The following is a 72,089-nucleotide window of genomic DNA, read 5'->3' on the forward strand; positions in this document are numbered from 1 at the left end:
GCGCCTCCGGGTGTACGGAGTCGTGCGCGTAATTAAACAGAATACTCTTGGGGAGGCCGTACGTGAGAGTTTGCACGCGACCTCAATTAAGTCTGAATAAGAGTTCGTTAGAGACGCGCTGGACGCCGCGCCAATTAAGAAGTTTAACGAACCGCCCACCAGGGTCTTGTATTGACGCAAGTCAACAAATCTCTTCGGAGAAGGGCAATTTAAAGACGTCAGCTTGCTGTAAATGTATATCCTCCTTGGAAATTAATCGAAAATAATGCACTGAATGAGAGCTGAGTTTTGTAAAAACAAATCAACTGTCATGGTAGCCATTCCGAGCACCATAAGGGATGAGGAGGTGATAGCTCAGTGGGTAGGACAGTGGTCTCTCAAACTTAGAGCCACTGGTTCGAGGCCGGATGCGCCCTTATAGGCAAGGCACTCCCATGCTCATTGCCTGGTCATTAGAAGGGACTTATAGTCGTCGGTCTCACCACAGCTTGCTCATGAATGATTTAAGCACCATCCGAAAAGTTCCTTCACTGCTTATTCAAACAACCACAAAAATGAATAAACGAAAATTTGATAAAAATTATAATAATAATAATTAGACCAATTTGTAAAGCGCAGCTGCTATATAAATATACTCTACTGCACTGTGATGTAACAGAGCTCCTAACATTGTTACTGATTAGACCCAAAAATAAGTAACAAATTATATCAAACAAAAACAAAATTAACCATTTTCGATTGTGATATAGTGCTGCGTGTCATTATCTTCATGAGATTAATTCTAGTGGAAAGTAATTGGACGATCAAGAAGAAGACGAAAAAGAGGAAGAAGAACCAGAAAGTACAACTTGACTGAATTTTCTTATTTTATCGAAAAAGAGACGACGAGCACGTGCCTGGAGTAGAAGAAAAAGAAAAGAAAATGAAGACAGTAACGAAGAGCGTGGTGATTATTTTTTTTTATCTAGCAAAGGAGATGCCGTCTTCTTGTATCGTTTTAGACTTTTCGAAAGTTGTCTCATGGAGGCGATGGATTGGAGTAGTTTCTCCGGTGAACTCACTGTTGTGCTCTCCCTTAATGTTGAGACGTCATGAAAAACGAATAAAATTTCTCGTCAACGCCAGGACATAGGATTGCGCCTGTGCAAGCCACACACCCAGAGCGTGCACAAAATCGCATCACAAATTACGTACATGAAGAACTCCCACCCACCCCCCCCCCCCCCAAAAAAAAAAAATAAAATAAATAAAATAAAAAATAAAAATCACAACGTCATTTACAATATTCTGTACTCGGTAAAATTTAGTTGCATCCAGAAACTTTCGTAAGCAAAGATGATCAAGGGAATTTGTACGACTTCTGATGACTGGTGATTAGCGTTGTTTCAACCCCACCGGCTTATTTATTATGACAGGGGTTGGTATTTTAGATCAGATAAGTATGTATATGACGCAAAGGGAAGCTGTTTGAAAACAATCTCTCTCTCCAGAAATAATTTGTATTCAAAAACAAAATAAAGCAGATTGAAATATTCATTCTGGTATGTCACTGTAAATGTAGACATATAATAACGAGTTGTAGGTTATCCCAAAGGTATAGTTATGTTAAGATGGGGGATTCAGAAGTTTGCTTTTTTGCGAGATAATTAGAAACCACTTAAGAAATATCAAAGAGCATACAATGCTAAGAGAAATTCAAAGTTTATTTGATGAAATCTGTTTGAAATGGCTAAGATATCGAAAAACAGAGTAATTAAAGTGGTCCTGATAAAATGTGGATCCCACCTTTTATTAGGACATCTTTGTTTAAAATATCTTAGCCATTTCAAAACCGATTATCATAAAACAAGTTTGGGATTTCTCCTAGAAATATAAGCTATGTAATATTTCATATACTTAGGCCTTCTTTATCTCGCAACAAGTTAGAACCTGAATCCCCATCTCAACAAAAAACTATACCATCCTTTTAAGATAGTAAAAGGTTGGTCCCATGTATAGGACCTCTTCCTTTTGCTTTGTTTTTCGATATTTGTCATTCTAAAGAATGAACACTAAATTTGCTATGAAATTTGATTTTATGAAATTTAATTTTTCATAATTATTATTCAACATTTCTGACCATGTTTCTGCGTGGTATTTTTTTTTTTATTTATATTGTACCCTGAGAAAGTGCAGGAATAGAATTATAAGTATAAATATAAATCTCATGTTGCTATTATAGACATTTTTTTATGCTCATTGCTGTCATACAATCCTTGGTAATCTGGTCCAGGATCTGAGTACGGTGGTGAAGGAAATGGCAGCGACAGACCACAACAGAAAACAAAACGAATACGGACCACTTTCACTGAGGAACAACTCGAAGTCCTGCAGGCTAACTTTAACGTAGACAGCAACCCCGACGGCCAGGACTTGGAGCGAATCGCGCAGATTACGGGTCTCAGCAAACGCGTTACGCAGGTGTGGTTCCAGAACTCGCGGGCACGGCAAAAGAAACACATCGGCTCGCCCCTCGGCTCCGACGCCGGGAGATGCGGCTCGAGTAGCGGCGGGAGTCACGCAGGCCTGAGCGCGAAGGAGAGCTACGCGGGCACCGGGCGAAAACTGTCACCACTCACTCCCAAGTTTGGTGAGTTTTCTTCCATGTTTATAACGCAAATGATGCTCTCAAACGTGGAATCTAAGTGAAAAGTTTAAAGTTAAGTGAAAAGTAAAGTTTTATAACCACAACATTGAAAAAAAAAGATCAAAATCGGTTAGAAATTATATCTTAGGGAAGTTATGAACTTGTGAAGTTTCGAACTTTCGAAGTTTCGCTAATTTTTCCACAAGAGCTCTCGAACAGTTGACATTATAGATCTTGATTATGACTTATGATGTCCTCACAGCGCAATTTCCCATCGATCGTATACACCAGATTCACAAAAATGATTATTATTATTATTATTTTTTTGGCTATTAGATTGTATATCTTGATATCTGATTGTCATCTGTACATAAAATATAGATCACTCAGATATACCAGTTGTTAGGATATGGGCATATGCATTTAAACAAAATAGGTGTAAATTTCAGATTTTGTTTACCAAGTGTAACGCACGTTGTGAAGGGATGACATCATTAACTCACTCATTTGCAAAGTCATATTGACTGTTTGAGAAGCGTTTTGTGAAAATTAGTGAAACTTGGCGATACTTCCTTAATTTTTATCCAATTTTGATCAAATTTTCACGTTTGTGCTTGTAAGAGTTTACTCTTCCTTACCAGACTAACTTTTAATAGGACCGGAATTCCCCGTTTATTATGTCTGTATGTTTGTGCGGCGACGTGCTTTCTTTCATATTGTTGGCATCTTCGTTATAGTGGTTGCTGTCCTTATTTGAGTTTCAATCTGCAGATACTAATGCATCTAAATCGTTTTTCTTCTGTATGTGAGTTTATCGTTTATCAAAAACGACAACTTCAAACAATCGGAACAATTTCAGAACTTGAACATTTTGATTTTCGTGATGGACAAATATCTTATGATTTTCTTCGTTTTATGTAATGATTTTCCGCAACCTGAACAGTATGCTGTATGATATTGTTTGGGTCGGAAACACCAATAATATTGGCACAATGAAAAACAAAAACACACATGCAGGGTTCATTGTGCAGTGAATGTTTGTTGGGTTAAATAACAACATCTAAACACTCCGTGACAGTTTAGTAAATGCCAAAAAATGCGAGTAATAGATATCATTTGATTGCATGGAATAATTGCACTGTGCACAACGTCCCAATCATAACTTTGTTTTGTTCAGAAACAAAGAAATACTACATGAGAAATGACTTGTCTGATGATACTTTGATGAAAAAAAAAAAACTTAATTCACTTTGATGTTATTGGTTTGTTTACTTCTCTATCTTATTGTTGCTGTTTTTGTTTTGTTTTTGTAGTTGAATTGATGGATTCTTGTGGCAAGTGTGGAATGATATACTGTCTGTGCGACAAGCTAGCGATATCTTCAACCAAGTCATGACAGCCATCAGTGTCGTCAGCTCAAGATTCACATCAATCAAGTTATTACAACCCTCTACAGGTCTCCTTGCCCAACTCTTCAGTTGTCTTCTATTGGTGGAAGTTTCCTCTGTCAGTTACCTTATTGCCTGATAGTGGAAATGTAAGGACACTTCCTAGGTCTTAGGTCTGCTTTGATTATTGATCAAAGGAAATCGTAGAATCTTCACAATCACAGTATCTTTCTTCTATTTTGAGTTTGTATGGGTTTTTTCAGCGAAATTGGAAACTTTTCTTTTGCAACAACGAGAAATGGGCATCGTATGAGAGATAAAAGTACCATAATTCGCTGTCGCATATGGCTTCCTATACACCTCGTCGCCATGACAACGAACGGAAGCCGTGTCCGGAGGTAGAGGATTACAAAGCTTTGGGTCGCTGATTGGCAGTTTGAGTTATCCCGGAGACAGATTGGAGCAGGAAGAGGAGGACAGGAAGAGGAGGACAGGAAGAGGAGGACAGGAAGAGGAGGAGGAGGAAGAGATTGTAAGAGAGAAAGGAGATACAGATTTTCGTTGAAGAACAAGAGCAAGGAAATGAGAAGTTGGAAGAAGAAACAGACAGTTCACAGAACCTGAGGGATGAATGGGGATGAAAATGGAGTGAAAAGTGTGAGAATCTAGGAATACGGTTTCTTGCATCATCTTTTTTTTCTGCGTGGTTTAGTTGAGTATATTGCCTGTATGACTTCCGAGATGACATTCTAAATAACCTATTCAAAGAGATAAAAACATTTTATTTTCACAAACCACATGGAATATAATAACCTGCTGCTTTGCTAGATTGGTATTATCAAAATATGCCGTCCAGTGACAGTGGATATGAAACATCTTTCCACAGTTCCTTGTAAAATTTAGTAGATTTTCTGGCTCAGTTAAAATCATTAAAAAAAATGATAGAGAACAAGACACAATACTCACACACTTTCAAATAAATTGTAGACAGTTGACTTGTAGTTGCCAATGCAGCAGGGATGTGGGAGTCTCTCTCTTAATATCCAAGATTAAACAGACACAATTATCTTTGTGATGAATCAGTGTCTGTTCCTTGCAGTTGTTGAGTGGATATAAATTGTGTATCATTTCATCAAGGTCTTATTCAGTTCACAAACTTTTTTCAGCCCCTCTTGCACCTCTCAACCGCTTATGAAAAAACGAAAACAAAATGTTGAATGGTAGCATTGTAGTATGACGAATAAAGATCTGGACACAATAGTAGGAAACTGTGACTATATCTTTGAATATCTTGCGACACTTTTCTTGATTTTTTGGCACTTTTCTATTAGGATTTTCCTCTTAAGCCAGATGTATTAGAATGGGTTTCTTGAACCATAGAGTTAATGGAACTTACTATCCCTCGGATAGGACATAAAATGGAGGTCCCGTGTGTGAGAGAGTCACAGCTCATGCACGTAAAAGATCCCGCTTCATTCATTCATCGCAAAGAGCAGGGTGTCTAACCCGGTGAAGTGGTCGTATACCCCACATCCAACTGGACCCCATGGAAGACCAGCTTAGTGTAGCTGAATATGGGCTATCCAGCCATCTTCACAGATGGAAAATGAACAACAACAACAACACCAAAGAAACTACCCAAGATTCAAACTATATTTCAGTTGTGATAATCATTACAAAATTTGTTATCTATATCATTGGTAGCATTAATCTGGGCGTTATTGTCTATTGTTCATCAGCTTTTGACGCGTATGATCGACAAAATTTGGATAACAACCATTGTTAGTCGGTAACTTGTCAAACTTTGCCCTGAACTGTCATTTATATTGTCTTTATGTGGATGTGCAATATTTCTGTTATGTTATTGTATAGAAACTGTCTGTATATGAATTTTCGTCATTCTTTGATATTTGTTATCTCGAGTGAAGGATTAAGAATTGTGATCGATTGTCGAGTGAAAAGGCACCACTGGGTATATAACAAATCAATGGAGATTGTTTATAGGTGTACAGAGATAGTCGATATTGTATATTTACAGTGTTCACCAGGAAAATCTGTGATAATTATTACTGCCGTTTATGAGATGTATTTGTTCGTTGAATATTTTAAAAGAGTTTGGTGTTTTTGACACCGCTATACATCTATCTGCGCTCTAAGAACGCTGAGTATCCACAGACACAACTTTCTAGTGGATGTACGAACAGAAATTCACTTTTCTTCTCTAAACACTGTTTGCTGCCCAGAACACCCTGTTACAACGACAAGCACCAATTCTACTTGTGCACATGTTACCATGGTGATGTGACGTGGAGACCGTAAAAGAGAAGCCATACCTAGTCTTAACTCCCAGGATGTTCGTTGTGTATTTGATGTCGTATTTTCTTTTTCGCATATCCAACAATAGGTTTGGATAGCCGGCTGTGCCTCAAGGTGACGTCTGTTCGTTTATTTGAAATGACAATAAGATCTCAAAAGAACGTGTTGGAGCAAAATAAAATGCAAAAAAAAAAAAAAACTTTATAGAGAAGCAAGCAAAGTTTAAAAAAAAAATCAGAATAATGGAATATTCAAACAACGAAACAACAAGATATACAATATCCTTATATCAATTTCATAATCCTTACACTCTGGTGCATTTTTTTTTTTCACCAAACATAAATCACAACACACGGTCATATACCGCATTATCTTTTTTTTTTTACGACTTGAAATGAATTCGTGATCGACTACCTATTTTCTAGCCCCCGGTGTCTTGCAAAATGTAAACTAAGGTTTCGTCGTTTGGATATCTCATAGCAAAAGTGCACTGGCTTTCCGCTGTGCTCTCGCTCGTTTGTATCGATTAGAGTCTTTGCCCTGTCGATCAGGGCTCGGTGGTGTCAACGCACGAGTCCACTCAGCTGAAGATGTAACTTGATTGTACGGAATCGGGCAGAGTGGCGCCAGAACGGCCGGTCTACCCATCGGCCTGGTGACCAAATCCTGGGCTTATATTGACACGTTCCGGGCGCCACGAACCCCATCTGCAAGTCGTATTATAGAAAATCGCTTATGGATTGACATTTTATTTTAATATCATGCGGGAAGTCGATAAGGGAGCGCATCTAAAAGTGCACTGAAAGTTCATCTTGGATAACAGATGTGCAGAATTGGCGAGCGCGACTTTCACGCGCAGTATTACGTAACAAGTAATTCTACGTAATGCGGAAACGAGGTTCGAAACACCCGTGGGAGTGTAAAGCACAATAGTTGCGTCAAAATATCATATTCTAATTTTATGTATTTCGTTATAAGCTGTTCCTACAGACTAGAAAGCTTATCCAAGGCTCGTCTGACTACTTAATCAGTAGTTTACTCATGTGCCTAACTGGTTTGAATTATTGAAATCTGCATAATAGGAACAGTATTGGGAATGATAAACATTTGGTATTATCAGGATATGATACACGCCACTATACACAGTCTACTTGGTATTGATAAATATAGAGTTCAAATCTCTCATCTGACGGGGAAAGAATACAATGTTCTCGTGAGAATTTACCGTTAAAAAAATACATCCGTTATTCTGTGATTGATACCTCGCTCTGTTTCGTTAGAACAGGGAGGTGGAATTCCACCTCCCTGGTCAGAAGCAGTGTAGTTATGTGTATCCTTGGTACAGCATAGTTCTATGAATATTGGGTTGTCCTTCACTAAGCCCCATATACCTGTAACTGAACTGAACTGACCAACGCTGTCTGGACGTATATATATATCTCCTTTGTGTCTGAATAGATGGGCACGCTTAGTCTACATTCAAGGAGGCGGAGGCCCTATCCAAATGCTACATACTGGCGGAGTGTTGCAATTCCCTTTCAGTTTGTACAAAGCATTGACAGCCGGATTTTCTTCACCAGTGTGTTAAAGTGCTTTCAGACTGTCTGTAATTTGCAAGATAAACATCTCTGATGTGACAAAGATGAAAGAAAAAATGGGCAACTTTTCAAATCTTACTTGTATTCCAAAAATACATGACAAAAAGAGAAAAAAAAAAACTTACACGACTCATCGTACAAGAGAACATAATGTTCAGTATGTATCTGTTCTTGAAAAACTGAATCATTCAATGTAAAATCAAAGTTCTCCGAGTATAATAGGGGTATGGGTCAGGAAACTATTCCGTTCATACTCTGAATATCGTTTGCAAACGTTTCTGCCGTTCTCCGTAAGTTTCCATGTATATTCATATTATGTGAAACAACATCGTGTTTATTGTCATTTCTGTGTTGACGTCATATTGTGCGTGTTTGATTCCGTCACTTCTTTCTTTAAAACACTGTCAGTTTTTAAGTAAAGAACTGTGCACAACTATCAACGCACTTTGAAAAGCAAAGATGAATATCTCTAGTCTGATATTGTCTACCTTTGATTATTTGCGATTGAATTGATTTGTGTGATTACAAAATGTATTTCATATGTGTACCTGTGTGTATGATGGTGAGTGTCCATATCTGTATGTAAGATGGTGAGGGTTGGTATGTGTGTGCGTTTATGTGTGTGTTTGTTTGTTTGTTTGTTTGTGTGTGTGTGTGTGTATGAGGGTGTGTGTGTGAGAGAGAGTGTGTGTATGTGTAGACATATGCATTGTGCGAGTTTTAGGTACCGAGTGTTATGCAAGTATACAGATGTAATTCCAAGCCTATCATGTGCAAAAGTTAAAAAGTTGTTCAATGAAAATATGTGTTTGACTATTTCATTATTTTCTACCCTAAAACTATTATAGAAACAGATACACAGACATCATGCTTTTAAGTCGTATAAATCTTTGTCACCCTTCTGCTTTATATATAATTCCTTACACACATACATACTCACTCGAGCACAGATAGACAAACACACATACATACATAAACAACACACAAATACTCGATAAAAACAAAAAACAAAACAAAACTTGCATTTCATCATAATACTCAGTAATAACTCGTTACAGGACAGTACCAAACCTGTCTTGTTACTGCTTACATTTTATAGTACACGTACTGGTATACATTAAGCTTCGTGAAGGTAAAATTTGGCATAAATATTATCTTATGCGTTATTTTCTGTTGTGTGCATATTTTAGTACTATGGGTTATTTTTGTCATTTACACACAAATGATTGGATACCATGTTAATAACAACTAAGCCAGAGATAACTTTTCTGAAGGCAATCAGAAAATAAAATTTTAAGTAAACAAAAATTGGCATTTCAATTTAGAATACGGGTCAAACACTATGCGATGCTCATAAGACACGTGAGCTTTTATTAATTTCTGAGTCCACACGTTTGTCTAACAATCATTCTATCATAATTATCAAAAGTTGATATTGGGCATTTTTTAGTAATCATTATATTGCTACTTCGCATTCCCCTTCTGCTGCAACTACAGTGTACTACTTTACTACTACTATTACTACTAACTACTACTACTACCCTTATACTACTACTGTATTGTTATTATTATTATTATTATTATTATTATTATTATTATTATTATTATTATTATTATTATTATTATTATTATTATTATTATTATTATTATTATTATCAAATCTCATCAATTTTTTTTTGGTTTCTCACCAATGATTCCTGACGAATTCTAATGGTCCCAGGATGAGTGACTTTAATAAGTTTAGCAGAAGCAGTGTTCTTGTATAACGGCAAGCTGTATACAACATAGGTTATTTTACCAGTCATAGCATAAATTGAAGTCGCTTGTAAGCCATATGAATTGTATTATATTGTTTATTTCTCTAGTCGTTTTTGAATAAATGAATTAATTTAAGACTGTTAATCGATGGCTGGAGTACTAAGTTTGTTTCAGATCGATCCCTCTTGAGACGATTTACAAACACGGCTGTCTAGTTTTTAAGTTGATAGGTCACGCTGATTGCCCATTGCATAAAGTGTAAGGTATGAATTCTTCTCAACTAATCGAATTTATAAACTAAAAAGGAACGGCTATTAGTTGTATAATTACAATTCCACGTTTATTGAAGGAGGGTGTAGAATCGACGGTTTCTTATAATCGATCGTCGATCCAAATGTGAAAAGTCTCTCCCTAGTGCTCATTAAATTATAAGAGTGACAAAGACAGCGATAATAATAGATGAGAATACGGTTTGGCGGCATACACTGAGCTGGTATTAACTTGCGGGGCGAATCGTAAGCCCATATCCCGCTGAGCGTTTACCCCGTCTTCAATCGAACAGGCTCCCCGCGGCGCTCCGCACATCCTGAAGAATGAGGTCCGATCAGACTTTCACTATCGCAATAGCGACGTATACTCGAAGGTCAACGCCCTATATAGAACAACTACTACTCTTTCACTCTCGATAAACCCCCACAAGAAGATTTAGAGAAACGCCAAAGAAAGCAACCGCCTGTTTGTATCTTTAGATGTTTTACTATACCTTCCAAGTAGGCTTCCTCTCTCATGTACTGTATATATCTCCTATTCTTCCCCTTTTTTCTAACATCAATGAGTAATATCTTCTTTGCGAGCTTTTGTTCTTCGCTCAAGTAAGTTAGGTTTCCCACCTCACTTTGGTAAAACAGAGAAGCAAGACGCGTTTTGGACGTTGAACACCTATAGATACTGGAAGCAAACTGTTCAGTCACTAAATTCATGTGGGAATATGTTGTTATCCAAGCAACCTTATAACAAATGAAAGAACTGGAGAGAGAGGGAGAGAGAGAGAGAGAGAGGGAGAGAGAGAGAGAGGGAGAGAGAGAGAGAGGGAGAGAGAGAGAGAGGGGACAACAGACGGGAAAGAGAGAAAAGAAAGAAGGAAAGCCGAGGAAAGATAGAATGAAGGAATAACGATAGAAAGGATGAGAGAATACTGAATGAATAAAAAAAGAACAAAAGACAGTAAAACATTTTGCAAGAGATAAATGAACTCCAGGAAAACAAGGAGCATACACAGTTAAAAAACAGACAGATACGAAAGAAAATATATGTGAAATAAGCTTAAAAAGTACACTCTAAAAGTGAAATAGTAAATCAACATTTTAAATGTTGTCACTCCTTCGACCTTCAGTTAAATGTTAGATCCTGCACACAAAACATTGAAATTTACACTCGAAATATCGAATACCCTATCAAAAATGGTAAATCCAACAATTTAAGCGTTGAATAATAACATTCACAAAAAGGTCGGAGGAGTGACAACGTAATTATAAAATGTTGATTTACCATTTTATATTTTAGAGTGTAAACCTGACATTGAAAAAAAACCCAAACATATTATGTCAAATGAGTAACACAAAAGAGTAAACATAGAACGGAAATTAGGATGACACTCGGACTAGGACACTTGCTTCCTTGGTCTTATTTAGCTGTGTTGTCCACGAGGAGACTGCAAAATACAAGCTTGGCTTTTCAGCACGTCTCCTCCATTTCCTGCAACTTTAAATTCCATCTGCGATGCGTAGTATTGTTAATTTATTCGTTACTACATATGTATTGATATTGTGTTATTTTGTGTACGTAAGTATTTTACATTGTTGGAAATGAAATAAATAAAATGAATGAATGACAAAGAAGCAACGGAGAAGACGACAACTAAAGCAAGAGAGAAAGGGAGAAAGAGAGAGAGGGGGACAGATGGAGAAGAGAGGAAAGGATAGAGGGGAGGGGGATAAACCCGGATTCCCATCTACCTCTTGGAGCCAATGTTAGGGTTAAAGCACCACTTAGCTGAAGAGGAGGCAAAGGACCATTATAATGGTGAGGATAAAGGACCGGCCTAAGTGGTAGAGAGTCCTCCAGCTGGCTTCGGTAACGAGATAATGCTCTTACCACCCTACAAGGGTCAAAGCTAAAAAAGCACCGCTTGCACAGAGCAAATACTATACCACTGAATTGACCATTGGTAGGTTTCACTGCAGGGCTGTTACTTACCATAAAAAAAAATAGCAACAGCAGAACGTAACACACACATATATACAAACATACTTATAATAGATAGATAGATAGATAGATAGATAGATAGGTAGATAGATAGATAGATAGATAGATAGATAGATAGATAGATAGATAGATAGATGCAGATAGATAGATAAATATGTAAGTAGGTAGATAGAAAGATAGATAGATAGATAGATAGATAGATAGATAGATAGATAGATAGATAGATAGATAGATAGATATAGATTGATTAAATTATTGATTGATTGTTTGATTGATTGAGAGATAGATATATTGTTTGTTTGATTGATTGATTAATTGATTGATTGATTGATTGATTGATTGATTGATTGATTGATTGATTGATTGATTGATTGATTGATTGATTGATTGATAGTCAGATGCATGTTTTGATTTGCATGTGCATGTATATTGTGTACGGTATTCTTCAAAATTGGTCCTTATCGTTCAGTTCATAATTCAGTGGTATATTAAACACGTAACACCAACTATTAAAAAAAACAAACAAACATATACCATACTCCGGTGTTAATGATTTTGCGGACTGATTTTTATCACCTGTGCTTTTCTACTTTGGCATCTGATTTCTCGTCATTATTCATTGATTGTATAGGCTTTTCGATTGTATAGCACACTTGCTTTAAGTGTTTGTGTTTGTGTGTGTGTGCGAAATATCAGGTTTTCAAATATATTTTGATTTCTATTTCTATGAAAAATATACGTTTTAAACATGCAGGAAAGGTACACGCAGTTGTGTGTGTATGTGTGTGTGTACGCGCGCGCGTGTGTGTGTGTGTGTGACAGAAATGTGTGACTATTCCATTACTTTATACAGCGGTATCACCTTATGATAACATTATCATGCATTTTGTATTGCTCGAATGTCAACGAATAAAGATTTTTTTGATTGTTTAGAAAAGTGCGTGTGTGGGTTACTATATAGTACTTCAGTTGTTAGTGCAAGCGAAATCTGAATTGCCAGTAATAATTCTGCGATTTGATTCACCTTCAACAACTTTAATATACCAAAGGTGTATTTTTTCTCTCTTCTCTCTCTCTCTCTCTCTCTCTCTCTCTCTCTCTCTCTGTTTTCAAATCATCCTAAAGCCAAGGAAAACGATGAAGTTTCTATTCTCCAATTACCTATTCGGAACACACTGTGACTACAGTCGGACGAGAGTTCTATGCAAACTTCACTGTTATTGGAAATCGAATTATTGCCGTCAAAGTATAATTGACTTCAGTATTGTGGAACGCATTTTAATCGGCGTGCGAAGAGCAATTTAAGTCCATTGCACACTAACTTGTGCCTGTTGCTTCAAATTACTCTCGATCTCATAACTCGTAAGAACCAGATATCTCCCCCTTCTCTCTCTCTCTCTCTCTCACTGTCTCTTGTTCTTGTTTGCTCAAATTCAGTGAAGCATCGCAGGTGAAAAACGTATACCTGTCTCACACAGGGCGGACCCACTATTCACTCTCCCGCAATTCTCTTTTTTCCTCCTCTTTCTCTATCTATCTATCTATCTATCTATCTATCTATCTATCTATCTATCTATCTTTTTTCTTCACTTCAACTACTTCCTTTTCAACACTTACCTATTCTTCTTCAACCATCGTGTCGCTGGGTATAGAGAGGAAGGCTGGAATCCTTGTTTACAGGGAGAGATCTTAATGCTCTTTTTACAGAAGAGAATCTTTATTGACGCTGTGATAAAACCGCGAATTTGTCGCCCAATTAGCGACCCGCTCTTCCAAATCTTTGTATGAAAAGGCAAGTGCTTTGAAACAGATCGCAGGGAATTTTCTCGTAGCTGTCGTAACAGCAAGTACCCTATACATTTTCCTCTATCACCCTGTCTATCAAACTAAAACATTTACGGCAACAGAAAACATTGCTGCTTCAAAGTAGTCAATAACACAATTTCTTTCTTTTGCTTATACCAAAAGTGTCCATTGATTTCCAAATTGTGTTCACGATTTTGGATACCAAGAGAGAAGAGATGTTGTAAAAGAAGCTTTATTAATAAGAAAAGAGAAATTCACGCTGTGAACCATTCTTATGTGACTCTGTCACGTATCCAAAAGTAGATAAAGAAACTATCGTGTACAACTGTTACAGCTCTTAAACTAAATCATCTCTTTCATGATATCTATCTTAAAACAAACATTCTCTCCATTCGTATGCCCACACTTCTCTTTCTCTCTCTCTCCCTCCCCTCCCCCTCTCTCCATGTAGAGACATAAGCATTAAGTGTAGTTTTTATCTGCAAAAGTATCTGAAAAAATCCGTATCTAAAAATCATAACCATTACAGCTATATATTTCTACAAAATTTGCGAACACACGTATATTACACGGATAGTGTATAGACCTGCAGATTACTCGTTGCCTTAACAGGAATGGAATGCTTGTAGGAAACATAAGACAAATTGTCTCATGAATGTGTTTGATGTAAAGACACAAACACACATACACACACACCCACACACACAGAAACACACACACACACACACATTCATACACACATGATATAAATTATATACATGTATATACAAACTTTTCTGTTCCCACACTTTCAGCTTTCCTCAAAACTGCGGGGTTTTTCACTTTAACTTTTCCATTTCTCTTCTTATAGAAACGAACATGTCAGACAGGAGAGAGAGAGAGAGGGAGAGAGAGAGAGAGAGAGAGGGAGAGAGAGAGGGAGGGAGAAGAGAGAGGGGGAGGATTCGGGGTGCACAACAATCAAACAAAGGCGACGAAAAACTGCCGGACAAGGACTGCTTAGGCCTCATTAGAGCGGATTTGGCCGGGACGGTTTCCCTCAGCCTCAATGGAACAATTCTCGTGGGCCTCCGAGAAATCTTAGGGGGTTAACAAAGACCCCCTACCTGTCACTCACCTGTCTATCTCGGCCCAGCCCTACCCGACAAATCAACATCCTATCTCATCATTGCTTCGCTAAATCTCCAGTTAAATGCTCTAACCCCACCAAAGAATAGTCCGGTTAAGTTTCTGAAAGCGCGACGCTTCTTAAGCCCTTTTTAGCTATAATCGATAGAGAAAAATATGCAGGGGATACGGACGAGATAACGCAACAAAGGGATGACATGTGAATTTAAAGGACAGTTATTGATGCGTGGAGTTAATTCTATAAAGAGGATGTGCATTGCGGGTAAGAGACAGATTTCGCTATGCATTGGAGGTGAAGTGGAGGAGGAGACATGTTTCTCTTTTTTTCTCCCACCCCGTTCTCTATAGCAGCGAACGTCAGATGAATAGATATCGTGGCGCCTCCGTGGCGGGTGCGCCAGTTGGACAGCTATCGGAGGGCGGCGGTGGGAGTGAGCCTCGGATCTTTCCATTGACATGTGCGCAGAGTGAGCGGGTGACAATGCCGTGTCCTGGCCCTGCGATGGAGTGCATTGGTCGCCAAATCGATCGAAAGCTATAATGCCAGTGAAAGAACTGTTTACCGCGGACGTATTGAAATGTCAATCATTTGCGCCTCTGCGTGTATACGTGTGTGTGTGTGTGTGTGTGTGTGTGTGTGTGTGTGCGTGTGCTTGTGAATCTGACATCACAGTGGAAAGTACATGACATTATTTGTTAAAGGTGAGGACACCACAGGAGTACCATGTAGCATAAATTATCTGAAAGAGAAACATATTTATTAAGTTAAACAAAGTAACAAAAATACTATTTTTAGTGTATGCTATCGCATGTAATCATCCATAACCAACTTGATTAAAAATTAATGTGGGAACATTTCTCATTTTTATGTGCACACATCAAGATTGACTCAATGCTTCTTTTCAACTCAGTGGCCGACAGAATTAAAAATGAATTCTCCTGTTGACAATTATTATTGATCTATTTTCTTCTTCTTCTTCTTCTTCTTCTTCTTCTTCTTCTTCTTCTTCTTCTTCTTCTTCTTTTATCAGAGGCACTGTTTTCAGTGGGGTTGCTTTATTCAGTAGGAGGGGGTGGGGACCACTTTTATTTCAGGAGCTTTCTTTGAACTGAATCACGTAAATGAAAATAATTATGCTCTGTAAGCAGTTTATGAAAATGTCAATATTTTTTTTTTTATTTCATTACGGTCATTTGGGGTTGTTTTTTTTTTTTCACTTCATTTCATTCATTTTTTCCATCTCCAACAGAACTTGTAAATACATTTTCCTTCCACATAAGATATAGATACATAATTATGTGAATATTACAAAATATGATAAACGGAATTTATAGATATACGAATGATAAGGTGAAAAAATAATGATAAGGTGAAAAAACTGTTTTAATCAAAATATTAATGCATAATACACTGAGTCTAGTTATGAGTAATTTGTGTAATGTTGTTATAAATGATGTGAAAGTTGTACTTGATTTGACCAAAAAAAAAAAAAAAAATCACTGATGATAAAGACAGAATGACAATTCTAATATCAGCAATATGATATGAAATGATGGTGTCGTATTATACCGTTTCTCCTAGTCTATTCGAAGGAATTAAAAACAGGAAGCAAAAGAACAACATTAGTACATGGAAGAAAACACAAAGGAAAATGGAAAGAGAGAGAGGGGAGGGAGGGAATGGGGAGATAGAGGACGAGGATGATTAGGAAGAGGAGGAAAAAGAGAAGGGAGAGGAGAAAAGAACAGGAGGAGGGGGAGGAGAAGGGAGGAAGGAGAAAGAGGAGGAGAAGGAAGAAGAGGAAAAGGAGAATGGAAAGGAGGAAAAGTGGAAAATGAGGAGGAGAAGGGGAAGGGAGGAAGGAGAAAGAGGAAGAGGAGGAGGAAAAGGAGGAGAAATAGAAGATGGAGGTACGGGAGGAGGAGGTGGAAGAGCAGGAGGACGAGAAGGAAGAGGAGAAGGAGAGATGATACCAATGAAAGGTGAACATTAAAGAGCAAGAGCAAAGAAAGAAGGACTAGGAAGAAGAGAACGGCTGTGACCAAAGGAGACATCCGTCCTCAATGATGGCCTCAGGATTGGAATCGTGGATTCTGTGCGCTTGTCATCATCTGTGGCTCTTTAATGAACTATATTGAGAGAACAGATGGTCCCCGGATGAGAAAATGCAGTTATGCCTTAACGAACGTTTGTGCAGATTATCTCGCAGTTTTTGCCCTCTTTACGCTTCTGTGGTATTCTAACGATTAAGTCACAAAATGTTGCATAGTTGAAGAGTAATGTCTCCTTACATTGTGTATGAAATCTTACGGTTATACATCTTGGAGTTCTTTTTTTTTTAAAGTGATAAAAAACTAACTCAATGTCAATCAAGAATCAAGAATACATTCCCTTTTTGCACCGCAAATAACTTGTTTTTTCTTCCCGGGGGGGGGGGGGGGGGGGGGTCCGAATGATTACGCACTGGATATCTACAGTACTGTTTCTCCCTCTGTCATGAAGAAGTTTCTATTTGTACGATTCTGAGGGAAAGTCTGAATTACCCACCTCTAAAATATACCAGCTTAAAATACAATAGGAATCTAATTGTTAGGGTTCCAAAAGGGACACACGACTTTGACATTTGAATCCATTGAATCATCTTGGGTATAAAGCTATACCAGGGAGGTAGGACAATTATTTTATTTTATTTTATTTTATTTTATTTGAAGACCTGGAAGATGCAGCACGCCGTGTCATTGATCACGTCGTCGGGCATAAAAATTGACTTATAAAATCCTGTTTTCCACTGTTTTCACTGGAGGTCTTATGCGAACTTCACGCTTATTGTATCAACATTCCAGTGTACAGGAAAGTAGATGGGTGATTACAGATCGTATACATTGTATTCAGTATGATAGAAGGTTATGCAGAAAGGAATGTTATGCAGAAAGGAATAGTGTTGATAAAAGTAGAATCTTCTTTCTTTGAGAAAAAAAAAATCAGCCAAGATGCGATCTCTTTGCAAAAACTATGATCAAAATGCTAATGGTAACGGGTGCAAATAATTCTGTCAGATTCTTCTTTCAAAGTTGCATTTTTTATTTTAGTTGAATTTTTCTGACTTGCGGGTGAGAATTGAGCCTTAACAAACAAGAGTAAGAACTTCATGAACGTATTCATTTTGCGATTCTCATTTCGTAAAATCTCGCCTGTTTTGCAACTCAGAAAAGATCGATGAATTTTGTAAAAGAAAGTAGATGAAATCATCCTGAAAGAACGTGTAAACAGCAGAGAACAGGCAGAGAGGTCTTTCACGTAGTTGAGCAAATTATGTTGTTTTGAAGCCACGGAAAAAGTCACTGCTCATTAGGGCTAATCAACGAACGTTACTGCAATCAAAACGACGTTCATCATGGCCTTCAAAAATATAACCAACCCCCCCCCCCCAAGAAAAAACAAAACCAAGACTTGTGCGAATCAGAACGAGCATTCAGAGCTTAAAGAAGAAAACAAAAGAAATATAAAAAGGGTTAATAATAACAACCCTATTTCTTGGTCACGAAGGAAAAGACGCACATGCAATACCGATGGGTCTTCAAAACAACCATGCATCCACCCCCTTCTCTCTCTCTCTTTCTACACACACACACACACACACACACACACACACACACACACACACACACACACACACACACACACACACACAAATGCACATGAAGAAAACAAAAGACACAAACATAGGACTAGATACTGTTCTAGTAATCTCTATCCTTATCTGACGAGTAGGAGTGTTTACTGCGCGGGAGTTTTAAACACAGGTATTTTATCCCAAAAACATCATGCTTCTTTCATGAGAGGGCAGGTACACCAGGATTCCGGCCAGTATTTTGTGCACTTATGAGACTAGATCAATAGCTACTTAACCCTCAAGGAAACATAAACAACAACAAGGACAAGGTGTATTGAGAGTGGGAAGATTACATTGTGCGTGAAATCACTTAAAATTCTTTCGTGCCAGTGTCAAACCATCAGCCGATAAGACACTATTAATTGACGTTTTGATGGTTATACATTATAATTGTGAGCGTATACATTAACAGCAGCTGATACACAATATCAAATGTGTGTCATGGTGGTAACATAAGCTTTCTCTTGTCACTGCGCAGACAATAATATCATTTTCGCATTAAACCAGTCTAGATATTGAAAAGCGCATCGCGATAGATCGATTGCTGGATCGTCTGCATGGTTTCGATAGATTGATGTCGTCTGGTCGGATCTTCATGTTGTCGAATGTTCTTTGTGTGAAACAGCTTTCCCGGGGTCGCGCGTAACATTAAGTTGAAAGGAAAAGAATGAAAAGTGAAGATAAGTGGAGGAAGGCTTCCGTGATGCGTTACTAATGTGATGGGACGTTGTTTCCTTCAAACTGAATGGTAAAGTTTGACAGCTTTGTTCGCCGAATGCTTCACTAAGAACCAATGAAGGTCATGCATTTCAAAGGAAATCGTGACATAGCTCGGCCTGTGGCAGCTCACATCATGAATTCATGTCTAAATCCAACAAACCGCGATATTAATAGAGGAAAGGTGAAGAATCGTCCTGGGATGTCTTTCCAAATCTCAGTAAAAATGATAACTCGTGTAGATAAATGATATAACATTCCCAAACCTTCATGTACATTGTCTTTCAAACACAGGAACGGCTAAAGCGCGCCTTATGCTACATAACAACGGTGGAAAACCACAACGTCATCCATAGGCATGTCTGTTCCAGAACTTTTTAGATGGAAATGGTATTTTGAAACGAGAACTGAATATATAATCTCTTCTATACGTCTAAACATCAAGCGACCACACACAGTCACGCAGTCAACAAATAATAGCTTACCCTACTGACCTCATGGGCTGTTTGTTGATGTTTTTATTTTTTCACTTTGACAAAAATTGGAGCAAAAAAACAATCGTCGCTAATCCACTTCCGTCGCAAGCATGACTGCACCTTAAAAGAGATTTCTATTAAGAATTCTGTCGTACTCTTCAACAGTTTGAAAGGTACTGTTGCATGTATGGGAACATTCCTGGGCAAGTGTCGGGGAAGTAGCCAATCTTTCGAATGAATGCAGCAATCTCAAAACATATTAACTATATGTAAGAGGGTTGGGAGAGAGAAGGGGGAGGCGCTATTGACCTGACATAGTTAAAAACATACAGCAAAAAGCATAAGAATACTAATCTTTATACCTATATACAGCGACGGAAGTCACGACGAATTCTACATCGGCGTATATTTGGTTATGTGGTTCGAATTTGTAAATTGTGCACTGAAGTGAAAAGCTGCATCACGTTCGAGTTGACTTTGATATACAGGGTGATAGCAAATAGACCGGAGAGAGACTTAAAGAAATTAGACTAGATATAATAAAGGGCTTTAAAATTTTAAAGTTTCGCGTGTTTTCGTCAAAAAGGAAGATCAATCCAACATTATGGCATGAAAGTTCAATGAGGCAACGGCGTCTTGGCATCATTAGCCCCGTACTAGTTGGCAAAAAATGCTCATCGAATTTCCTTTCGCGCAATTGACTTTGAATAGGGCCTACAGAAAAGATATTCATTGAATTCTGTGTACTTACAGATTGCTCAATTATTCTCACTTTTTGTGTGTGTTTTTTTTTTTTTGCGTTGACTTTCAATAAAGTGCTTTGCATTTTAGGGGGCCTATCATACCTATCAAGAGTTAGACTAATTGGGGTTCTTATATTCTTTATGACAAACCGGTGGAAATGACATCATCGCATCTGATTTGAACATTATTATCACTGCGCGTGAAAACGTGTAGAACCTTCACACTCTACAAACTCTTTAAAAACTACGCATTTGATCGAACTCTTACTGTTTTGTTTGACTTATCTCTCTTCACTAGAGTCAACCTAAACATGGAATGAAGTTTCCCTTTTATTGTACTACGCAGATATAGATTTTTGCCACTGTCATATGTATAGGCTTAAATAAACATTACCTTCAAGCAACACAAAACATTACCAAGTATGTATTGCATTACCCATCAGGGTAAACTGTGAGATGTCGTGTAGTACCACTGGAGAAAATGATAATGGACGGAAGGTAAACAATCGTTTGTTTGTTTGTTTGTTTGTTTGCTTATTTGTTTAATTGTTTGTTTGTTTGTTTGTTTTTTCATTGAGATGGCTCATGAGAGGATATCGTCTAAACTTGCAGATGAGTATAAAGTACAATGTGATAACAAGTTCATTGTACTTAATGATATGCCAGTTTTGTTACACATATCACAGTTTTAGTTTGCTGTAATCATAATGACCAAATTCAAAGAAAAAAACCGTTTACATTTCAACGACAAAAAATCAACGGATCAACAGAATGACAACGGATCGACAAAATGAAGTACACTGTATGTGCATGGTAATATGATTCATTTTATTTCTAAAAAGGACGAGAGCTCATTTGTTTCTTAATACAGTGTAATAGTCATCACATTTCCAAAAATTACCCTTTCAACCTAGTAAATGCCGATAAAGGAACAAGCCCGCGTAGCTTGCCCAGATAGGTGTGACACGGCCCTAATACTTGTCTGAACGCACAATGGAATCGTTTGCACATTCCTCTTACCCGCATTTCTCCCGTAATTTCCATTAATACCTCTACGTTTTCAGATTGCTTCCTTGAGGATACCAGTCATGCAAGATTTTCGAGGTGACTGACAAAAACAAGCAAGTATTGGATTTCCCAACAAATTAAACGTAACCTCAAAACCGATTGTTGTGTTTTGTTTGAATATCTACACGAGTACAATGCAGAAATAACAAGTTACTGTAGCAATCAACAAAACAAATCGGAAGAAGGTGCGAATCATTGCAAACGAGAATGCGTTACAGTACCTTATACGAACACGTATATTCCTAGATGTATAGACGTTAAAATTGAACTGATTTTTTAGCAAATTTTTAAATAATTCCAGTTCCAAGAGTTCACACAAGTTTAACAAACACATGCTTCGTTTAGTAAAGAAATTATTGATAACATTCGTCATTGATTATCGCAATAAACACTTACGCTACCTTCTTGCAGTTGCCGAAAAGTCAAATTGGCCGACTTACAGAATTTAGTAATACTAACACATTCGATAAGTATGAATAAACATGCATTTCAATATTTGGGTATGTGTTATTTTGTTATTTTACTTTGAATCTAGTGCAGGCAAGCCTCTTCTTAGTGAACTCATGTACATATGAGCACAGCCTGCTTGAAGAATGACACTGAAGTTATAACCAATGCTTCCAGCACTAGGTTTTATTACGGTTATAGGTTACGAGTGTCTTTGGCATTGTGTGAACACACAGATTTGAAGAATTGCGTCAGAACACGATTACGTAATACTTCAATGTATGAAAATCTGTGAGTGACTGCATGGATTTTACCTACTATGTATCAGGCTGAATTTTCCCAAAGATATCAGTGTTAAATAAAACGTCTAAAAAACCCACACAGTCGTTGTTAGTATGATAATATTTGTTCACGATTTATTTACTTTTTTTTTTATCGTGACAGCATGACTTAAGGATGAAAAGTGCATGCTGGGGTGGTTTCTTATTCATGCAAGATAGTATTTCACATTTCAGTCAGCTAACTCTGTTTCTTTTCAAATACAATCACCATAATGTTAAGCAACATATTGAGGGACGTATCGTCATTGCACAATCACGCCAACACAAATTACAAACATCAATGTTGTGTTTGACATAAACAGCAGGATTTACCTTTTGAGAACAAACATATTAACAAGCAATCAGTCAGACATTGACATGAGTCGTCTGACGATGCACGAAATCATGTGCAGAAAAAAAAAATGAAGATTTAATAGAAGGAAATTTCATTATAACGTACAAAATGGGCAGTATGGCAAAGAGAATAATAATAATATACTCTATTCTTTGCCATAAGGTTTGATAGAATCATTGCTCAACTACTGGCATATAATTGAAGAAGTGTACATTATTTTCTTTTTTCAAATATTCTCCCATCAATCTTATTTTAATCAGTACATGCATAAAGTGTTAATTCTCTCATACATCTTTGGCAGTTTATCTTTTTATCAAGCACATTTTGTTTTTTCTCTCGATTACTTGGGTACATATCATGGCAAGAAATTGCGTCACAATCAATCATCGCTTTGAAGTCATATCACGAGTATAATTATGCAATTGCATGGGACGTACATCTGCGCAGATTACTCTGGTGATGGGGGTCGATTTTCATCTTTTCACACTTGAGTTGATGCAAATTAGAATCCCAGCATGATTTACTACTCAAGTCGTGAGAGAAATCAGAACCTAATGATATAAACACTTACTACTTTAAGGTGTTAATAACTAATTTGCACTTTTCTTTTTCATTTTGTTTCGACAACATATGCCGATAAAATGACAATGAAATTTGAAGAAAAAAAAAAGAGCTGTAGAGAAATCCTGGATACCATACTGTTTCTACTTTTTGTTTTTATAAATGACGAATACAGCATGACGAAAAAATGTAATAAGGTTTTCACTAGAAGCCCACCTAGCTGGGCAACAGCCGCCGAAGTTTTGGCATAAGCATCTTAGAAACATTATCCGCTGTATTTATACTCGATCTGACAGTTACATACAAATATCGGTGGAACGTCTTAGCGTTTACTGAAACTGTCAACAGGTTCTATACACCTCACGTGGTTAATTCAGTGCTCAGTTGGGAATGACATACTACACACCTGTACTTCAACTTGCATGAGAAATAACAAGAACAACTAGAGATTGTAATTTGTCATCACTGACAAATTAAGGTGATCCGATTTCTTTTTTAATCAATGATTCGAGTCGTGATAGTGCAAAGTCTCAGCTACAACATACTAAAATCTGAGAGAAATTCACCGAAGCATAAGTAAGATAGTGCTCGATAAAGAGAGTCATGTCAATTTTCACATCTAAAAAATTCCCTCCCATGGAGATAACACGTCATAGCGAAAATAGAAAATATGACCTTTGACCCCACTTTGCACAGACAAGATGGCATCTGAGCAAAAAGTGGTTATTTTATGAAATGATCCCTGTAACATGGTCTTTACGTGTGCAAAATATGGGAAAGATAGGACATGTATTCACCAAGATACAGGATGAAACATCTATGACCTTTGACCCTAATTTACATACCCAAGATGGCGTCTGATCAAGTCGTTGTTATTTTATGAAATAATGTTCGTGACATGAACTAAACATGTGCAAAATATGGTGGTGATAGGGTATGTTTTTCTTGAGTTATTGCACATAACGTTGCAAAAAGAAAGAAATATTTCAATACATCGAAAATAAACTTTAAATTCAAGTAACTTTTTTGACGTGATCCCGACATCGTATGAAAAAACGAAGGGCACACTTACGACAGCCCAAAGTCTCAGCTACAGCATATTAAAATCTGGGAAAAATTCACCGAAGCATAAGTGAGCTAGTGCTCGAAAAAGATAGTAATGTCAATTTTCACTTCCAGAAAAACTGCTCTCCCATAGAGATAACACGTAAACTGGTCAAATTTTACAAGGATACTTTCAATCCATTTTTACGAGGTGATGACGTCATCCAATCAAAATCTTGTAATTATAAATATGAAAGAACATTAAATAAGCTACAACATACTGAAAGTTAGGTGAAACTCGGCAAAGGATAAGTGAGATACGCTCGAGTGAACTTGAATTTTGATGACGTCATTTTGAAAATTTACTTTTTTTACTTTTTTAAGAAATTTGATATCTTTTAATCATTTTTTCAGTATCGCCAACCCATGAAATGATATGTACAACTTATCAGCTTTCAAAATATGTAAAGAAAATGGGGGGTCACCGTCCATCCTGACGAGTAAAATCGGATTTAAATTTGGCGGTTTTTTTGGCATTGTTGCACTGTATATCGCTATTGACGCGCGCGCGGAATTTCAACTTTGACGGGCCCGTATGACGTCATATTGAGTCGGATTGACTTGAAACTTGGTAGAAACATTCTTTGACATTTCACACATCCGATACGTGTGAAAAGACGGGAAATTTCTATTGCATATGAGCTGTGCGTGCGTATATGCGCGCGCGCGTACGCGTCCGTCGATTTTTTCTGAAATACTCCAAATGACCTGAAACGTGTGCAAAACAATTTTGAGCTCGATTGGAGCATGTTAAAATTTCAACGCGCGCGTACGCGCTCGTTTACTATGAACGTGACTAAATTTTATGAAATATATCAGTAGAGCTTGACTTGAACTATATGATATGTAAATTTCATTGAGAAAATCCATTCCATTAATGAGATACGAATGTGAACGTGTTTTCAGATAATGACGTCATAGTGACGTCATGGTTGACTGATCACAGTGATACATTAGATCTGTCGTCCTTATGACGTGATACATATATGGTATCAGTTTAGAAGTGATAGGTGAATGACTTTTAGAGTTAACCGCTGCACAACATTTGAGGAGAAAGAAATAAAGAAGAAGAAGAAGAAGAAGAAGAAGAAAGAATCCGTACAGATACAATAGGTGATCCGAGAGGATACTCGGATCACCTAAAAACTGTCACGCTGACAGTGTCCGCAAGGTTGACATGAAAAGCAGTGATGTAACTGCAAACACATTGATAACGGAAATGGCTTTTACGGCTCCATCGCGGGGTAATAGTCCTAAAATGGACTGCTGAGAAGTCTCGGAGTAAGAGGGTCTGTAAGTGGAAACAAAATGGTCTCTTTTGACGGAATTATTCTCGAAGGCAGCTGTCGGAAGTAATAACAATGTTGTGAAAGTGGGAGAGATGAAACAAGAAACCTCCTGTCTCACATTTCCTATCTCGCCCCAGCGTCCTAACAATTCTTTTCTGGCCACGCGTTGCCACATGGTGTAATTGTCAAATCCATCGCAATCTTGAATACAATAAAGGAAGCTTTAGAAACTTTTTTCCCAATGACAATATAAATGCTGACAACATCCGTTGGGGTAAGAAAAGAAGACCAATATCGGTGTCATTTCTATTTTCATTTCATAATTACTGCCATGGTCCACATAAAATCAGAAAATAACACATATACAATACTCAGTGGTAATGACCGAGACACGAACAAATCACAATGCTCACTGATCAATGATTATTGAATTACTACAACATTACTGCATTAGTGAGGTGATGTTATGTAACTTAAAAACGCCAATTAATAGAAAACAAGAGTAAGTAACTCTAAAGGCCTCCGCACATCGAACACGGTAACGGCAACGGTCCGTTTTTTGCTATGGTGCTCCAAAAGGAACCATGGTTCACATAATGATTTACTTACATGAATTCCTTTAAAAAGTATTAAGAGGTAAAACAATTATGAGTCACCACTTATAAAGGGGAAATCGGCGAAGCCTAAACTTCGTATCAACCAGATTTGCCATCTACGTTTGTTTAATTTTGTGCTTCTGATCTTTGAAATAATTACACCGTGCTTACTTTCTCTACTTGACTTACATATTACACTATGGTTCATTTTTTCCTGAACCAGGTCATGATAAAAATGACGAATATACTCGTGCGTACACTGAAGAAGACACTGATATACTGAGGTTGCTCCTATAAAGCTAGTAAAAATGGTTTTGATACTCTCTTCATTTGTTTTTCTTTTTCACATCTTTTTTTTTTTCACTGCGACCTTCCTTGATCACGATTATGACACGAAATTCCTACCAAGTATACATACTTTTAACACTAACAATTTCACACTTGTCTTATGTGTTAGCACATCTAAATAATCATGTGGAAGTACAACTGCCTGTATGACATATGGAATAGGATTTCAGACGGAAATATAAAAAAAAAAAAAAACAAACATATAGGACAACCGACCACAGTAGTTGTCACATTTGGAGACTCTTCTTCTTTTAGAGAAAATTTGTCAAATATATACACATAGTTCTTGTTTTAGGTGCGCTGCATAAACAGTGATATCTAAAACTACTGTACATGCATCTAAATGTGTACACAGAGAACTACAACGCAACAAGCAAAAAAGCTCTCAGTCAACACGTGATCACGTGACAAACGGGGAAGTCATAATGTAGTTTATGGTTCAATGGAAGCAAATGTATTCCTTGATAACCGTTTAGACATTTGGACTTCGTTTATGTTTGGCTGTCGAAGCATACATACATACATAATATCACAGTTGATAGATTTTCTCCTGATCAGAATAATACATTCTGGTGGGTCTTAGATTTAGGATAATTTGAGGTTATATTGAGCAGTTTTTCATATGAATACCGTGTGAGTACAGTTAAAACGGTCATTTCATTTCTTTCAAAAAATTAAAATGCCTACAAAGAAATAAAACACACATAAGATACAGGATGATAATACCAACCAGTACGACAGTGTTCAAAATCATCATTTAGGTTAAGAGAACATACATGCGACCTCCACTTCTAAAAGAGTATGTCAAAACTTTGCATATACACACTGTAATACATCACTCTTCCTACAAGTTTGATATTCTTATATTTAGCATACTGCAATACTTAAGTAACAGCCCATACGAGCTGAACATCAATAATAGGTTTAAGCTAACGGTCGCTGCATAATTCTATAGTGATTTATATGCTGCAATCAGCATAGTTTACGTTCTTATGGACTTGACAAGTTTTTCGAAATGTGATGCAGGTAGAAAGCAACTCTCACTTGAGAATCACAGAGGTAAGATTGAAAAAGGATTTGTGTATTAACCCTAACTAGGCCGGGCTATTTAGGTAGATGATAGAGCGGGGGGGGGGGGGGGGGGGGGGGGGCCTCCAAGCCCCCCCCCCCCCCTCCAGATCTCGGCCGTCGACCGCGCGATCGCGACGAAAATTGGCACACACATTGCCTATGATGTAATTTAAAGTACCATGCAGTTAATTTTTTCAAAAATTATCATTTACACTAAATTATGCTAATTTATGCATAATGATGCATGAAATCAATTTGGTATAAATCACTAAATAAAGCTCAAAACAGGCACATTTTTTGTGTAAATATTCTTTTTAGTGTCCTTAGCAAATGTAAGAGAAAAAAATTGCGCAATCAGAAAAAATTTCCTAAGTATTTTATTGTTTTTTGAATTTCTTATGTATTTTTTTGTTTTTTCGACTTTATGTTTTTCATTGTTTTTTCGATGAAATTTGTCCGCGTCATTGTTTTGAACAAGAAAATATGTTATTAATTGATTTTAATCAATAAAACCCCAAAATAATCATGCTTTGCTGAAATTTGCCTGTAAACACAGTTTGCATAGAAATTCTACACGAATTCATGGTTTTGAGCAATTTCAGTCTGACATGCATGTGCATATTTATGCGCAACTTCAGAACCGTGCGCCCGGACATCGCAAATTTGGTGTCAAAAGATGCGGGAGACTCCAAACAAAAAGGTCATAAACATTGCGGTGATAGTTTCTTGCGATAGCGATACATCACGCGAAACGTCGGGGGGGGGGGGGGGCCTCAGAGGCCCCCCCGGCCTAGTTAGGGTTAAGGCATATGTGAAAATAAAAGCATAGAAAAGCTATCTAAAAGGCAGGTGATGATGAATATAAAATATAAATATATATTCGTCCATAACTGAAGTTATGAATACAGATATATTTGTCCGGAAGGACGTAAAAAAAAAAATTAATCATAACTTTTGCACAGAGTTCAGAACCCTTTGTCTTGCAGTTGACAAATTATATACCTCTACATTCTTTTCCAGGTCAATGTTGTTGAGCTGTTATCCAGAGCATTCCACAAAAATGGAAAAAAAAAGAAGAAGAAGAGATGGTACTTTCATACTTAAGTACAATAGTCTAATCCCTAATCCTAAGTGCTACACCCTTCGGCAATTAAAGACCTAACTGTGGAAGGATTTGAGAAGGAGATTGCAATATATGTAAGAAATGCAAATTGTGTTTGTTTATCAGAAAGTGTTCATAGATATACCATTGAAAATGCATCAAGGACCCTGTTTCATAAAGTTGTTCGTAAAGTTATGCATGACTTTACGAACGACTGGAATATGAAGTGCCAAAATGTGTGCCCATTTTTTCCCCTTACATATGAACAAAGTATGACAGTATGTCCATATTTTATCTGTATATTGGGGTAAAAATACATTTTCAACTAAGATCATGTAAGAGTAATCATTATCATTTGCAAACTTCAACTTTAGTTATTGAAATTAACAATGATCAAGAAACCCACTTGGCTAGTCATATTTAAGTCATTCGTAGAGTCGTGTGTAACTTTACGAACAGTTTATGAAACAGGGCCCAGGGGCATTTTATTGCATAGTTATGAATATGAAAGGATGACCTTTGAACTGTAAGATACCTCACCTCAGAGATAACAGTACAGTATGTACTTTGATGTATAGCAATATATACATACATGCATCAGCTATGTAACAGTAAAACAGCATCTTGTTTTGGGAGGGAATGCTGATGTGCTTCCTTAAACCTGTTTCTGCTACTTTCAAGGATTTTTTCTTTTAATTAAGAATTCTGCTGAGTTGTTAAATCAGAGAAGGACGCCTGGGTTTCTGTGGGTTAAGAGTGAGAAATATAGTTACGGGATCAAACTCTCCACTTTAAATTTGGTGTAATTACTGGCTACATCATATCAACTGCCCAATACCAACTGGACATGCTAACACTAGCATTCATATTGATATAAAAAAAAGCAACAAACAAAACCTCTATTTATGTACACAACCTGAAAAAAGTTAGACAGTCTCTGGAAATATGGTTAGTGCGATAAAAAAAATATGTAAATGACCTGAGCAGTGATCAATTTTCTAGATGGCAATGAAACTAAAACTTAGTAAAAACACAGTAATGTAATGACAACTCTTCTTTTATCTCTCTTAAATGTCTCATCATATGGAAACTGACAAATCATTTTGAAATTCATGCAAATCGATACTCCACAGTCTTTCCTCACAAAACTCATAAGTGATCATCAAGCAGTGTTGAGCATTGAATCCTCTCACATACACTAGTTCATATTTTGCATATATTTCTATTGTTGCTATGTTTGGCAAGCCACTGGCGGGTTTTGCATGTAGAGTGACACTCACAAGGTAAAACGCTGTCAAAGTTCAAATGAAGTGCTCACAAAGGCTCACACTTTTACCTGCATATCACTGATTAGCAAGCAAATTACTGGTACCCAGCGTAATATATTCAGCTCTTTCTAATCTGGTTACATAGTGAGTACTTTATATGCCATAACAGGTTTTGCCTCGTCTTGACTATTACCGCATTTTACGAGTCAAAATAAATTCACAAAATCAACAACTCGTGAAAGTGTTGTCTTCAGTGACTCTTAATGCATTTCACGATGAGAAACCGCTATCTTTTCTCTTGAAAAGCACTAATCATTTCACATTCCGTCAATGTGGTCATTTATCTCGAATCCAGTTGCTGGCAAAATTGCCATTTAAGTCCCAATCCATGAAACATATGGCATATGCAGTGCTATTTTGATGAGAGAAGTTCACTGATCGTGAGTGTGCAAGTCCCTTTCAACTTGTGTGTTTATACTCTGCATATCTTTAACCCGTCGAGGACAGACTGATTTTGCTACAACACTTGCCCAAGTATACTCAGGACTCGTCCTCAATGGGTTAAACATCATCACTCACTGGCATTCCTTTTAGCTCTCTTGTCCGGGATGCTTACAGCTGTACTTCTACAGCAGTCGGTACTCTATAGACAGTCCCATCCACGAGGAGTTTGTACCCCACTTTGGGATTAACCCTGCAGTAAGTGGGTCCTTCAAAGTGGAGCTATCTTGGAAGTGTAACAGCAGAGGGGTACACACAGTGGCCCACCTGACGACTGGTGGTGGTGGTGGTGGGCGGGGTGGGGGGGGGGGGGCAATAGGTACCACGGAGGAATCTCTGCCTACTGGGATATTACCAATCAATGCCTTCTCCTTCACAATATGGAAATCTGTAAGCTATTCATACACAAATACCATTTACGCAGTGGATTATACTATATACATGATGATCAACAATTAATTTGTGACTTCATTTACTCGAAAGTACAGGTGATTACGTCGCTACCGTGTTAATTACAGTTCAGTTGCTCAGTTATCACAAAAGACAACATTTGACAGATGCAAAATAAGCCACACCTGATACAAGGATACTACAGGAAAGGTCGACATGTACTCAGTCAGTACTTGGAAAATGAATATTCATTACCATAAATGTAAATGTTTTTAATTTGTTCTTTCACAGCTTATTGTTTTGCCTTTGTAACATGTTACATAAATCTTTTCTTAATTATGTTAGAGTATATCTAATCTCTTGAACATTCTTAGCACCACCTTAATCTCACCATTACAAAAATAGAGATATTACACACATAATACTCTGAAGCCAAGGATGCAATTGCAATTTGAGTATACAAAAAACATTTCCAGTATATACAAGTACACTTTTCGCAAAACAAAAATAATTTTCATCTCAGTTCTGTTAGCATCATTGGCCATTCCTCCACCATCACAAAAACTGGACATCTCATTGTCTGTATAAAAATCACTAAACAACCTGCAGGGTGGGATCCACAAATTTCGCAAAGGGGAGGTGCCTTTATGAAATAAAAGGGGGCACACACGTCCCCCCTCCCTCCATTTTTTCTATTTCTTTTGTTTTAACAAAAAATAACGATGGGGCGCGCGCTCGAAGCGCCCCCCTCTGGATCCGACACTGACCTGTATGACAATATGTGACTAACAATCTTATGAAATACTAAGATTGCCTAAAATCCCATCTCTGCATTGCAAAAATCCCAACGCAGTGATTGAAAATTAAATGAATACCAGTTAGACTATGAGCCCTGTCAGAAAGCTACAAAAATAACTTGCTTGTGAATGAGTCTGGCAACACATTTCATGCTCATAAAACTTTATATCTGTCCTGCATCTGAACGCAAACCAAAATCAGGCTCACCAATCAAGTATCTAAATGTCAGTTTTGCCACTCATGATAAGAATGCCTTTTCAAAGCAAGTATTGCTTGATTCTAGGTGCAGATTTGTCATCAGAGCCGTTTGACCTAAAGCTTTGAAACATTTGGCAAAGCAGTGCTGAGCTTAACCTCGTATTCCTTTCTACAAGAAAGCATATGCTTTTGAAAGGAAAAGTTCACCTTCATAGACATGTGGGTTTTGTGAATGCAGCAAATATTAGTAGAATGGATCAGTGAGAGTTTGAGGAAAAATCGGACAATCCGTTCAAAAGTTATGAATTTTTGAAGTTTCTGCTCAGTCACGACTGGATGAGAAGACTACTATAGCTTGTGATGTCACATGTGTACAATGACATAAAGGAAGTATAAAGAAAATTCAACATATTTTTTACTTTTCTTGCATAACAAAAGAACGCTCGACTTCTCTCTTTCAGAAGGCATCGGGAATAACATCATCCTTAATATATGTCTTTAACAAGTCAAAGAAATGTGCGCTTTATTCAAAAGGTAAAATTTTGTAAAATTCTCTTTTATTTTCCTTATTTATTGTTGTATGCACGTGACATCATACACTGTGGTAGCCTTCTCATCCAGCAGTGACTGCGCAGATACTTAAAAAAAAAATCATAACTTATTAACGGATTGTCTGATTTTCCCCAAACTTGCACTGATGTGTTCTACTCATATTACTGCCTTCACTCAATCCACATGGTCTATGAAGGTGGGCTTGTCCTTTACGTGGAAATTATGTGTATCACAGTATGCTGTGTGCATGTGTGTGGGCTCTTCTGCATGAATGCATATTGAGAACTACCTGCTTGATTGACAGGTTCTGGATTTGCGTCATGCCTGTCATACAGATTATTATTATCATCATTATTATTATCAATATTATTTTTGCAGTTTGCAGTCAGTGAGGAGTGTGTGAACAATTTCTGAATGTGAGCCGACATCTGTCTCACTAAATTCATGACATAAATGACATTTTTATTTTTTGGCATCTGAAAGTGAACTTTGACTCCAAATACTGTGCTGTGAGCTGTTTCTGTCATGAGGTTCATCTGATTGGTAAATCTCTACTGGAAGCAAATTTCATCACTTTACAATAAAAGTTTGATTATACCATTGTGAGCTTTCGCCTACACTATCGTCTGCGGGCTTTGGCAGACCATAAGACTGCCAGTACTATCTATGGTGAAGTCAACACCAGATCGTTAAAGCCTCCAGATATCAGTAGGCGAAAGCTCACAAAGGTGAAATCAAATTTTGATTGTGAATTAACGCATTGCTACTGTGGCAGGAGTTGGAGATTGGACACGCCACTGTCAACGATCTGACGACGCCAAGCATGTGCCATCAATTCCACAGTACGGAGACATACTTCAAGACGCGTAAGCCTAGTTACCATCTGAGCAAACTCATGAAATCAAGGTACAACGCAATTGGTTCAAAGAGCAGACGATTATGATGGCAGAAAACGACCTATCATGACACCTGTCTGCATATCTTTCTTGTTTTGTTTTGTTTTGTTTTGTTTATACAAGGCATAGCTCTGAATATCACTCTCTCCACCATTTCATGAGTTTATATACTATAAAACACAATATTTTTGCGGCATGAAAATTTCGTGAATTGGAGCCGATGGCCTTTTTCACAGAATGAAATTTTTGCGAGTTGCCTTTAACATTCAATGCAAACAGTGTAGACAAGAACTCTGTGGGGGGATTTTAATTTCGCGAATCTTGGCTCAACCGAAATTCGCGAAATTGAAATGCACGCAAACATTCCTCGTTTTACAGTATACTGTATGCTGCAAAGACTTCTTTCTAGACATCTAAAGGAGAGATGGAGGGTATAGGAAGAGGTGGAGAAAAAGAGGAAGGATGTTGACTATCAAAGCTCTCAACTTATCATCTACAAAGAAACGTGTGTTGTAAAAAAAAAGAAATAATAATAATGAATTTGGCAATGTTATGAATGGCACAAAGTCACTGTCATTCATTAGAGTATAAGGGGAAAAGATACCTGGGCCCTGTTTCATAAAGCTGTTTGTAAAGTTACGAACAACTTACGAGCGACTGGTGATCAGTTCTGATGTGCTATACTTATCAGAATTTCCATAATTCAGCATAAGAACTGATCACCAGTCGCTCGTAAGTTGTTCGTATCTTTACGAACAGCTTTATGAAACACCCCCAGGTACTTCTAGTGACATGAAAGGTGAAGTGGGAAGAGAAAGTGTCAGGTGTAAGTTATGTAACCCCAAGACGTGGGCAGAAGAGTTGTCTGTAACTGAAGAACATGTATATGAGTCTATCAACATTTGCAGGAAGCCAGGTAGCAGGTGGCCCTTACTATTGCTGAATGCATTCCAGACATGCTAGCCAAGCAGTTCAGCTACTTCCATCTTTCCCTGACCTCTCCCATCAAGATGATGGAGAAAAATTTCCTACCGGAGCACAGGAACAGTGTCCACATCCGGCTCACATTTCATTCGTGCACAGTGACAAGCACTGAGCTCCCCTGAGAAGCTGGCTTCGAATGCAGCGATGAGAGTTTGTTTGGCCTGGCTCTACACGACTGCGTGAGGCGGGTCTTGCATCATGAGCAGTGCTCCCGTACTTCAATAGCCTTCTTCAGCAGCTGATGAATGTCTATCGCTGGATAATTCTGCAAACGAAAGGGCATACACAGATGATAAAGTATTACAAATGTATAGAAGCACCAGCTCGCAATAGCCAGACTGCTTTTCCACAACACTGGTTCATATCTTGTCTTGCTTTCAACTCAATCCTTCATTTCTAAAAAAGTAAACAAAAATATCACACACTGTTGAGGCTAAAGTTGAAATGATAGATTCTGAGGTGGCAGGAATAGCAACATTATTGAGGAGCAAGCTCCTATTATAGAAAATGATGCTATGTCTGTCATCAAGAAATCTGTCATTTCTATCATGGCTTGAAACAGTGGAGTATATTCAATTTGTTTTAAATCCCTCAAATAAAATTTTAAACAAAGAGCAAATAGGATGCTAAGGGTGCAGGTAATCATTTGTCTTGTGAAGAAAATTGTAAGACAGACGTATGACGTTTCGCTTGGTAGTACAATGAGACATGGCGGTGCATGCACGCCCGTCCGCGTGTCCGCGTGTATGCGGATATGGTTGATGGCACGCTGTCTCTAGGGCTGGGTCGGGCAGTTGTGACAGCCTGTGTGCGCTGTTTGGAGCTTTCACATGGACCTAGTTGGCAACATGCCGCCCTCCAGGACAGGCCCGGCAGTGCGCCATCCTGCATTTGCATTCACCAGCACAAGGGACACAAAGCTACCACCACCAAAGACACAGCAGACATCTTGGACGTGATCTCATCTTCAATGTTTGCAAGAGATCCGATGAACAGGACTATCACCCAGTGGACACAAGATGGCGCACTGCCGGTCTGTCCCGGGGGTCAGAGCGCTGCCAACTAATCTCGTATAAACACTCCAAACAGTGGACACAGGAAATTCCATGTAAGTTTTGTTTGCAAAGGTTCTCCATAACAACCACAGAGCTTGCTGGAAGTTTAACCTACCAAGCAACAACTAAGTGAATTCCTGCCCAATGAACTCAATGGGAGGGAGCAGATGAATGTAATGCTCATTTCGGCCGTCAGATGGTAAAACGGTCTAACTCGAAAATTTTACTTTTTGAGGTAAATTCACTTTCCGGGACATGTGAGGGTGCTCTTTCCAATGGTGCTATCGAGAAAATCCCATCATGTCTTGTTTTAGAGATAATTTCCGCTATCTTGGTACTTTTTTGTATTTTTCCTTAAAATTTGATAGTAAAACAGTCTATCTTTGAGTTAGCCCATTGTCGGTAATATCGTTTGGCGGTATAACGAGCTATCTTTTACATAAACCATATAACCTTCTTAAAGGGACTGTACAGTACTGGTTGAGGTAGAGATTCATGTTTTGAACATTCCTAAGTGAGATAATGAAAAGCCTCTTATGAAATATGAAAGAGCATGTAATTTTAAGAAGGATTCAACGTTTATTTGATGAAAATTGGTTTTCAAATGGCTGAGATATACAAAAAAGTTCTAATAATAAAAGGCGACATGCCCCAACTTTATTAGTATCTCTTTGTTTCACCTTGTTTTTGGATATCTCAGCCATTTCAAAACCGATTTTCATCGAATAAACTTTTGATACCCCTTACAACTGCATGCTCTTTGACATCTCATAGAGTGGTTTCTGAATATCTCACAAAACGTTAAAAGCTAAATCTTCACCTCGACCAGAACTGTACACACCCTTTAACTGAGATTTTTTAAATCATCGCTGTCAGATGGTGAAATGGTCTATCTTCGAGTTAGACCAGTTTACATAGTGTTTGTGGTCTATCTAGAAGATAGACCATTTTACCATCTTATGATGTGTAGCGGGAGTGTATACATGTGCTGTGGTTAAACAGTATATCTGCACAAAAATCTCCTTTATTTTATAATCAAAACCCCAAATAAGCACAAAGTTCTTCAGTTATCAGTGTTTAATATGCTTCTTCTTGTCCCATTGCTAAAAATGCATTATACCCATCTCCTAAAAAAGCTCAAACCTCTAAACTTTAAAGTCATTTTTCTCAGAACAGCAATTTTCGAGATCACCATCTGACGGCCGAGTTACTTGGCGGTAGGAAAAGAAATTGTAACATTTTGCAGAAATGGTCTACACCTACTGACTAAAGGCACAGTGTAAAACACAAAATGTGACCCTGCACCACAAAACCAACAAAACGTCGCTCTAGACATGGATTTTTAGTTAAGGGCAGATTCTGAAAGAGCAGACTCTAAGCTTTAAAATGATGTATAGCTCAACTGAAATGGACTCCCCTAACTTATCTAAATACTGGAAAGAAAGCATACACTCTGGAAAAGTGTGAGCTGAGAAAAGGGGATCTCAAGTACAGGGTCTACCAAACCATGCGAGCTGTGCGAATGATGGAACAAAAAACAGGATGTAAACCACTGGAGCAACAACAATGAAGAGATTATCAGATTAGGCTGAAATTAAACATGCTCTATTAACACATTCTGGCCATAATTACTGCCAACTTTCAGAGCAGTAGCGTTATCCCATCAAAAGTTATTAGACTTGAGATTGAAGAAAGGGCAAAGGGTTATCAAAAAATGAAAAGAGGACTCTTGAGACATATACCTGATTTCACCACTGTACAAAAAAAGGTTGTAGAAAAACTGCTGAAAATGCACTTTCCTATTCATTTTATGATCCCAAACTTCAGAATAATGTAGAAGAAGGGTAGCTCTTTCAGAAAATATAAAAAACCCAGTATTGACTTGGTTGACCAGTTTCACCTTTTTTGAGTGCTCACGTAAAATCAAGGGGTGTGACTTTTTGTTCGTTTTGTGATGCACGGTCAAATACAATATTCACACGAGACATGAAACTCGTCACACTGACGAGTTAGGTGATACGCCTGGGGTCATCAGATGTCGGTCATCTGTGATCGACAAAGAAAAGAATGTGATATAGGCACCTTGAAGTTATATTGAGCGTGCATGCAAAACGGTTTCTCTAACCACTCGGCCACGGGACATCCACGGAAACGGTAAGGCCGAAAAAAAAATGTATAGATATTACAGGGGGAAAAAGTCAATGCCCACTCAGCAATCGTGGCCGCGTGAACATGTATTGCATTGCTAGAAGGAAATGCGGCCTTGTAACGACTGAGGTCGCTGTGCCATTTCTGGCAATTTCGGAAAAATACGTCCCGCAGACATAAAACCTATAATCGGCTGATTTTGATACCTTGCCTTTAATCACAATTTTCAGTGTGATGACGTCATCAAAGTACAAAACAATGACATGGACTTGAAAGACAATTGCTCAAAGTACACCACCTCCGTTGTCGTCATTACATACTATTTGACAGAGTCAGGATGCAACATTCTGCAGCAGTCGAAGCAATGTGGTCTCCAACACAAAACAGAGGGATATTGTGTGTGTGTGTGTGTGTGTGTGTGTGTATAGGTGCGTTTATATACGAACGTAATTTCTACATGGACGAATGTGTAATACACCATTGAAGAAAAAAAAAGTAAAATAGCTAGATTTATTGTTTCGTGATCTTGTGGGGTTCGAACCCGCACGAGTGCAACCTCACGTCTCTGAGACGGCGCCTTTAACCACTCGGCCATACGTCTCGACGAGAAAATATGAGGAACGTAAACTTATGTATGTGAAAGATGAATCAGGAATCGATTCGTCCACATTCCATTCTCATTTTCAGTTTTAAACTGCAAAATTGTCAACCTCATGAGAAGATTTCAAAGAACAAAATGCATGATTACTGCAGCTTATTGTCTCAGCTACAACATACTTAAATTTCAGAGGAAATGAAGCAAAATCAGCTGAGATAAAGGTGCTTAAACGTTGTCAAGTCAATGGATGGTTTTAAAAAAAATCACTTCCCATAGACATAACACGTAAACTTGTCCGATTTTGCATCTTTACTTTTAATCACAATTTAAAGTATGATAACGTCATCAAATTTCAAAACCATGACAAGGACGTGAAAGGCAAATGTTAAAAGTACAACATATGTGAATTTGGGATAATATTGAGCTTAAACAACAGAGATACGAGCAAATGAATGTTAGAAACAGTACCTCAAAAAAATTAATTCCACTTTTTTGATTTCAGATGATGATATGATGACGTCATAATGTATTTCGGGAAATATTGATACTTGAAACGTTATTTCCAATTCATATGCTTTTGTAATATGCAATAAAAACATAGGGTCAACGGACTTTTTAAAGAGCTATTGCGAAATAAACAAAGACATGTTTTTCGCTATATTTCCACATAGACACGCACACGAAATTTCAACTTTGACGCCAGCGCATTCCTTTGTTATAGGTCAACATCGATCGGAAATCAGTGGATATTGTTACTCAAAGTATCAGGAATCCAAATCAGTCAAAAAAATTGCATTTTCATGCTGGTTACGCCCTCTGCGCGCGAAATTGCGCGGACGGACGCGCACGCGAGAAAATGTTTGAAACGCTTAAAATTGTCTGAAACTTCGAGATTTCCCATTGGGAAGTCGTTTTGAGCCTTTTAAAATTTTGACGCGCGCGAACGCGCGCGTAATGAAGACCTGGGTAACTAGCGTTAAAAAGTAAGATAGAGCGTGACCTGAACTTTATGTCCACCGAAAATGACGCAGAAATTACATCTAGTTATGAAGTTATGATCGATCATGTGACAAGGTCCGAAAATCACAAAATGGCGCCTAAATGACGTCATAGATATGTTACTGTCATGAAAACCTTATTGTGGCTAGATATTGTTATGAGACATGTTGACTGAAAATTTCATGTCATTCCGTAATGTCATTGTTGAGATATTGACGACACAAAATTGTCCAGAAAGAAAGAAGAATAAAAAAAAATAAAGAGAGATTTTGACAATCACAATAGGTGATACGCTGATAGCGTATCACCTAAAAATACATGGAAATATTCTGTGGTTGTTTGACCAAATTACAGAATTAATGGTCACTGAAAGATAAGTATTCTGATGAAACACTTCCCGAATTTGTGATGTTCAGATTTATTCACACCAGCTGAAGTAAACGTGGTACTGGATTTCACCAGGCCTTCATTTTACTACTGGTGATAAAATCTGAATTCTCTTACCTGAAGTAGTTTGATATTTGTTGCAAAATCTCCTTCTATCAGGGTATCCTTTTGAGACCTGACAAAAATCAGAGATCACCAGATATAAAGACACATCTTTATCACAGCATTCTTTTCAACTACTTTTAGGATCCTTCACCTTCCACGACATCATGAATTTATTCCCAAATGGGAGATTCACATTTATTATAGTTCTTTGTGGATTTGACTATCACATGCACGGACAAAAATAAAAATAGCTCAGTACAAAATCCATCATGAGTAATAATTATGCCAGCAGAAACATTGATATTTTAGTTTGCATGCATGGATCACAAAAGAGAACCAGTAGTACGCTTAGTGAGTGTTCTTTAGAATGCCCCAAGGCGACAACGAAAAATGAGAGTACATGTATATTTTTCTCTTTAATTCCAATGAAAGACACACTAATGCACTTAACCCTATTCTAACTGGGCTATTTGAGACCAAGTTTTTACTGGGGGGGGGGGGGGTCAATTTGACCCCCCCCTTCAGATCTCGGCCGCCGATTGCGTGATCGCCGCAAAATTCTGCCTAAACATAGAGCCGGATGTCAACTACAAGATTACATGGTCATACAAACGAAAAATTTTGATTTTCTATTTTTAGTAAATTAATTATGCAAATTTACGCATGAAATAATATTTTCACCGATAACTCCATTAAAACGACTGAATGATTGCAAAATTTTTGTGTAAGAGTTCCTCAAGACACATTGAACAATTTTCTTGTAAAGAATAGCACAATCAAAATGTTTTTTATTGTTTTGTTAACTTCTTATGTATTTCATTGTTTTTTTGACCGTTTGTTTTCTATTGTTTTTTGGCCAAAATTTGTTGCAGGCACTTTTTCAAGCTTACCTACATTAAAATTGATTAATTTCAATGGTTAAAAGTTGAAATAATCTTATCTATATCAATTTAACCAAAAAAAACAATTTGCATTGGATTTGCACACGATATCATGAATTTGAGCCATTTTCGGGTTGACATGCATACGCAAAACATTACGTAACTTCAGAACGGTGTACCCGGACATCGCAAATTTGGTCTCAAAATATGCGGGAGACTTCAAAGAAAAAAGTCATGTAACGACGCGGCAAAATCTTTGCGCGTTGCGGAATAGCGGCGCAAAATGTCGAGGGGGGGGGGGTCAAATTGACCCCCCCCCCCCAGTTAGAATAGGGTTAAGCTGATGTCTTATTCACTGTATTGCATTTTGCAAAATGTTCGACTTTTTTGTTGCACTTCTTTTTTTCGTTTTGTTTATTCATTCCAATAAAAGATCTGTGGATACAAAAAAAAAAAAAAAACCTAAAAATCAATCAAAATGAAATCAATGACATAATTCAAACAAACGAATTTAGAGTTCAAATATTTGCCATTATCAAGCAGTACATGGAAATGAAAAAGAGAAGTAGAGAAAAGCCTTGAGGCCTTGTATGAAATAAGTTCTCTCAGGTATGTATGAGTGCTTTTAGAGGCACGTTGAGTGTTTTACAATTTCAAACAACAACAAAAACATGGAAATGCAACAATCATATGAAAATGTCAAGAAAAACAAAACAACAATGAGGTTCAGTATTCATCAAGAAAATACTTTTTGAGAGATTTTTTGAACATCTTTACATAATTATGACAGCCTATATTATTTCATAAAGAATTCCGAACAACGAGGAGATTAAAATGGACAGATTTCTTTTGGCAAAATTTGTATGAACTTTAAATTCTATCTACAGAAGCTCATGAGCATAAGTCCAGATTCACATCAGACTTTCTGCAGCAACACCTTGTCATCATGGTGAGAAGTCTTGGCTGACGTACACGTTACATCAGCATCCAGCTGGTAACATTGCAGCATGCCAATATGCATGGCAACTTATATGGCTTGGAAGGAATAAGCAATCACTCTCTTTCTTGTTGCCTACAGACCAAACAAAAGGATTCAGCAAACCAACAGGAAAATGATCAAGGCCAGGATAACTTACAGTATCATGGCACAGCAGACGCAGAGCAAGAATTCCGGGTTCCCTTCGTCACTTAGCAACGAGTCCCATAATCTGATGACGTCTACGGGCAAAGAAAGGAAAAATAGCTGTCATATATTTCAGTGATAGCCAGATATTAAGTACGCCTCAGTTCATGGTTTATTTGCTTAAATCACACAGCATCATGGAACATGATGGTAAATTTTTAGACACAATGACATTGACTCGTCTATTTTCAAAGTGATATGAAGATACATAACATTTTTTTTTTCTTGTATACACCATGTAGACAGTAAAGCACAAAAATACCTACAAAACAATCTTTCATCAACAATTTCATAAGAGAAACATGTAAGTAAAAATACCCCTGAAGGTCCAACTTTGATATCTGATAAAAAAATCTTTATGGCAGGGAGTAGATCTACCTCAGGGAGGGTCAAACATTGCCGAGTGAAGTGTAGACAGAGCAAAAGGCAGACAGCGGAGTTCTAGCAGCTCACTGACCGTTAATGCTTTACAGGGTGAAGCCATTACAAAAGAAAAGCCTTTTCAAGGTTTTATGACATTCAAATGCATGTTGATTTGTGTTGATTCGTGATACCCTCAACATCACTTTTGCAGTGAAATGAATATCTAGAAACAATCCATACATTTTTGAATAATTTTTCTTCTCTTTTTCTTCAGATTGCTTGGATATAAATGCCCACCTTCCCCTCGACTCGGCATGACTTGCATGTTTCTGTGATATTAATGTGACTAACAAAAGACATGGTGAGGGAACATGCAAGTTATGCTCAATCTCGGGGAAGGTGCATGCCAATGTCTTTTGTTAATCATAGTGTACTTTTACTAGCAATGACTGACAGATGAGGTCACAACCAGAATCTTGGTTTGGAAGTTTTTTTTTTTTGTGGGCATATCCAAGTAATCTGAAGAAAAACACAAGAAAAATTATTCAAAAATATATGGAATGTTTCTAGATATTCGTTTCACTGCAAAAGTGATGTTGAGGGTATCAACACAAATCAACATGCATTTGTATGTCATAAAACCTTTAAACTTTTAGCCAGAAATACAGAGAGAGAAGAAAAAAAAATCTGCATATTTTGTCGCTGCTGCCAAGACCGTACATGCTTCTGACATACCAGGGAGAGGAAATTCCTGTGTCAGCCACAGAGTCAGCCAGCGGAAGCCAAAGAATTGGGGCTTGAGGTCCTGCTGCTGGAAGCGCAGCCAGAGCTTTGGGTCACACTTCTTCACCATCAGCATCAGCTGCTGCATCTTGGCGTTGATGCCCGTCGGCGAGTCGTCCAGCGTCTTGATGAAGTTGTCCCGCATCTTGGACATGAGGTTGGTGAAGCAGAAAAAGGTGTCGGCCTCGGCATGCTCTGCTGGAGGAGATGGTGGTGGGTGGAGGAGAGAGGAGAGGAGTAGAGTTGGAAAGAGGAAGGGAGGGAAGTGGAAGACATAAACAAGGGAAGATTACTGCTGCCCCACAGACTTTGCTGCAATTGCTGAAGTGGACATCAAGTCTTCACGGCCTATTTAGGAACAGATACATACAGGAGAGCAATAGAGGATTGAGCATACAAACTAAGCTGGAAACAGCTATATTTATTTTCAAAATAATCAGAATAAAAGTCAAATAAATTGTAGTTGTTTGTTATTGCAATCAAAGTGCGTCGATAAGCACTGAATGCTTATTTACGTCGATGGAGGGCAATTTGTGAATCAGTTGCAATGAAAACATCTCGACGGAAGAATTTCATGAATTTGAATAACAAAGCAGTACTCGCTGCATGCTATAAGGACTAGAACCAACACTTGTTGTCGGGCGAAAGCTCGGTGGTCTAGTGGAGATGACGCCTGTCCGGTGATCAGGAGGTTGTAGGTTCGGATCCTGCTCGAGTATGTACGCCCTACTACTAAAACACTGATCAATTCAGTGCTTACTTACATCGATGCAGGACAATTTGTCAATCAGTTGCAAAGAAGAAGACAGTATCTCACCTGTACTAGCAGGGTCTTTGGCAGAGGCGAAGACATAGTACAGTGGTCCAATAATCTCATTCATGCCCTGGACATAACTCTGGCCCGGGTTGAGCTTGGCGTAGATGAAGAGGATGCGCTCCAGGACTTCCCAGTGAGCTTCCTGGCCCTCCTCCAGGGTATCGTGACCAAACTCCATCTTCTTTGGCTTCTTGCCACCAGACATCTACAAATAGAATCGGGTTAAAGGGATGGTACAGTATTGGTGGAGATGAGAATTGGGCATTTAACTTTTTGCGAGATACCAAGAAAACACTTATGATATAGTACAGAGCATACCATTTTAAGAGGAATTCAAAGTTTATTTGATGAAAATCGGGTTTGGAATGACTGAAACATCCAAAAACAAAGTAAAACAAAGCGATCGTAATAAAGTGTGGGTCCCACACTTCATTAGAATCGCTCTTTTTTGGATATCTCAGCCATTTCAAAACCAATTTTCATCAAATAAATGTTGAATTCCTCATAGAATTACATGCTCTTTCATATTTCATAAGAGGTTTCTCATTATCTCACCCAAAAATGTTAGAAACCTGAAATTAGGTCTCAACCAAAACTATACTATCCCTTTAAAGCAGGTCATAGTATACAAATAATGACTGCTATGAGGGGCACAGTAAAGATTATGGGCCCAAGGTGATGTGAAAACCATAACTATGCCCGAAGCGAAGCTGAGGGCATACATGTAGTTATGGTTTTCACATCACCGAGGGCCTATATAATTTTAACTGTGCCCCGAATATCAAGGTGTCATTATTTGTTTTATACACCGAAAATATAGATTCCGAAAAATAGATACCGAAAATATAGATTCTAGTCTCTTTTACAGCACTCGTAATATGAGTGATCTATGTGTACGGGGTTGCGACTGTCTCCAAACCTATTTACAGGGCACAGTTGATTCTATGCCCCAGGCACAGTAAATCATGATGTCATTTTGATCAAAAATGGGGCACAGCTATTTTCATGACTCTACTTTTAACCAATCAGATGAGAGGAATCTATATATGAGGTATATAATTTGCATTAGACCATTTATTGACAGGAAAGCATGTGAGGATGCCTTCAGAACTATTTTTGCATCCAGACTGGAGTACACTAACTCACTACTTTATGGCATCAATTCTCAGCAGGTACAGTGCCTTCAAAGGGTACAGAATCGTGCGGCAAAACTAGTCTTCATGTGCCGTAGGCATGATCATGTCCCCCCTTGCTGAAGCAGCTATATTGGCTACCAGTCGCACAGCACATTGCTTTCAAGATCTTGACAATTGTGTACAAGTGTCTTCAAGGGAAAGCTCCTACTTATCTTAGATAAATCTCTAATCATCCCGTACTATTCTGCTCGATATGGACCACGTTCAAGTGCAGATAGCACCTTACTCCATGTACCCAAAACCAACACTAGCGTGGGGAATGATGCTTTTGTGACGGCTGCACTGCAATTGTGGAACGATCTACCTCAGTTCATCCGTTATTTCCCCATCCCATGATGTCTTCAAGAAGAATCTTAAGACTTTCGTTTTTAGTGCTAATCTCTGACTGAATTTTGTTGTGAAGTGCTGTGAAACCAGTCATTGACTGTGTAAGAGCACTATGTAAATGATCCCATTGTATCGTATTGTATATTAAAGAAGACACCCAGATGATTTCAGACTTTTGCATTTAAGCATCTACAAATTACTTTTACAGGGTATGGAGTTTCAGAATTTATAGTGATTGGGATAAGGAATAAGAATTTTGTTTTAAATTCAAAACAAATCACAAAGATTGAGGATACTGACGTAGCAGCTTTACACACAAATGCATGATTGGGTGTTGAATGAAGCAGAACAATAAAGAAGAAAGCACATATAAATTTCTCACAGGTGGACTTGATGGTAATGGAATGACACTGCTACATTACTGGAATATGTGAGCCTCTTTTATCATCATCCTTGGTCAGAGTATTATGTTCTAAAATTTCTAGAATCTGTTGAAGGCTCACAATAAATTCTACAAATCAGTGCATGGCATTAAAAATTCTTGTGCTACACAGTGGAAACAATACAAATTGTCTGCAATGCCCCTTTAAATATCCGGAAGCATGGAGAAAGAGGATTGGTTCAATTGAATCAACTTTCATGCGCTGCCCAACGGGTTGCATAAAAAACCAAAACTAGCGCAGGCCTTATAGAATGGAATTTCATATCAGTGAATAATTGCACTGAAGCATACACTCATCAGAAACAGGCAATTCCAGTTTAGATTTTTGAACTGCAAGATTAGAATATCATGGTCTTCCCACGTTACTGAGTATTTAAAGGGTGTGTACAGTTCTGGCTGAGGTGAGGATTTAGCTCTTAATGTTTTGCGAGATATTCAGAAACCGCCCTATATAGGCGCGGTAAGACTGGCAAAAGATCGCGAAGTTTAAGATCGGGAAGTCTTCGCGATCTTTTGTCGTGGGGTCACACTGGCAGCCAAACTTTTCGATCTTTGGAACGAGATGTTTGGGTCATCGGTGCGCGCGCAAGAAAGAAGGAAGAGTGCGCCGTCCCGATGATTAGTTATTGTGACCTAACAATGCACATCTGTACATGACAATGGCCTCGCGCTTCGGAGACACTACCCCCAAGCAGGTGGTGGTCTGGTCACGTGACAAAGATCGCAAAGTTTCAGTTCCTCGCGGTCACACTGGCAAAAGATCGAGAAGTTTGGAGGGGGATGGGGAAAAATCCCTAGTTGATGTGGGAAGTGTCGGAGAAGTTTTGGGGGAAGTTTTGCGGGAAGTTTGCGGTCACACTGGCAAAACTTCGAGATCTTAAAGATCGCAATCTTAAACTTCTCGATCTTTTGCCAGTCTGACCGCACCTTATGAGATGTCAAAGAGCATGCAATTCCGAGGGGTATCAAAAGTTTATTTGATGAAAATCGGTTTTGAAATGGCTGAGATATCCAAAAACAAGGTGAAACAAAGAGATCCCAATAAAAGGCGTGACCTGTCGCCTTTTATTATTATCACTTTTTGGGATATCTCAGCCATTTGAAAACCAATTTTCATCAAATAAACGTTGAATCCTTCTTAAAATTACATGCTCTTTCATATTTCATAAGAGGTTTCCCATTATCTCACTTAGGAATGTTCAAAACATGAATCCCTACCTTAACCAGTACTGCACAGTCCCTTTAAAAAAGGTTCTTTGACAACCAATTCCTATCCTGCGTCAATGTTGACTTCTGCCGATATGAATGCAAGTAGGTCTTCACATCACAAATTCAGGAATGGCTTGACTGAATTATGCATCAAATGTCTCAATCATTTGATTTATCTCTTCTTCTTCCGCTTCTTTTTTTGCACCATTTTTTGTAAAAATCCATGTTACATAAAGTTCTCTTCTTCTGTTATGTTACAGGAAAGAATGAATATTCTTGAACGAATATATGCATAACAAAGTATCCATAAACCATGACCATGCAGCATTTCCAGACCGTTACGACTCACATTAGTGATGCCAGATCTAGACTTCGCCACGGCGACAGACTGAAGCATCGTGTGTTCCACTCGTTTCCTCAGAGTCTCCAAGCTGGTGTTGACATCAACGAGCTCCTTGCAGGGGAACTCTGTCGCCTGCTGGAAAAAACCTATGTCAGGTTGTAACCGTCTGCAAAAAATCATACAGTCATTGACAGATGGAAAACTGACATAAGTGCCAAGATATAATTCGTCGCTAGGGTGACAAGACCTTGTATCTCAAATTTTAGTGAAAATTAATTTTTTTGGATTAATGGTCAGAAAATCAGTAAGGTGACATCCTGTCCAAATTCTGTCTTATCCCAAAAACGAAGCCACCACAGCATGTCAAAGTAAAGGCTATACCATTCGCTATAGTGCTTTGGCTGCCATGTTTTGGGGCTCTCCTGAAGATTTGACATTTTGTAGATACGAGGTCTTGTCGCCCCAGTGACAAAATGTGGAATATATTTTCAGTAGCGAGCGCATACCTCTTTCTTTTGTTGCGCATTTTTGTTGCGTAATTGTTCGCATTCTTCTCCTTAGCGTGCTTATATATATTCTCCTAGTTAGGCTTTCAGGCTTCATTCCTGGTCGAGCATTCCACCATCACTCCTACCCCATACACCCCTCCCTTGCAGTTTTTTACCTTTTTTTCTTTCTTTTATATGTGTATTTTCAGTCTTTTTAAAATATTTGTCTTGTACTTTAGTTCTCTCCATACTTATATTTTTACAAGTTATCATTGATCATTTCGATCATCACATTTATGCAATTTCTATATTCTTCAAATATTGTTTCCAAGCAAGATTGCTGGTTTGCCGTTCTTTTTTCCTTTTTGATTTTACAGGCGAATGTTGACCGCTCCTTTACATGATCCAACCCTGCAAAGTTTGGCAGCCGTAGATCTTCCAGCGCTCCTCGCTTCTTCCAAAGCCGATTCTACCACAAGGCTCTATCTCACCTATTGGAGAAAATGGGAGGCTTGGGTATCTTCGCATCCAAGCATTCCAGTTTTTCCGGTTGCGCCTTTTCATCTTTCCCTCTACCTGGCTCACCTGGCATCTACTGGTCTCAAGTCCGTCCCAGACTCCACAATAGCCGCCATCATATGGATTCACAGTTTAGCCGGTTTTCTGTCGCCTACTGATGATCCCATGGTCAAGACTGCTCTTCAGGGTTTCAAGCGCCTACATTCTTCTCCAACCTCACGCAAGTTACCATTAACTCCCCATATTTTGCGAGAAATCTTGAAAGTACACAGCCAAGCCAATGTGTCTTTGGCTGATCTCCGGATCCTGTTCATTTCTTTTATTTCCTACGGCGTTTATTTTGCATTTTGACGATCTTAAGAAGGTATCTTGAAAAAGTTGCACCTTCTCGCAGGATTGTCTTAGTATCCATCTACCAAGTTCGAAATCGGATCAATTCAGACAAGGTAGCGACATCGTCATCGCCAGGACAGGTAAGGACACCTGTCCAGTTCATATAGTGGAGTGCTATTTTGCCGCTCTTGGTGATCCTCCAGATTGTTCTCTTCCAGTTCTTCGTAGGTTGCAGGTATCCAAGCGCGGTCTGATTCCTACCTCTCATCCTTTAAGTTACTCTCGCACTCGCAAGATCATTTTGGATGCCATTAAGCCTTTTTGTGCCTGACATTTCGAGGTACGGGCTTCATAGTATAAGATCCGGCGGTGCTTCAGCCGCTTTCAATGCTCATGTTCCTACTTTTTTGATTTCTAGGCAGGGTAGATGGAGCTCCGATAAGGCTCGTAATAAATACTTACAAATTGATTTAGAATCTAAGCTTTTAGCTTCGACTTCTCTTGGCATTTAATTGCTTTGTTTTAGCTTAACTATATAGCAAAGATTTTATCTTCCTTTTGCACAGTTTCATTCTTTGTGAATATCCCAGTACTTAAATTTTCTTGGTTAGATACCCTATATAATTTTGTACTGTCATTCCTTATTTTTCATATATCCCATTATGAAGTATATTCTCAATTTTCTAATGTTCTTAAATGACCGCTTCTAGCAGTTCCTATATTTTCAGTATTTTTTGGAATTTCGTTATTTTTTGCATGTTATCTCGTATATTTTGGCGTTTTATATCCTAGTTTTTTCTAACACTTTTTTTCTAAACAGGTAATTTATGTACTACTTTTATGCTTATGTTTGTTAGCACTTTAAGGTTCTGCAGGCATTTTAAATACTTAGTTTTTTCCGCTTGCTCTTTTGTTTAATACTTTTAAAAGAATTTCCTCCATTAATACGGTCATTTTACCCTTCATGTTTGAGCAAGGAGCCAGGGAGTGCGCCCTCGTTTAGTATCCTTGGTCGCAAACAGGGGGGGGGGGGGGTTTCGTGGCCTCCGTAACTTTTGTTCATGCATTAGTTTTGATACTACACGCCTTGCTCTTTATCGGGCTCGTACCTTCCATTTCCCTGTGTAGAGGTACCTAGTACAGTTGTATTCCTGTTCCGATTCCTCTCGCACGTTTTACGTTTAACATCCATACTTTTCTCATCTGTGCCTTAGAGTTACAATACTTTTCTTACTTTAGGATTTGCAGGCTATGGTTTTGGTTGAACCCATATCTCTAAATTTTTTGTTTATTTATCTACGACGTTAACTATGTTTGTGGAATTTTTGATATGTAAAACTTATTATTGATATTCATGAGCATTTCATATTGGATCTTCCTTACTTTTCAATTTTGAAGTTCAGATGCGAAAACATGCCATTTTCGTCTATGATATGTGTTCTTATATATTTCCCTGACACATGGGTTGCCCGATACTTCGTTTGGTTTTTAATGTTCACTTTTATGAATAAATCGAGAGCGTTGTGGTATGCTCAACCTAGTTTCATTGTGTTCACAAAACTTAATGTTTTCACGTGCCATGATTTCATTTTGTCTGTGTGTGTGTCATGCATATCTGTGTATGAGCGAGATATATAGAAAATAAATGAACTTTCTTTCGGAGTGAGAGTGTAGCGGTAACGGAGATAGAAAGACTCTTATCATTTACAGCTAGTAGACATCAACAAAGGATACCAATATAAACATAACACATAATTTGGTGACAAAACAACAAATGCACAAACTTATTCAATGCCCTTGTGGTGGCAATGAATCATTACCTTTCGGTATACAACTTGTTTGTAATATGTTTTTGTTTTCCAAATTCATGAAAATCTTTTGTCAAGATGTTTTCATTGCAACTGATTGACAAATTGCCCTACGTCGATGTAAATATTTACGTCAACGGAGGGCAATTTGTCAATCTGCTTTTGTTTTGTTGTTGTTGTTGTTGTTTCATTTGGGAAGAAAGTGATACAGGACCTACCTTGTGTCTTTGTCTATTTGAAGAAGAACTTCATTATCTTTGAAGTACTGTGACCATTGACTATCAGGATTTGGGTTTAGAGGCTGCAAACATACAAGAGGAACACATACTGAGTTACAGTCCCAAATCTATAGCAGAGTAGCTAAGTATTGATTTTGACTGCTTTTTTTCCAACCTGCCAACTTAGGGAAGCACACCAGGGAAAGCCTGACGTCGTGTATCCTTGTATTTTGCTTGTTTTGTCTGTTTATCTGTTATCACTTATATTGTCTTGGAAATGCCGAATAAATAAAATATAATGATACTACTACTACTACTGCTACTACTAATGATAATAATAATAATAATAATAATAATATCATGATAATGATAGGAAAAAGACATTAGTATTCTTTACTTAACTTCACAATTCAATAAACATAAAATTTATAAAACCACTTACAGGAAGGAAGGCACAGAATGAAATCATGCCTTTTTACTTTTTACTGAAATGAACAGCTGGCTGAAAAGAAAATGCTGATTTCAAAAGCAAAAACAGAGATTAGGGTATGTTTGACTTTCATCGCAATTTTCAATTCACCAATATACACTTTGTTATATGTTTTCATTACTCTGTGATTTACCAAATTTATAGGTAGGTAGCAATTTTCTTGTCTAAAATTTGTTTTAAAATTGTATGACTTGATACTCTCAAAAATCTATTGCATAGACAAATTTGTTCTGTAGACTCCCTAAAACTATACCCATACTAAAGAGCTATGGTAAATTCTTTTTGAGTGGTAATATTACATGCCTCCATACATACCATATGCAATGTGATATCTATGGGAAAAAAAAATACACAGTATCAAAAAAAATGTACACAATATCATAAAATAGAGATAATAGTATCATCCACACTTAGATGACATGGTCATGACATCACCTTGCAAGGTTTTCCTTTGACCTGTAGGCAAACATTCACTAAAATTGTTCTTTCCCCAGGTCTAGTACTCAGCTGAATGGCGCACTTTGCATTCATGGCACTTTAATTCACCTGAGGACAACTATTTCAAAAATCTTAAGATTTGGGATTGCTGCAGGCCCCTAATTGGGCAACATCCCCTAATTTTGAGTATTTGTTCCCTCCCCAATTAATGATGACAGATGACAGATGCTGGACAATGAATGCAGGATCGACAGATAGCAATGGCAATAGTTCATTGAGGGCTTTCAGCTTTACTTGAGGTGACAAGTTCCATCTTTTGCAGCATCAAATACCAAATTTTTCTGGGAGGAGGGTTTGTAGTTGCTGAATATCTACCAGAATTATTCAAACTTCAGAACTTCAGTTTCAAAATTTCAAACTTTCTTATTCTATTTCTGATTTTGATGATGCTTAACTTTTTCTTTTTAGACTGACTCCACTCTCATAGCAAAGTAAACTTAAAGATGGGGATGGATTACACTTTACAGAGATGGAGTCCAATCAATAAGTTGGAAACACAACAAAAGTTATTTACAAAATTTGACAAAGAAGAAAATGTGCTCACGTGATCCTCCATAGTGACATCTGTTCGGTTGGTGCTGTACTTTTTGGAGCCTGGCTGAATGATCATCTCTTGTAAAAACTCAGTATAAAGCGTTCTGTGAGAAGAAGTCATAAAACATGACAATTACAATAAGAAAAAAAGAAACACACATAAATCAAAACCATATCATGTCCAGACATTATGCCTCTATCTATATCTCTCCTCTTCAATCCAGTCATTGGAAGCTGTCAGTTATTGCTTTCAGTGCTTGCTACTTATAAGCATCCAAATTCTGTGAAAAATGCTGTTCATGGAGTCCTGAGCTCAGAACTTGAGTATGATCTTGCCCCTTGCTTGCTAATTTTTGACGCATCATGCCCACAAACATGCCTCTGAATTGCTCTACTTTAATTCATACTCGTCATAGCATAGCAAATGTACATTATCAGACTTTGACACCAAAGGAGAGAGAATACATTACACGTACTCAGAATGTGAATTTGTACTTGAATTTCACCAATTTCTTAGCAAAAACAAGAGAAATTGCCATTTGAATTAAGCAAAACCAGACATTTTCACGTGCTGATATTTTCTTGAATTTTGCGAGAAGCCAAGATTCATGAAATTCAAATGCACAAGAGAGTTCTTTTCTACACTATGCATCGAACACCAGTGGCAGTCTAAAAAAAAAAAAGAAAAAGAAAAAAAAAAATTGTGCCGTGAATATTTCCTGTCTTACAGTGCCATAATAGCTTCAAGTTTACATCCATTACATACATGTGTATGCGCACACGGTATGCACAGACACTTCAAAACAATCAAAACAACAAATTAAACAAACGAACAAACAAACCATTTACACACACACAACACACAAGAATTCGAACATACACAAATTAACACATAATCTTACAAGTATAAAATAAGAGTGCTAATATGCAAAAAAAAAACAAAAAAAAAAAACACAACAATAAGTTCATAATAAACTCACCGCTTTTTTGCAAGTATGTCTGGCCACTCTACGGTCACAGGAGGCAAATATCCTAGGAGAATCTATGATCAGTTTAAGAACACATTTATGAGATCATTCATTCATGCTCTCAAAAAAAAAATAAGTACAGCTGAGGAAAAAACCAATACAGAAAGAGTTTTACTCTTTGATATTGGTTGACATACATTTCCAACAGAAATGCATTTTCTCTTGAAATAAGATAACTGCCAAAACCAATTCATAAAAATGCCACAAGGAACTGAAGGTAAACAGGAAATAAAAAAGGAAAAACTGTAATTGATACATATCATTAGATAGCCACATAATAGAAGTAAAAGTGAAAAAGAATCAATGGGATCACACGGAACAAAATTATTGATCTATAAACCAGTATAGGGAGATATTACTAATTTGAGTCAATTCTTATCACATGCAATCAATGTAAGTAAATATCACGTGCTATGAATGCTTACTTTCCAACAAAGTGATCGAATACCAGCAGAATCAGGAACACCTAAAAGGATATAATAAAAAATAATAATGATGATAAGACTTAACAAAAACAGTGAATTGGAATCACATTTATTAAAATCTATAGTGATGATGAGTAGCAATGGACTATCATGAATAAATCAATGACACTGACTTTGATCGTTAAAAATACTGCTGTCATGTATGTGCTGAAGTTTAATTGAGGCAGTAAAATATTGCCAGTAAACCACAACATTTTGGACACATTCACTGAGCGGTGCATACTGTCATACTAGCAACAATCTAAATTTATGCCTTTAAAGGCCAAATCACACCTCCCTGGCCAAATTAAACATCATGTCACAGGGTTACCAACTTTGAACAAGAGGTACATGTAAAAGTGAGCGAGACATTGCATGCAGAGGTTGAAACAGTAGCACACATCCCTTAGCATTTTCAATGGACAGACCTTAAAAGTGAATATGACACTACCCTTTTATCACTATATTATGATTTAATATATGATGACATTTTTCATGTCTACAATGCGGACGCAGACCCTAGACCATAAACAAATGCTACAGCTTTAGTCTAGTAAATTTTCACAAAGCATTACACAAAATACACCCAAAAAAAATTATGTGATTAGTGTGAAACAAGAGGGAATAAGATGAAATGCAAATACAAAGTTCATAAATAATGCAACATAGATCAAGAGTTTGAAATAATGCGATGGTATAAATTTTAACAACTTGGAGACAAGGCAATAGGTGGAGAAAAGCATGAAAGGAAAAGCCAAAGTTGTGAATAGCTGACCCATGTGCTAACTGCTATACCGGCACTCGTACCAAGGTTCAACCGACGACCGTGCACAAAAGCAGGATATATATAGGTTTCTATGTGTCGCAAGTGGCCAAATTTTGTTCTGTGCGCAATCGCACAAACATCCAAAAACAAAGTAAAACAAAGCGATCGTAATAAAGTGTGGGTCCCACACTTTATTAGAATCGCTCTTTTTTGGATATCTCAGCCATTTCAAAACCAATTTTCATCAAGTAAACGATGAATTCCTCATAGAATTACATGCTCTTTCATATTTCATAAGAGGTTTCTCATTATCTCACCAAAAAATGTTAGAAACCTGAAAATAGGTCTCAACCAAAACTATACGATCCCTTTAAAATCAAAGTTTCAAATTTGTATGCCATCTTTAAATATACAAATTGTACTTTAAACCCTAAAGTTCACTCAAAAAATATTTAACAAGCTTTCAATGGTAATAAAAGGAATTATGTCTCAAAACAAACAATATATTTTACTGAAAGAGCAGTGTTCCTGACTGTAATGTGTACAAACATATCATGATATGTCACTGTGTTACAGTGCATCTAGTTTTTCTTTATTTCGATGTTTTTGTTAATCTGTTATGACTTAAATAATGTTTTATTTGGAAGTATTTTTATGCTGTGATGTCAAACAATCATCATAAATGATAATTTTTTTCTATCTAAAGGAGAAACACTATGAGTTGTACAAGATTCTCCATATCACAGGGTTTCTACACACATTTCAGAGGTCACGGTGTAACGGTGCACTTATTTATAATCCATGTCATAGTTTTCCTGTCAATCGATTCTTTAATCAAATTTTACTTTCACGTCTTTAATGTTATTACCATTGAGTCTAGTCTCTAGCACATCCAATGAACAGATCCACTTTTCAAAATGTTCATTAACTTCACAGAGTTTGGTAAGTAAAACAATTCAAACAAAAACCCATGTCCATTTTGCGCTTGCATCACGGTGTTACAGTGGTAATTAATTATGCATAAGTTTTAACTCATTTAGGCCTACCAAAGCAATTTTTTTCTTTTTTTTTCTTTTCACAGTTGCTTATGATGATATGCGTGATAGATACACAATAAAATACTGTTCTCAAGTGTTATACTAGTAAAAGTGTCACGCGCGCACGGTGACGGTGTAATAAATTATCATGGAAGATCTAGATGATAGATCTAAACTTTAGTCTATAAATTAAAATTATATGTAAAATGGGCAAGAGTTCCTATTGAGACAGCCACCCAAAAGTGAGTGCGTGCATCTGTGCGTATCGCAAGCAAGGTTAGGTTAGGTAGGCCTAGAGTTGTTTAGACGGTCTAGATCTGCATTGATTTAACTAGTAGTACTAGGCCTAGGGGTCGGGTCTTTCCTCATGAGTGCCAGTTTTGGGGTGGCTGTCTCAAGAGGAAGTCTTTCCGTAAAATGTAAATCTACACTGCACTGTTTATTACCCACAATGACTGAGTCCTGACCATGCCCTTTATTGTCTTGAAAGTAACTTCGTTAGCTAGTACAGTCATTACATTGTAGGCCCTAGCGAAAGGCATCGCTGATCAGTATCATATCGGACATTGTGCTACTTTACACATGCAACCTCATTTTCAATATGCGGGACTATGATGATAAATGCTTACCGCTGAAACACATTTTGGACAGCTCATGGTAGTCTATTTTGGGGCTCTTCAGGATTTCGTCAAACGAAGAAACTCTGAAAACAAATCAATATAAACAATTTCAATGAAAAACTGATATCATTTTCATAATCGGACAAATCATGTTGCTGATTTTTCAGTATTATTGGAACAAAAGGGTAACTCCCACCTTCCCACATAGGACGTCGCCATCTTGAATTGAAACAGACGTTTGGATACGATTTAGACTAGAAATAATGTAGAGAAATCAAATGAACTTTTTTCCATTCTTAAAAATTAAAAACATCAAAACAAAATTTGTTTGTAATTTTGTAGTTTTACATTTCTTTAACAAGAATAATTTATACAATCAGATTTATCGCCTACTAGATCTATTTTCCTCTCGCTCAACCAAAGAGATTACTAGTATACCACAAGAGGGCGTAGTCCTATTATTAACGGAGGCTTGACCAAAAGATCGGTCTGTATCTGGTTGTTCCGCGGAGACTGCGTCTGGCTTCACGGATCCCCTCCTATACATCTACGGAGGAGAGCGATAACGTCAAAGAAAATAAAAGACTCCTCCGGACAGACGGATCTTTCTGTCTATGCGGAGGCCAGTCATGGGTACCTCCGGGTGCCGCATACTGTAGAGAGTCTGGCCGTGTATAGAGAGAGCGTCTGGCCTGTATTGAAATGTAAAAAAAAAAAAAAAAAAAAAAAAAAAAAAAAAAAAAGGCCAAGCAAATCCAAATCATTCGGGTTGAGAACAAAATAAGTTATGCACAGGCCATAAAAAGTCTTCAACGAAAGAAAACACTGCTGAGCCAATCAAAATCACTGAAACTCAGCAAACCGTGACCGCTCCCGCAGAAAAGCGCAGACCCCCAACAAAGAACAGAATAGGCCACAAACAACAAACTCAAAACATCGAAGGAATGACGACGACTCCAGAAACAACCCAAACTAGTAAAGTCGATCCGCGGATTCCAGAAAGAAACTATCACGCCGGAGAGGCTGTTAGCCCAAATTTTGTTTTGACTGCCACAACCGAGTCGCTTGAACAGTCACTCAGACAAGAAACGTCCCTATCTGAACTTATTGCCACAACAGCAGCAAGTTGATCTAATCATCCGTATGAATGCATAATGATATATTCACACATAACATACGTCCTTATGACATTTCTTTCTATACTTCAATGGAATGCACTAGGCCTCCAGAACCACGGAGATGAGTTAAAGAAATTTGCAGATTCGCGTAATAAGATTCCCTTTCACATCATATGCATCCAAGAAACTTGGTTTTCGGAAGATGATATGCAAATACCAAACTATGCTTCTCACGAATTAGGAAGAGCGCCCCCAAGGCGGGTGTGCCATCTACGTGCATAACCATCCCATACAACTCGCCAACCTCTCTCGCGGAACTTGAAATCCAATTTAATGATAACTCTCCGTATAGATTCTTCCCGCGTGACTGTGATGAATTTTTATAGCCCCTGCCAGAAGATTGATCAAAACACAATTGATGCACTATCGCAGTCAATCAGAAGCAACCGTATTGATGTTATTTATTCCTGGTGACTTTAACAGTCACAACAACTGATGGGGGAAGCGAACTATAACAATTATTACAATGGTCACCTCATTGAGGAATTTACCAACGACCAACGCCTGATTCTGCTAAAAGACGGCACAGGCACGAGGTTAGATCCACACCCCGGCAAACTGTCATGCCTCGAACTTACAATGGCAAGCCCAAACATAGCAAATAAAAGCAAATGGCAGGTCTGTCCTTACGGATCGTTTCAGTACCGACCACTTTCCATTGCCAATAACAATTAAGAATTTATCTTGATGTAGTAAAGTAAATCACGAAGATCGATTAATAATATAGGTCGTTTTCACTTCAAAAACGCAAATTGGAATACTTTCGCAGAATTATCTGAAACTTTGTTTCGAGCACGAGAACACGGAAACTTTATTTGAGAACTTCATTGAAAATTTGACAAAAATTATCTCAAAATCAGTTCCTCATAAGAAAAAAAAAAAAAAGATCGTCCAGCTGTTCCTTAGTGGAACAAGCAATGCTTTGAAAAAGTGAGAGAAAGAAATAAAGCAAAAAAAAAAGAAAGAAAAAACAAAAACAAAAACAAAACAAAACCAGAGCAGCAAAAATATGTCACAGCAATGCCTAAATGACTGTAAAATAAAGAAGGCACAAGCCCAAAAAGTCATCACACAAGCCGTATGTTTTGAATTCAGTTCGAGTATAAGCGTCTTAATCTTGCATAATTCCATGAATGCTATCAAGTTAAGTCATCCGATCCATCACTAGGTTTTCACGTACAACAAGTTCGCATAAAAATTTCCGGATTATTTGAGAAAGATGTGGAAATTACCCTCAAACTTGAAATATGTAAGACCCCGTATTTCAACTACTATTATTATTGTTATTATTATCATTTTCTCCTACTTGAACCCCCTAAAATACACCCGTTTCCGAAATATCGGGAACTCGCATGCGGTACAGATAATCACATGAGTGGATGCCGGGGGTTTACCAACTGAAGCTCTTCTAACGAAAGTCAGTATTCGTGCATTTAACGCATAAAATAGGTCTCAGAGACTCACAAAAGCTTGGGTGTGAGTGATTACAAACAGTCTCTGAAATGCATACACTACACCATCAAGCACCTATGATACACAATCTTGTCAACGGTCTATGAGTCAGTTGTTGCTGTTTGTTCATCCAAAGGTTCGTTATTCCGAAGGTTTGTTATTCTGTAAGCTCTTTATCTTTGCGTTATATAGGAATGAGAACTGATTTAGTATAAACTCGCGTGGTTTGATTAGCACATTCCACAAACATTTTTTTTTTTAAAGCATGAAACCACAGAAAAACAAAATGAAAAAAAAAGAAAAAAGGGAAAAGATCCATACCATCTATTGTATAAGTTGTGTGCATTGATTCATTAATGGACAGACTGACTGACTGATTTAATTGAATGATTGATTGATTAATTTTATTTCCATAAGATGAAAATATTATGCATATTACTTAAAGGGGTATTAACCCCAATTTTGTGGATTGAGTGACTGCAGCAATATCAGTGCAATACATTAGTGAGAGTTTGAAGAAGATCTCACAATTTCATTTATCATTTAATGATACAAAAAAATTATGACCAAAGTAGATGAGGGACAATTCGTAGAATCATTTTCAATGCCCTTCTATGATATACATGTATTTGGAATTCATCTGAATACTGTGACGTCGTAGATAAACCTTAAAGATAATTTGCATAGGCAAATAATTTAAGGATTCATATTGTATATATGAATTTTGAAGTTAAAGTATTCATATTACTGCGTAAACATGCAGTTTTACAATGTCCTTACACATCTTATCCATATTCATAGCCCGCTTCAGTTGTTGGTAATTTATAACAGTAAGATATCCTATAAGTTTCCTTATCTTCACTGCACTTCCAGAAACAAACACTTTCAATTTACTACATTCACTCACGGTATAAGGAGAACCTAAGAACATACTTATCTTATATTCAAACACATGCAGTTTTTTTTTTAGATGTTCTGCAACTCAGAATTATATACACACTCTATTTTATTCGGACTTCACAATACAGTATACAATATAACGCAACAGTGTATAATCTGCGTATAAAACAACTTTCCATTGTTTAACACAAGGAGCCATGCAATTCATTCATTCATTCATGTGTAACTGACAGTAGCAGCCCAATTGCGATTAACTTCCTAATTGTTTTCATAAAGTCCAGAAATAATGAATACTCATATTCTCATTAGATTCACAACACCATGTTAAGTTGAAGTTAGTAATTTCAGCTATTAAATAGCCATAAATAGCTTTCAACATGGTCACATGTTCATTGAACTCACCATAGATAAATCATTATCACTGTTCCCGTTTATTGTTTGTTGTAGTTGTTCGATTTCGATCAATGTTATTATCGTATCTTAGCCTCTCTGATCTCATGTAAAATATTGCAATCTAGAATATCAATTGATATAACTTCAAATGTTAATGGTTGTTTTCCATTTTTGGAACGCTTGAATATAGCATGGATTTAATATTGCATTTCCCCAAATCCACAATTGTCATTAACAAACTGGATTTTCTCATATACCATAAGAGCAGTGCACTTCAAAAAAAGGAAACAAACCAACAAACAAACAAGGAATGTCGATAATGAAACTACTGTGTAAGGATGAACTGTCGTACATGCTTTGTTTTTTATTCAAGAAGAAAATAATTACACCTTCCTTGTCTGCTGCGTTACAGGTACCATCTGTGCGCCCCAGAATACGCACATGTGTGATCAAATCTTTCATGAAAATTGTAACTGACACTAAGAATATTTTCACTTGATGTGTTTACTCGTACAAACATAATACGTATTACACATAATTATCACTTGAAGTATTACGGAGTTGCTTGTTTCTTCTGTATTGTCATTAGTCTTCATCAGTATGTATATTATACAGCGTGTCACAGAAAAAAAAAGAGAACTGAGCTTCCTTTGAACAGTTTACTATCGACATCATACATTTTCTTTATAGCATATACATGTACATGAATGGAAAGATACACTTCTCTTCTTTCATTTGACGTGAAACTCAACGTTACTAATTCATGCGTGACTGATGGAGAAAAAAGCTGTGATGGAACTGTTCACTGTGTCTCGGGTGTAAGACCAGTGTAGTTTCAGTGTTTCAAATTCAAATTTAAAGTCAATGGACGGTGGTGCTTCCAAATGTTCATTTGCGCGCGCAAATAATGATTTTGTGTGAATTTTCAGACTATTGCTGTTATGTTTTTGCAACAACAAAAAATTAGAACCCAAACATCCAAATTTTCTTCTGTCGTATAGAGACCTTATGCGTCAAATCTGAATAGCGCATGCTCGAGAAAGAGATTGCAAGAAAAAGAAAATTCTCATTTCTACCGATTCTTTGTATAGTCGAAAATTCAGCATTCAGCTCTCCGGACTACAAAGTTAAACAGGACGATGGGCTCATTTACGAGAGTGCAACAGTGAATATTGTTCTGGGGGAGGGGGATATTTACATGGAAAGTTGAATGGGGACGGGAAGCCCTTTGTTGTCAGTTATTTGGAATAAGCTATGAGATTTACCAAAATTGAAGAGTAATGTCGTGAGTATTCCCAGGTTCCATGGAGTCCATTGGCTGTGGGAAATCAATGTTGCAACAATGGTGTAAATGTTCCTTAAATTCCCCTCCCTCATGTCTGCCTAGATTCACTGAAGCATGAAGGCAATAGGTATCTGCCAAGTCGGAAAACCTAAAGGATCCTTATTTAATATCTATCTATCTGGATAAAATTAAGCATACTTTAAAACTGAGTTTTCTCGAGCAGGCGTAGGTCATTTTTTTTTTTCCTCATGAGATGTTCTATAAAAGGAAAATTAAGAGATGTAAGGCTTTATGATTTCGTTCTTTTTTTTTTGGCAAAAAAAAAAAAAAAATGCCGAAAGACCTGAAAAACTAATTCAAATGATCATCTGGTAGCACTAGATTCTATTGATTTTTACTTAGTCATGCATAAATTATGAACAATGAGTTATGCATCAAATGAATGAAGAAAAGTGTATCTTTCTATTCATATGCATCTAATAAAGCAAATGTATGATAATGATCGCAAGATTTTGAAATAGAACTCGGTTTCTTTTTTTTTTTTTTTGGACACGATGTGTCTAATACCCCTTTCAGGTAATCGCGGTTCAATTATCCGCATCCAAATAATGCGGATGAAGTAGTCAAAATCGCGTTCATATATCCCATGAAGTGCGCACTACTTTTACGAGCACCCGTTCATATAATGGTGCGAGTTATTTGTGCGAGTTATTTGTCATGGTTACTGCGCACGCCTCTATAATGACGTAATGTTTCCGGTGAATATCCTCACGTGTATGCACACCTCTCGCGCGCTCAAGCTCAGCAATCAGCGGTTGTGCGGGAAATCGAGTGACCTTTGACCGAACTGTGGAATGTTAGTGCGGATAAGTCGTAAAACGCGTTCATGTATTCTCGATCTACTCCTCATGCTGCAATTATGCGCATAATAGCAGCATAAAAATAATGCGCACTTTTCTACTCCTCTCCCGTTCATGTAATCGAAATTTTACGACTTGTGCTCCTATTATCCGCATCCACGATTACCTGAAAGGGGTATTAGTGTGTCCAAGAGGTATATTGCGTATATCTATATACAAGTGTGTGTGTGTATATATATATATATATATATATATATATATATATATATATACACATACGCACACACAGACACGCATATATATATATATATATATATATATATATATATACGATATGTGTCTATATTTGTCTCAACTATACAATTAAATTGTTTATGAGCAGGTTCGATTTGCATTAGCTTCAAGGTCCACTCACCTTATCAGCTTATGAATTATATGAGAATGCACGCTTGAAAGATAAATAAGGTTATCTAGTTATCACATTATTTACGTTTTCTCTTTCTCTGGTATTCCAAGGTTGTTGTTGTTGTTGTTGTTGTTGTTTTTTTTTTATTTGCTCAGTCTGTTTCTATTTCCCAACCGTGCGGTCGAATCATTTCTGGGTCACTACTTTCGGTGGGCATTAGTCAATAATGTGCTTGTGCATTATTGAAGGATGGACAAGGTTATCATGTTATTCATGTTGCCTTTTACTACTATAATCCAAAGCATTTTTTTTTTTTATTTGCATGCTTCGCTCTGTTGCTTCGTAAATATAAGGAAGCATGCAACAGTAATAACAAGGACCTTTTATAGGTTTGTATCTGAATGAAAAGGATCATCACGGATTAAGTTGTTTATGAAACTTAACAGCAAAAACTTAAGTAATAAATATACATTGTAGATAATAACTTAGTGATCACCATTCGTCTACCACCGTCTGGGTTTTTGATGTAAAATATTTAGATCGTTATGTATTTGAGTTTTTTTTCAGTATCGTCGTGCATGTGGTTGAAAGAAGACGTTTATGTCCTGTTGAACCTGGTGTTTCTGTAATAATGATTTATGTCGTGTTGTTATCGGATAACCTTACAGTGTTCCATTTAAAAACTTTGGAAAGTCCAGAAATAATCAATACTTATCTTCTCATTAGGTGATCATCTATTCACAGTATCATGTAAAGTTGGAGTTAGTCATTTTATCAATTAAACGGGGTACACACTAAGAAATAAAGAGTCATATTTGCTCCCTATTTGTCCCTATACCAGCACCCTGGGGTGCACATGTACCTTAAATTATGCAAGTAGAAAATTAAATCTCTTAATATTCATATTTGTACCTACAAAGATGCGGACATATCCGTTAGAGTGTAAGTAAGTTTGATCTTACGAGTATAAACTTGGTACTCGTGGTCCAAATGTTTAATTCACAATGTATTCATGTTTATGGTGCATGTTGGCACCCTTGATTAGGACAAAACTGAGGGTGCAAATTCGCACCCCTGCACGTTCAAAATTCAGCGTATTGCACATGTAAGGGTGCAAATTGCTTATTGCGGTGCAAAGTTGCACCCATTAGGGTGGTTGTATGGGACAATTTGGGGGTTCAAATTTGAACCCGTATTTCTTAGTGAGTAGAAGAGTAGAGTAGTAATTGTTGATCTAGTTTATCATACGATGGCTTTAAATAGCCATACATGTAAATATTTTCCAGCGTGGTCACATAATATGTTTATTCGAACTCATAATAAATCAATCATTATCACTGTTCCCCTTCATTGCTTGTTTTAGTTGTTTGATTTCGACCAATGCTATCATAGTATCTTAGCCTCTCTGATCTCCTGTGAAATACTGCAATCTATTTAGTGATATGTTTTCGCTGCATCAGATATTAATGTTGTTTTCCATTCTGGGAACGCTCAAATATATCATGGATTTAATATTGTATTTCTCCAAATCCAAAATTGTCATCAACAAGTTAACTGGGTTCTCTCATATTCTTTAAGAGCAGCACACTTAAAAAACAAACAAACAAACAAGGAATATCGATAAGGGAGCTACTATGTAAGGATGAATTGTCCTACATGCTTTGTTTTTTAAAAGAGAATATTACATCTTCCTTCTCTGCTGCGTTACAGGTACCATCTCTGTGTGCCCCAGAATACTCAGATGTGTGATCAAATCTTTCATGAAAATTGTTACTTTTACTAAGAATAATTTCACTTGATGTGTTTACTCGTGTAAACATAATGCATAATTATTATACATAATTATCACTTGAAGTATTACGGAGTTGCTTGTTTCTTTCTGTATTATCATTAGTCTTCATCAGTATGTATATTATACAGCGTGTCACAGAAAAAAAAAAGGAGAACTGAGCTTCCTTTGAACATTTTACTATCGACATTATACATTTTCTTTATAAAATATACATGAATGGAAAGATACATTTCTCTTCTTTCATTTGACGTGAACCTCAATGTTCATAATTCATGCGTGAGATGAAGAAAATAATGTGCTGGAACTGTTCATTGTGTCTCGGGTGTAAGACCAGTGTAGTTTCAGTGATTCAAATTCAAATTTAAAGTCAATGGACGGTGGTGCTTCCAAATGTTCATTTGCACGCGCAAATAATGACTTTGTGTGAATTTTCAGACTATTGCTGTTATGTTTTCGTAAAAAAAAAATCAGAATCCAAAATTCTTTGTTCAAGATACCCAAAATTTCCTCTTTCGTATGAGACCTTTTGCGTCAAATCTGAATAGCGCATGCTCGAGAAAGAAAAAAAAAACCTCATTTCTTCCGATTCTTTGTATAGTCGAAAAATCAGCATTCAGCTCTCCCGACTACAAAGTTAAACAGGACGATGGGCTCATCTGCGCGATTGAATTCACACAGAACAACCGTTACGACAGTGTAACAGTGAATGTTGTTAGGGGGAAGGGGGATATTTACATGGAAAGTTGAATGGGGACGGGGAGCCCTTTGTTGTCATTTATTTGGTATAAGCTATGAGATTTACCAAAATTGTGAAGAGTATAATGTCGTGAGTATTCTCAGGTTGCATGGAGTCCACTGGCTGTGGGAAATCAATGTTGCAACAATGGTGTAAATGTTCACTGAAGCATGAAGGCCAAAGTTATCTGTCCAAGAGATATATTGTGTATATCTATACACAACCGTGTATACACACACAAACATTGTTATGTCTATATTTGTCTCAACTCTACAATTAAATTGTTTATGAACAGGTTCGAGCTAAATGGCTCCTTATTTACTATCTATCTATCTGGGTAAAATTAAGCAGACTTTAAAACTGAGTTTTCTCGAGGAGGCGTAGATCATTTTTTTTTTCTCATGAGTTGTTATATAAAAGGAAAATCAAGAGATATAAGGCTATGATTTTAGATATTTTTTTTTGTTGCAAATGATAGCCGAAAGACCTGAAAAACTCATTCAAATGATCATTTGGTAGCTCTAGAGTCTATTTTGTTATATAAAGTTATGCATAAATTATGTGCAATGAGTTATGCATCAAATGAATGAACAGAAGGATATCTTTCCATTCATGTACATCAAATGAAGTAAATTTATGATTATGATTTCAAAATTTTGAAATGAAACTCGTTTTCTTTTTTTTCTCCCCTGTGTCTAAGCGTGTCCAAGAGGTATATTGTGTATATCTATACACAACCGTGTATACACACACAAACATTGTTATGTCTATATTTGTCTCAACTCTACAATTAAATTGTTTATGAACAGGTTCGATGGCCATTAGCTTCAAGGTCCACTCAGCTTATCAGCTTATGAATAATATGCGAATGCACGCTTGAAAGATAGATAAGTTTATGTAGTTATGTTATGTTTAGTTTAATGTTTTAAATTAAGTTAAGCAATGTTTTATCTTCTTTGGTTTTCCAAGGTTTTATTGTTTTTATGTTTTTTTGCTTGGTCTGTCTCTATTTCTCAACGATATGGTCGAATTGTTTCTGAGTACCTTCGATGGGCATTAGTCTCTATGATCACTCAACTCATCAACTTCTCAATAATATGCTCCTGCACTATTGAAGTATAGGTAAGGTTATCGTGTTTTTCATGTTCTCTTTTACTTTTATAATCCAAGGCCATTTTTTTTTTATTTGCTTGCTTCGCTCTGCTGTTTCGTAAACATATGGAAGCGTGTTCGCAGTACTACAGTAATAACAACAACCTTTAAAAGGTTTGTATCTGAATGAAAAGGATCATCATGCATTGAGTTGTTTATCAAACTTAACAGCAAGAACTAAACAAATGAATATACATTGTAGATAATAACAAGTGATCACCACTCGTCTACCACCATCTGGGTTTTTGATGCAAAATATTTAGATCTTTATGTATTTGTTTTTTTTTTCAGTATCGTCGAGCATGTGGTTGAAAGAAGAGGTTTATGTCTTGTTGAACCTGGTGTTTCTGTAATAATGATTTATGTCGTGTTGTTATGGGATAACCTTACAGTGTTCAATCTAAGAACACTCTAAAAACGCAAAAGTTGAATCAACATTTAAAAGGGCCGAGGAGTGACAGCATTTTTGAAGTGTTGCATCCGACTTTTAAGATAACATTTTAAATGTTGAATCTAGCAGGAAAACCAACACTTTGAAAATGTTGTCACTCCTCGGCCCTTTTAAATGCTAATTCAACATTTGTGTTTTTAGAGTGAACTTTGGAAACGGCAGATCAGACGTGATACGGAAGGGAACTGTAAAAGAGGTAAAATTAGAAAACAAACAAACAAACAAACAAACAAACAAACAAAATTTTGCTCGCGTGTTCACAGCCATGACATGTTCGCCTGTTTCTGTAGTTTTGCACTTGATATTGAGATAACACATTGAATTTCAGTTTGAGTACTCCGCCATTTTTCTCAATAAATCATGACTGTAGACGGTTTATTATAGAAGCAATTTTATTATATACAAATTGTTCACATTGTGTTTATCTAACAATCCTTAACATTAATTATACAGATTGACTTCTTGACACTGGATGTCTCTATCCCTAATTCACATTTTAGAACTCTTTTGAAACACTTAAGCTGGTTTTTTGTTTCATCTGCAACTGGTAAATAACATTTAGGATTTCAACCTGATAAGTCAATTATAAAGGGAAACGGGAAGTATGAGTGAACACATTCGGTTTTCTCTTCCAAAGCACAAAATTAAAAATATTGCGACAATAACGGACAAGTTGTTTTTCATACGTATATGCTCTTCCATAAAGTAATGAGAACAAAAGAGAAATTTCACATAATAAGAAACACAAATCAATTTGCAAAAATCAACATACGTTTCTGTCTATGTAGCCCCCCCCCAAAAAAAAAAAAAACAACAAAACAAAACAAAAAAAAACAACATAAAGAAATGTAAAATAAAATGGAGGAAAATGAAGAATCTTGTGTCAAATCAAATTCAAATGACATTAGAGAAGAAGCAACATTAACAAAAATGGTAGAAATTCGAATGTTATTCAGATTTATAACATCAAAAATGATATTTGATTCTTGAATTTGTCTCGATAACTCTTTTATTCCTAAATTAAAAGAATCAAATAAAGAAATTCTATCCATTTTATCACCTCTGCAACAAACTACATAAGTCATTTTTAAAGTGGGAGTTGACAGAAAAATTTGTGTGTCATCTTTAGTTTCCCACCTTGTATTTGTTTGAGGATATAAGGATATAAGTAGACATGTATATATGAAGAGCTTGTTTGCAAAAACCGATAAGTCCATATTTTGCCAAATGGAGATATTTGCGATTAAAGGTCATGAAAAATAAAGAGAATACTAAGAAAATTTTTGCTTCTTTTGACCATAACTTAAAAAAATATACCATTATATGTAGTGACCAATATATAATTTTAAAGGTATTATTTTGTTCTTTATGACAAAGACCGTACTTCAAAATCTTCAAAAATGGACTTATCGGTTTTTGCAAACAAACTCTTCACATATATATAAATATATAGTGTGTGTGGGGGGCGTTTGTGTGTATGAATGCGTGTGTGTATGTGTGTGTTCATATAATGTATTATGAGATGATTTGTATCCAAATTGGTCCACTCACCTTATCGGTTTATGAATTAACTGAAATTGTTTTATCGAAAGACAGATAAGGTTACCATTCTATTCAGGATTTCTCTTTTCTTGGTATTCCAAGGTGTGTGTGTGTGTTTTTTTTTTAATTTACTTGCTCCACTCTATTATTACTTAAAAGAAATTAAATAAAATGATTGTTTATCAGTACCTTCGATTGGCATTATACTGCTTAAAAGATCCATTCACCTCATCAACTTATGATAAATATGATAATGCATTATTGAAGGACAGACAAGATTATCGTGTTATTCTTGCTTTCTCTTTTGTTATCCCATCCACGGGATTAAATTATTGTTTATGAGTACCTTCGACTGGCATTATACCCTAAAGAATTTACTCACCTTAAGGATATATAAGATTATCATGCTTTATTCTTGTTTTCTCTTTCTTTGGCATCTTTGCTTTCTTTGGTTTTCTTTTACTTTTATAGTCCAAGGCTTTTTGCTACTTGCTTACTCCACTCTATTTCTTCGTGAATCTGAGGCAACGTGCAACCTTCAGCACATTGCCTATAAGTACTGCCACTCCTTTGGACTTTTCACCCTTCTCTCTGCGTACCTGAATCCAAGTGAGGTCTTCCAACCAGTAGGTAAGTGCACGATCATTCTTAATGTTCTTAAGATTTCTGTTTATGTCATCGAGCCAATGCTTTGAGTCAGGATAGGAATGTTCTAATCTGTGACAGACTAATATAGAAACTTGGTTGTTCCCCCATGTATGAAATATTATAACTTTTTTGATTTTCTTGTTGAGATTGGGAGGGTCTTTACCATTTTCATTTTGAAAGTTTCGTGCAAAACTTGCCGAACTTAAATATTGCTTGAAGTGATTTTAAATTGCGATGAAAAAAAAAAACATTAACGTGGGAATTCACTTTTACCTATTTGCGAAAGAAGGACAAATGCAGTACCAGAATCCGCTGAGAGTGACGATAAGAATTCCGAGAATACTATCTTTTACATAATTTTTCATCGTCCTTGTAATGACAGAACAACTCTTTAAGGTTGTGCAAAACAAAACCAAAGGTTATGTAAAACACTGTATGAGAAAAATCCTGCTGCAGCCTGTCAACAACATGGTCAGGGATCGCTTTATTTAAAGTCCGAGCACCCTGTATTAAAATAGAAACACACACACACACAAAAAAAAAAAACAACAACATCGATTTACTAGCAGCGCTTCAGCAGTGCATTGCCACGTCCAACTTTGCATGAATGGTCGTCAGCAAACGTACCGGGATCTACATAACAGGCAAAAAAAAAAAAGTAAGTGATGTCAAGCCTCGTTCACGTTTCAGCAACCAAAATATCTGCCACCGCTGGTCATCGGCATAGCGAAATCCTAAACATTATGTCAAGTAACAACAATGAAGAGACAAGATTTGATAATCCATAGCATAATATCCCAAGATCCTGGTGGCTTTCTTTGCTGCGTGTTTAGCGTTAATGGTGTTAAGTGGTTATATCCTGCAACAGGCACTAATATGTAAGCAAAGCTCAAGAAAAAAGTGATAGAAAACATGGAAAAGCCAACAATTTGTATTGACAATGCCCGTTACCTTAAAGGTAGGGGATACCTTTTACAGAACTCCCAAAATGCAGCAAAACATTAAATATGAACCTCAGGGGACTTGTTTAGGCCACTGCTTAGAAATTTGGAAGTCAACAGTTATCTACAATTTGAATAATGCACAAAACCCAACTACTCGGTAGTTCTGTGTGTCAGCCACACTTAAGCCTTTTTGTTGCAGTCTTCTGTATTTTTTTTTTATCTGTAAACACAAATCTAAAAGTATAAGAGCTGATGTAATAACATATAGAGTGTGTGGCAAGAATGTATATAGAAATGTTTGTAAGTTTTGATGAACTTTATTCACAGAATATACATGATGGGCACACATGCAGTGCATGGGTCTGCAAAGGTAGCCTAGTAATGTACTGGAATTTACGGTGAGCCCCGAAAAAAAATTCAATTCAAAATCTAACGGTCAAAAAAATGTACTAAATGTTACCTTCCACTTTCAATACTTTATGGGAGTTTCTAAAATGATACTCTCTTCAACATACCACTGTGTTTATACAACTCTTCATTTAAGGCATGCAAATGGGATTCCCTACCTTTAAAGTTGTCTTTTTTTGACAAACAGATCAAAGAACTCTCTTTTTCCCCCCTGGTCTTTCAGTCTCATTGTTCTAAACTTGATATTAATGATGATTACGCAAAGCTTTACATTTTCTACCAATTTGTTAAACTCCCGGAACGAGTACGAGACTCGTCATGCTTCCCGTTTTGGCAGCCAGTATAAACTCAATTCAATAAAATAGAATCGCCTGACAAATATGAAACTGGATGCACGTTCAAAACTTTTTTAGTGAAGAGAAAGTCAAACAATGAATTTGAAACTTGGGTTTCTTTTTTTTGTATGTGTATTCTACATTGTACATTTCAATACTTATAGTTTATGTAAAATGCCACATCATGTCAAAATTATAGTTTTTTTTTTTTTTTTTTTAAATTCAGCTTCACATGAATATTGTCAGGGAATACTGAAATGAGTACCAACTACATATCAAAATTGGAGGAAGCTCCTGTTGCCCATTGTTCTCTACATACATTCTTCGCTTTCTCAGTTTCTTTTGACATGAAATAAAATAAATTCAGATAGGTTCTTTCTCACAAATTCATTCAGTCTTGCAGTATAACCTTAAACGATAACAATAAGAGGTATTATGGTTGAAAAAAAATTGTTATATTATTGTTCTTAAAATGAAACTTATACAATCGGTGAACTCTGTTCATGTAAGGCGGTCAACAAAAAACACAACAAAATGTTTAGAATTGGTTAGCGAGTTTTGAAATATTCCATCGTTTGCAAATGATTAGCTTTAATGCAACAGCTGTGATAAAAATTAGAGAACTGTGCAGTGCATGGTACATTGACTCCGAAATGTCTTCGTTATGATAATAAATCTTTTGTGTGTCAGTGTGTGTTTATTTTTATTGTCATAAATCTCATCATCATTACGTATCTGCTGATTATCATATAAAACATATAAAACATAGGCACACAAAAGGTGATTCTACACGCCATGTCGACGCCATGATTACCGTCGCCTCTGGATCAATCTTACCCGATAGACAGAGACTGCGGAATAGGCATAGGGGTGGGGGCTGATAGGCTGCACATTCCCCTTCCTTCCCAAGCAATGCACATACTATAGTTTGTGTTTGTATAAGAACACACACACACACACACATATATATATACATATATATATATATATATATATATATATATATATATACATATATATACATATATATATACATATATATATATATATATATATATATATATATACATATAAACATGAGAAATAGAGATGAAAAAGCGCAAGCAAAATTTATTTTCCGAAAGGTTTTCGTCCTTAGATAAATTCCGTCTAATGGGGAAAGGGACAAGTACCATTTATGGCAATGAGTCCGATTCTGTTTTGCTTTGTTGTGTTTTGTTTGTGTTTGTGTTTGTTTTGTTTTTAATGGCCATCGTCCCCTTTTGTTTTCTTTCTCCAGAAATCGCACGAAGAATGCGGGGAAACGTACTGTTGATCTGCCTCCTTATCGGCATGTGCCGGGAGATCACATGCCAAGCAACAAAGTGTAAGTAAAATTAATGCTGCATGTTGGAATTCTTATAGTGATGTTACTGAGCGCGGAGAATCATATCCACTGTCATTAACTCCCAATTTCATTTCTGACTTACATGCTTCTGCAGTATCGCGGGCTATATAGAGGAATCAAAATTAGTACAACCATGCAACTATACACCCATGGAATGGATGTCATATTTTAACCAATAGTCTGGGTGCCAGAGGCTGAACCTTGTTTTACCGTCCACCCAATTTTTTTTTTTATGGTT

General features: G+C 37.0%; 3 protein-coding genes across 3 annotated transcripts in view; 2 read left to right on the forward strand and 1 right to left on the reverse strand.

Annotated features, from left to right (window-relative positions):
* The window catches only part of LOC140240982 (LIM/homeobox protein Awh-like), a 10,139-nt gene extending 6,117 nt beyond the window's left edge, over positions 1-4,022 (forward strand). Inside the window, exons 4-5 of the mRNA XM_072320757.1 lie at positions 2,273-2,629; positions 3,940-4,022. Coding sequence (XP_072176858.1) covers positions 2,273-2,629; positions 3,940-4,022 — 440 coding nt within the window. The remainder of the gene's footprint in view (positions 1-2,272; positions 2,630-3,939) is intronic.
* Positions 4,023-34,539: 30,517 nt separating this feature from the next.
* LOC140241106 (TBC1 domain family member 13-like) lies at positions 34,540-56,201 on the reverse strand. The gene is made up of 12 exons (XM_072320874.1): positions 56,179-56,201; positions 55,992-56,065; positions 53,521-53,561; positions 53,048-53,109; positions 52,078-52,171; positions 50,546-50,628; positions 47,186-47,345; positions 43,663-43,867; positions 42,798-43,040; positions 41,653-41,734; positions 39,648-39,705; positions 34,540-34,608 (listed from the first exon to the last, which is right to left on the reverse strand). Exons 1-12 carry the CDS (start codon positions 56,199-56,201, stop codon positions 34,540-34,542), a joined length of 1,194 nt encoding a protein of 397 aa, XP_072176975.1.
* A 15,556-nt stretch (positions 56,202-71,757) lies between these two features.
* The window catches only part of LOC140241032 (L-rhamnose-binding lectin CSL3-like), a 6,898-nt gene continuing 6,566 nt past the window's right edge, over positions 71,758-72,089 (forward strand). Inside the window, exon 1 of the mRNA XM_072320802.1 lies at positions 71,758-71,830. Within this exon, the coding sequence (XP_072176903.1) occupies positions 71,758-71,830 (73 nt within the window). The remainder of the gene's footprint in view (positions 71,831-72,089) is intronic.

This window comes from Diadema setosum, chromosome 17 (assembly GCF_964275005.1).
Source record: "Diadema setosum chromosome 17, eeDiaSeto1, whole genome shotgun sequence".
Classification (NCBI taxonomy): Eukaryota; Metazoa; Echinodermata; class Echinoidea; order Diadematoida; family Diadematidae; genus Diadema; species Diadema setosum.

Coding starts and splice junctions, on each gene's coding strand:
- LOC140241106 (XM_072320874.1), bottom strand. CDS start 56,201: ATGGCGACGTCCTATGTGGGAAG. Junction 47,346..50,545: donor CAAATAGACAAAGACACAAG/GTAGGTCCTGTA, acceptor GATTTTTTGCAG/ACGGTTACAACCTGACATAG. Junction 41,735..42,797: donor ACAGGAATTTCCTCTCCCTG/GTATGTCAGAAG, acceptor CTTTGCCCGTAG/ACGTCATCAGATTATGGGAC.